General features: G+C 44.5%; 1 protein-coding gene across 2 annotated transcripts; it reads right to left on the bottom strand.

Moving 5' to 3' along the window:
* Positions 1-15,512: 15,512 nt before the first annotated feature.
* On the bottom strand, positions 15,513-70,048 carry LOC115165840 (plexin-A1). Of its 2 annotated transcripts, none has more exons than XM_029719268.1 (21): positions 69,862-70,048; positions 63,760-63,911; positions 63,170-63,290; positions 62,911-63,047; positions 58,731-58,898; positions 56,660-56,753; positions 53,983-54,219; positions 52,780-52,923; positions 51,233-51,467; positions 47,669-47,826; positions 45,041-45,297; positions 36,788-36,854; positions 30,899-31,045; positions 30,518-30,677; positions 30,328-30,431; positions 30,097-30,193; positions 27,537-27,727; positions 26,510-26,679; positions 26,185-26,397; positions 25,757-25,907; positions 15,513-19,614 (listed from the first exon to the last, which is right to left on the bottom strand). In XM_029719268.1, the coding sequence occupies exons 1-21, from the start codon at positions 70,009-70,011 to the stop codon at positions 19,519-19,521; spliced, it is 3,249 nt and encodes a 1,082-aa protein (XP_029575128.1). In that variant the 5' UTR covers positions 70,012-70,048; the 3' UTR covers positions 15,513-19,518. The 2 variants fall into 2 exon arrangements, with proteins under 2 accessions (XP_029575128.1, XP_029575129.1); XM_029719269.1 differs by having other exon boundaries at positions 47,684-47,826.
* Positions 70,049-72,089: the final 2,041 nt, after the last annotated feature.

Genomic DNA, 72,089 nt, shown 5'->3' with positions numbered 1-72,089 from the left:
TTTATTTGCCAACTAATGGTTGTATTTGGCACACTTGCAGCTGAACAGATTGCTGCTAGCTCCAACCAATAATAATGCATCTCTCAGGGTTTTTCAGACTATACTAGCCCTTTTGCTACTCCTTCCTTTCATGGCTCTCCTTCACCTTCGACCCCTCTTCTTATACTTCCCTACAACTCATTCTCCTATCTTCTACTACCCCTTTCACCATCTCCCCTCTCTTCAATGCAACACTCCTCCACTGCTTCATCACTTTTTAATGCTTTTCTTCACACCGTCTTTTCCTCCTATCCAATCCCCCTCTCCTTGGTGCAGCGGGTGCTGCAGTGGAGCAGCATGACTCTGTGTCTCTCTCTTCCTCTAAATTCATAGCAGATGGGGAGTGACTGACCTCAATCTGTCGGCCCGCGTTAGAGCCGTTTGCTACGTTAATTCTGTAACACCTTTAAAAAGATCAACCTCATGCCCGCCATCGTCATCTTTCTCTCTCTCTCTCTGTCTCTCTCTCTCGCCCTGCGTTGAACTTGCACCACCGTGTTTGTCCTATTTCAGAGAAAGAAAGTCACGATTCTCCTCCCCTGGCAGTCTACTGACTCTGGCTGGGTGTGAGAGAGATACCTGTTGTTTCTTATAGAATTACCTCAGCTGCATCATTCATCACTGTATTGTTCTCTTAGCTACAGATTGTACACCAGATAATATGATATAACCAAAGGTTTTTGGTGTTCATTACTGAGCATTACAGGAAAGCCCCATACAAACCGTCACCATAGATTTTTCGACTAACCTGTTCTTGGTGATACTTTCTTCGTTCTTGATTCGGTGAAAAATGCATCTATTGAAATGTCTGTTTCCAGTTGCAGGTGGTTTTACAAAAACCAAAGAAAATTCTGAAAGATATCAAGTCCATGTTTTGTACCGAGTGAGATATGCCTCTTTATCTAGGTAATAGATAAACAGATGCTAATATTATTTTGAAACTGATTGTCACCGATTGTAGCTATTCATCTAAAACAGGATGATATGGCAACTGATCAACAGATACATCCATCGTGTTTGATTTGTTTGAGCTGCACTACTAGAATTATCGCAGTAATACTTTACAGCTGTGTGTTCTGTTAAAAAGGAACGGTTTTCTATAAAAACATTACATTCAACCCTTACCTTTGAATTTCTTTGGCTCGCCACAATTTCTTTCATTAGTTCTGTGAAAGGCAGCGGTGCTAACGATTCAAATTATCTTCCTGCGTATGGCCAGCTAATTGCAGGCTCACTTTGAGCTTCTTCTCCAGAATTATAACCCTCTCTGAATACCAATCTGCTATCTGGATCCTATGGAGGAGAGGAGCAGATGCCACATGTGGATTATAGATATACAACATCAAAGTTTTAGAGAATGGAGAGGGATAATCTGTGGACATACAATGCATGACTAAAAGAATGTGGACACGTGCTTGTCGAACATCTCATTCCAAAATCATGGGCATTAATATGGAGTTGGTCCTCCCTTTGATGCAAGAACATCCTCCACTCTTCTGGGAAGGCTTTCCACCAGATATTGGAACATTGCTGCGAGGACTTGCTTCCATTCAGCCACAAGAGTATTAGTGAGGTCAGGCACTGATGTCGGGCGATTAGGCCTGGCTCGCAGTCCGCATTCCAATTCATCCCAAAGGTGTTTGATGGGTTTGAGGTTAGGGCTCTGTGCAGGCCAGTCAAGTTCTTCCACACAAATCTCGACAATCCATTTCTGTATGTACTTCGCTTTGTGTACAGGGTCATTGTCATGCTGAAACAGGAAAGCACCTTCCCCAAACTGTTGCCACAAAGTTGGAAACACAGAATTGTCTAGAATGTCATTGTATGCTATAGTGTTAAGATTTCACTTCAATGGAACTCAGGGGCCTAGCCCGAACCATGAAAAACAGCCCCAAACCATTATTCCTCCTCGACCAAACTTTACAGTTGGCTCTACGCATTTGAGGAGATAGCGTTCTCCTGGCATCCGCCAAACCCAGATTCGTTTGTTAGACTGCCAGATGATGAAGCATGATTCATCACTCCAGAGATTGTGTTTCCACTACTCCAGAGTCCAATGGCGGTGAGCTTTACACCACTACAGCCGACGCTTGGCATTGCGCGTGGTGATCTTAGGCTTGTGTGCAGCTGCTCGTCCATGGAAACCCATTTCATGAAGCTCACGACAAACAGTTATTGCACTGACGTTGCTTCATGAGAAGGTTGGAACTCGGTAGTGAGTGTTGCAACCGAGGACAGCTACGCACTGCAGCACTTGGCAGTCCCATTCTGTCAGCTTGTGTGGCCTACTACTTTGCGGCTGAGCAAAGTAGTAGGTTCTAGATGTTTACACTTCACAATAATCGCACTTACAGTTGACTGGGGCAGCTCTAGCAGGGAAGAAATTTGATGAACTGTCTTGTTAGAAAGGTGGCAACCTATGAAGGTGACAAGTTGAAAGTCACTGAGCTCTTCAGTAAGGCCATTCTAATTCCAATGTTTGTCAATGGAGATTGCAAGGCTGTGTGCTCAATTTTATATACCTGTCAGCAACGGGTGTGACTGAAATAGCCGAATCGACTAATTTGAAGGGGTGTCCACATACTTGTATATATAGTGTATAAAGCTCTCCATTCTTGCATTTCTCTCCTTATAATTGACAATCCATTCTACTAATAGAGGTGAAAATGGCTGTGTGGAGAGGTGATTGAGGTGTCATGGAGCAAGAGCAGGTTACCTGCCATAGGCACGTAATTCACGTCAGGATGTCACATTATTCAGTATTCACTGTTGCATTCTGTTACAGAGACCCTCATTATGCACAAAGCAAGTACTATTTCAGTGTTGAGCCCAATTATCAGCTATTAGATAGCTGCAAGACATCACTGTTCCACCTTACAGGGATTTCTACACTAAGATCCCTTACAGGGATTTCTACGCCAAGATTCAATCGGTAGCACAGAAGATCTCCACGAATGCGGGAACATTGCCTTTAAATGTCAATCCCGCTATAGTGCAGGTCTTCCAGGTAAATTGGTGACTAGATGATGTGCTTTTAGAATAGTGGTTTCAGTGCATGATTTAAAGGTGAAGTACTAGCCCATTCACTCAAACTGATAAATACTAGCAGCACATTTTGGTGATAATGATTGTCCTTCATATCATTTTCTATACAACATCAATAATGTCATCCTCATTGGGACACAGCAGTCACATCAACCATGACATCATGGGGAATCTGACATCTTTCAGCTGACACAAAAGCAACAAGCCACTCTGTGTGGCAGAAATAAATATTTTCAAAATATATTAAAAGGGTAAGACATCTCATTCCATCTACCGCAGGATAATACATGTGACATGTTATTAATGTAGTAGAAGGTGTCACTCAGCCTCGCTGTAGTCTTAATATAATATCACTGGAATCACTTGCAATTTCACCTGCTGCTTATACACTAGTCCTTATCTCTATCTATCTATATATCTGTCTCTCTGTCCCTGTCTCTTTATGTCTGTCTCTCTCTTATTATGTCTATATCCCTATATCTATCTCCTGTATCTCTCGTCATCTATATCTCTCCTGTATCTCTCGCTCTCTCTCTATCCTGTAGCGTAAGTGAGTCATACTCACTATAGATATCTGCCTACTTGTCTTTCCTCTTTCCTCCCACATTGTGACCTGTAGTACATGAAGAGAACGTTCAGAACAGGTAAAGTACAGCTGACAGTGAAGTGGGCAAATGCAATACTATGTCCTGAACTGGCAAAGATAACGTACAGTAGAGCAGGTCTCACACCAAAGCATTACATTCCCTCTCCTCTCTCTCTGTCCATAAGAAAGGCATTGCCTTTCTCCCTTCTCCCCTCACACCCCTTTCCCTCTCTCTCTCCCCTTCCCCATTTCTCTCTCCCTCGCTCCTCTCCCCATATCTATCTCTACCCCCTTATTCCCCCCCTCCCCCCCACACACCCCTGTCTCCTCTGTTGAGCTGCCCTGGGACTAATTAGAGAGAGGCGGAGAGTTGTGGAGTGTTTCAGTGCTGCTGCTGCTGCTGACACTGGGCTGAGAAAGTGGGTTATTATAGCCTGGCTGGCCTACAGCCTCAACACAACACAATTGAACAGCAGCAGCCTGTTCTGGTTGCTTCTTTAATTTCTCTCTACACAAACCAAAAGCCTACACATTACAATAAAGGTTGGGTACTAAGGAAATTAGTAATTTTTTTTTACCTTTATTTAATTAATTCAGAAGGAAAAATATATGACATTTGAAAATGTAGTCAATACTTTATTACATGTTCTTGTCTTGTCTAGACTACTCACACCATCTCTAATGCAGTAGAAGTTGAGTCTAATAAGTTAAATATGTGGGTTGGTGTTAGATCTCCAGATAGATACACAGTAGGCTCCCATGATATTCTAAAACATTGATTATTTAGACCCTGATTACAATGATACAGAGATCATATTTCCAGGGTTTATGTCCTGATATTGACTGTAGCAAACCTCCAATAGGTATGGACCAAGACACCTGCATATTTGATGCAAGGAGAATATAGGTTTGCCAGAGTATGAAGAACCACAGATTTATGAGCTAATCAGTAAGCAGTGCAGCTACTTAAAAAGCAACAAAATAAACAAACCAAACACATTGACATAAAATCAATGTAGAGAAACAGAATTACCCAATGGGGGTCAGCTCCCACTCAGCCCAGTCAAAACTCTTCTCTGTCCTGGCATCCCAATGGTGGAAATGTGACATTTGGTATAATGTTGGGCCTAATAGTAAAGATATGTATTTTAATGGTAAACATATATTGCCTTTTAATGTGGCATGAACACACCCAGCCATGATCTTTTTATCTGATTGTCAAACAAATCACTTCAGAAAGTAGGCTACCTGGGCATGTTCGTCAACTCCAAAATTCCAGCATCCAAACAGTGCATTGTGCTTCAGCCATTGGATGAATGTGTAATGACATTGTCATTAGGCCTACATATTTTTTTTAGGGCTAATTGCCCAATTAATTGATGCTTCTTGCTGACAAAATGAACTTTTTTGAATAAAGAAAAGTCGGGACACCTGAAAAGGTCTCATATTCGGGACGCAAATACAGCTGTCTGTCCTGAGCTCATTACTGCAGGGAACTGAAGGCCCAGATGATACAATGTTGCAAGTTTTCTTGTGGAAGCTCAAGACAGAGAGAGAGAAGCAGACAGGCAGAGTAGAGAAGCAGACAGACAGAGTAGAGAAGCAGACAGACAGAGAGAGAAGCAGACAAGCAGAGTAGAGAGATGAATGCAATTGAAAGAACCTAAACCAACTGTCACTGGTTTAAACCATGACAGAGAAGTGGGGGTGTTTGTTTAATTTAGAATAAGCTTTTATTTTCATATTTACCACTGTCTCAGTACACCCCCAAAGTTGGACTTTTGTTGCATTTATGGGAGCTCATGTCCCATAGGAGGGGGCTGATCCCCCCCCCCACGTAATTTTCACACTGGTGGAACGAGCTTCCTTCTAATGTCAGGACAGCGGAGTCCCTGCCCATCTTACCAAAAACGCCGGGACCTGCAAGTGTCTTTTCCTACTAGCTCTGACTTTGCTGACAACTTCTTTATTGAGGAAAAATGTACTTACTACAACTGTGATATGTGGTTGTCTCACCTAGCTATCTTTAGATTCATGTACTAACTGTAACTCGCTCTGGATAAATGTGTCTGCTACATGACTAAAATGATGACATGTCAAATGTAATACCTCCAGCTAGCCACTACTTACCAGGGAACTGGGTAGTAGAGAAAACCAAACCAAAAAGGCAGAATGGAAAATTAATACAAGCAGCATGCAGCCAGGCAGTGACCTGCACTAGGATCAGTGCTGCACGGGCAGGGGGAAATGAGAGGTGAGGAACACAACCAGACTGACTGGAGATAAGAGTCAGGTGGGGGGGGTGGATGGTGTGTAACACCACCAGCAGTCACTGACCCCAGATCAGAGGAAGGCAAGCAGGGAGAAATGAAACGTGACTAATGGCACCAGCTGTGGGTGACCTGAGATCAGATGCAGTAACAGAGAAGACATGACCTGAATGATGTGGTAGTGGAGGCCATTGGTCGATGAGGGACTGGCTCCCTGGAAGGGAGATACCGGTAGATGCAAAACAAAACAACAGTCGGTCTGTAGACTTCCACTGCAACATATCAACAGCATCCCACAGCACCTGTAGCAGAGCCACTGTGAAGGAACTCAGCTTCTTCTGAAGTAATACAATTCCTTCCCTAAAATGAAATAACTCCTAATAGGGAGTTGGTTTAAGAGACACACACAGTTTTTACCCAGTTAAACAAGGCTTGAAAAGACAATCATTAAAGCGCAACTGAAGACAATAAACAACTTCTCTAGTAGAAAACGGCCTATGTGGCATCGATATGAGTCATTAACATTCATTCTACTGTCAAAATGTACACTGTAAATAGGATAACTTTGGTCATAAAGCCAGTCTCGAGTTTTGTAAGTGATTTCGTCATGACTTGAGGGTTGAGTTTTAGTAGGCAATGTTCACTTGCCTACTAACACGGGATACAGAGCTGCAGTGATTGCGCTCTATCCAATCCTACCGCAGAACACACAGACTGTGAGACAGACCAGTTGGTGGTTGAAGATATCTCTCCAGTGGTGTGGGGGCTGTGCTTTGGCAAAGTGGGTGAGGTTATATCCTGCCTTTTTGGCTCTGTCCGGGGTTATCATCGGATGGGGCCACAGTGTCTCCTGACCCCTCCTGTCTCAGCCTCCAGTATTTATGCTGCAGTAGTTTATGTGTCGGGGGGCTAGGGTCAGTCTGTTATATCTGGAGTATTTCTCCTGTCTTTTCCGGTGTCCTGTGTGAAGTTAAGTATCCTCTCTCTAATTCTCTCTTTCTCTCTTTCTTTCTCTCTCTCAGAGGACCTGAGCCCTAGGACCATGCCTCAGGACTACCTGGCATGATGACTCCTTGCTGTCCCCAGTCCACCTGGCCGTGCTGCTGCTCCAGTTTCAACAGTTCTGCCTGCGGCTATGGAACCCTGACCTGTTCACCAGACGTGCTACCTGTCCCAGACCTGCCATTTTCAACTTTCTAGAGACAGCAGGAGCGGTAGAGATACTCTCAATGATCGGCTATGAAAAGCCAACTGACATTTACTCCTGAGGTGCTGACCTGTTGCACCCTCATGCAACATGCTGGTCATTTAGGAACATTTGAACATCTTGGCCATGTTCTGTTATAATCTCCACCCGGCACAGCCAGAAGAGGACTGGCCACCCCTCATAGCCTGGTTCCTCTCTAGGTTTCTTCCTAGGTTTTGGCCTTTCTTGTCACGACTTCTGCCGAAGTCGATGCCCCTCCTTGTTCAGGTGGTGCTCGGCGGTCGACGTCACCGGTCTTCTAGCCATCATTGATCCATTTTTCATTTTCCATTGGTTTTGTCTTGTCTTCCTACACACCTGGTTCCAATCCCATTAATTACATACTGTGTATTTAACCCTCTGTTTCCCCTCATGTCCTTGTCGGAGATTGTTTGTGGTTATGTGTTCATGTATTTTGTATTTTGTATTTTGTATAGGTGTGAGACGGGTATGTTTATCCATGTTTATTTTTATGTACGTTGGTTTCTTGGAGTTTGTTTTATATAAATTAAACTACTCCAGTTATACCAAGTTGGTTTCTCCTGCGCCTGACTTCTCTGCCATCTACACACACGACAATGACATTTCTAGGGAGTTTTTCCTAGCCACCGTGCTTCGACACCTGCATTGCTTGCTGTTTGGTGTTTTAGGCTGGATTTCTGTACAGCACTTTGAGATATCAGCTGATGTAAGAAGGGCTATATAAATAAACTTGATTTGATTTGACCTACCCAGCAGCTTTGTTTACGCAAGACAACACTTCATGCATTTTTTTACTTGAGAAATACTGCACCAAACACCTTAGCTAGATGTACAATTTTGCGGCTAAAACCTCCTCAGCAAGAAACGTCAACATTTATTACAGATTTCTTGAGTCATCTTAGGTTCATTCTGACTATTTTAAGGAAGTAATACTGGCTTTGTTCCTATGGTGTCTCATGGGGGACAAACATCAGTAATAACTGCCACATCAAACCACACCCCCAAGACGGAAATTTTGTTTTTCTTAATGAGCAACAGAGAAACACATGCGGAATCAGTGCGTTCAGACGCTCTTTAAGGGAAAACACTAACTAGTTGTTATACAGATGTTCTATCGAACCTCTTGAGGATACAATCCCGATAACGGGATTGGTTGGACAACAACCAGTGAGATAGCACGGCGCGATATTAAAAACAAAATAATCTCAAAATTAAAATTCAAGTATTATACGGCATTTTAAAGATACTCTACTCGTTAATCCAATCACATTGTCCAATTTCAAAAAGGCTTTACGGTGAAAGCAAAACATTAGATTATTTTAGCATAGCACCTCAGCAAAAAAAAAAAGGCAATTTTCCAAGCACGATAGCCATCACAAAACCAGATATACAGCTAAAATTAAGCACTACCTTTGACAATCTTCATCAGATGACACTCCTAGGACATCATGTTAGACAATACATGGATTTTTTTGTTCGATCAAGCTTATATTTATATCCAAAAACCCAATTTTTACATTCGCGCGGGACGTTCAGAAAATGTTTTCTCCCCATAACTGCCGGTGAATAGGCACATTTAATTTACAGAAGAACTCATAAACGTTGAAAAAATGTATAACAATTATTTAAAGAATTAGAGATAATCTACTCCTTTATGCAACCACTTTGTCAGATTTCAAAATAACGTTACGGAAAAAGCACATTGTTCAATATTCTGAGTACAGAACTTAGCCTTCAATGCTAAGCTATACAGTTAGCCTACAACCACGGCGTCGACAAATCTCTAACAATATGTTTGAAATATTTACTTACCTTTGCTGATCTTCGGCGGAATGCACTCGGATGGGCACCCACTTCCACAAGAAATGTTCATTTGTTCTGCAAAGTCCATCATTTATGTCCAAATACGTCCGTTTTGTTGACCCATCCAGAACACTTTACAATGCCATGTGGCGTGGACGCAAATCCATAGACGAAATGTTCAAAGTTCCATTACCGTTTGTAGAAACACGTCAAACGATGTTTATAATCAATCCTTTAGGATATTTCTTAACGTAAAATTGCGATCATTTTACAACCGGGCAATAGCTATTCATCCCAGAAGAAAAATATAAAAACGATGATGTCACGTGCACGCGCATCATAAGACGCCTCTCCTCAGATTGGCCAATGATTGACTGAGCCAAAATGATCTGCCCGGTAACAGCTGACGGTTGAAACAAGTTCCTAAAGATTGTTGACAGCCAATGGAAGAGTTAGGAGGTGTAACGTAAATCCTATGTCACTGTAGTTTTTCAAGGGATTCAAAACAAAAACTACATTTCTAATTTCTCCCACTTCCTGATTCAATTTTTCTCAGGTTTTTTGCCTGCCATATGAGTTCTGTTATACTCACAGACACCATTCAGACTCCATTAAAACAGTTTTAGAAACTTCAGAGTGTTTTCTATTAATAATATGCATATTTTATTTTCTGGGCCAGAGAAGTAACCTGTTTAAATTGGGTACGTTTTTCATCCGGCCGTGAAAATACTGCCCCCTAGCCCCTAGAGGCTAATTTGACCAGTTTCTCACTGCAGGAAAATAATCCAGCAGCAACACAAAAGGACATGTGATTTATAATGAATGGACATTTTTTGTAAGGGTTGATACATTTTTTGTTAGGGCAAATCAAGTCTGACATTTTTAAGTGGAAATTATGAAATAATGTCACGACTTCCACCGAAGTCGGCTCCTCTCCTTGTTCGGGCAGTGTTCGGCGATCGACGTCACCGGCTTTCTAGACATCGCCGCTCCATTTCTCATATTCCATTGGTTTTGTCTTGTTCCATTACACACCTGGTTTTCATTCCATAATTACTGCATGTATTTAGTCCTCTGTTTGCCCTCCATGTCTTTGTGTGTAATTGTTTGTTTGTGATGTGGATTATTGTCGGGCGCTTTACTTTTGCCATGTTCCGTGTTTTTTGCACGTTATTGTTTTTATGTGCTGTATTTTGTGGAATGGAATTAAAGTGCGCCTGTTCACTACACTCTGCTCTCCTGCACCTGACTTTGCCTCCTGTACACACCCTTGACAAATAAGCTTTTTTCTATTAATTGTTTTACTACAAGTTTGCATTTCCTGCAGCCCAGGAAAATTCTGTGCGACAACAAAGTGATCAAATTAAGATAGTGCATTGAGAGACCCAGTAAAAACGACAGAATATTACGTCATTCACATGAAGACATAATTACGTCGCAGCTTGTTTCAAGCATATTAACAACCCGACAATGTAAACAGAAATAATTTAACTGATTCCTTTCTCCCTATTCTAAGCGCAATGATGACCAATTGTGGGAAAGTGTACATGACAAGAGATGCACATTCACCTTCATTTTCTCCCTACTTTCCGCTCCTTCAATCTCTCTTCCACCCTCCCACTTCTTTAAAAGTAAATGCCATTCTATATTAGAGAATGAATGGTTGAGACTGATGGTTTTTGAGGGTCTGCGAGATGGCTTAGATGAGAGTAAAAGAAAGTGTGAATATGTGTGTGTATAGGTAGATGAGGGGTAGAGAAAAGAGGGAGATAAGGAGAGAGAGAGAGGAGAGAGACTTGTAAAGCAACAGAGTTCATGAAAAATGCATGGAGGTTGGTTGCAGTGTCAGTTTGCTAGAGCGGGCGCTGCAGAAAAAGCACAGACAGTGCTCAGAACCTGAGTATCTCCATCGACTACCCTCACATTCACCTGTCTTGACGCTCCCCCTTTCAAATCCTAGCCCACTTCATTAGCTCCTATCACAACTAGCTTTCCTCATAGTTGTTTTAGTAAACAGGGTTGTTTCTGTCTCATTGCTATACATACATAGACCTGTCAAAAATCTGATACGTCTGCTGAATTGACAAAACGGCAACGATTTCCGAGCTGCTTTCTTTCTCCCCCTCTGTAAGTTGGAAGGAGGGGTGTCGAGCTGCAGATTCAAACAGAGTATGTTTTGACCTTGAGAGGATGTACTTCAAGGCTGACACGTGTTGGGGTTGAATAATTGAAATTGGCATTACTTCAATCAGCACGGGTTGACATTGGACCCCTGCTGTGGTAAAAATAGTCCTGCTGCTCCCTAGATCGCTTCTCTTTGCCATCAAACCTTCACATTGCTAAAACCTTTTGTAGGATTTGGTTTGTGGTTTATACAGACCCCGTTTTGGCCAACATATTCACACACATGGCACGGACACACACGCACATGCACCAGAAACACACACACACACACATACATTCCCTATCTCTATCTGCCCAGTGTTCCTTCAAAGATGGAGCCTTGCTTTAGAAGGACCAGAATACACTGCCTAGCTTATCTCTGGACACCATAAAGAAACCTCATGCTAATTCCTCCGCTGATAAATTGAAGACTGCAAACATACTTTTCTCCCTTTCTATGTCATTTCAACCTCTGGCAATTTAGAACTTTGTAATTTATTTTGAAAACTTCTCAAGATAATAACTAAGCAAAACAAGGTTAGACATTGACACAAGGTTACATATCGACAAAGAACCTGCCAGTAAAAGAAACTGACTGTACATGTCATTTTAGTTGGCATTAATATGGCATTGTGTCGTTGTTCCAATATTGTAGCTTAATGGACTTTATGTGTAAAACATTATCAACGGATGGGGATGAATAATTCAACCTTTTCCCTTTGAAACACCGGGCCTTTAACTAATCCTCTGCTGTATTGTCTCTCTGTCGCTATGGACCCTCTGGCATTCACTGCCAGAAAACACTCTGATCTTGAGGGGTATCCTACGAAACAAGCTAGATCTACTCAGGATTTTCTAAAGATAACCAGCTTCAGTTAGCTTCACATTCCAGCTCAGGCTTCATCTGTACTACAACGGTGGATATGGCTTGTCTACCTGCCGCTAACTCTAGCAGGCTTGTAACTGCGTGTGCATGTCGCACATGGCTAGTCGACCACGGAACTCTTCATTGAGACAATGCTGAAACATCAATCCATGGGCAAGTCAGTGCCACATTTTGCTGTACAGAAATCAAAATGAAATAAAAGTTATTGTGCAAATTCTGCAGGCTATGGTGTGAAATAGATATTTAGAAGCGCCGTCTTTATTACTTATCCTTAATGCAGAGTTTGGTATGCTTTGGTGTGCTTATCAATGCACAACCACAAGGGCCTTTTTTCCCACTCCTATCAATAATTGTATTAAGTCATACAAAAGCGTGAACCAGAATCCGGCCTTACAGGAGACATTGATATTGCAAATCGCCGAAGAGGCATTTGTACATACCGGCCGTGATGGCAGTAAATGACGATAGTTGTTCATTGAAACTCCATATTTTGTGAGTAAAGAATGTATTTTGACATTATTAAGCTTGAAAAGCTGGTGAACGACAAGTTTAATGGCTGCTTCCTGGTCTTAAAGGAGATTAACCATAACAAGGCCTCCCGTAGGGCCAGGTTCTGGTTCAACAAAAGTGTTACTGTGCATGAAGTTTAAAATGCATTCTGTTATTACTAAACATATCATGTGATCTGCATTTTAACATTACACATTTTTTACACACAAAAAAATATTTGATAACTAAAATATTTAATCAGTCATCTTCCACAAATGAAGGGGATGATGAACAAGAGGGAGGGAATCTGATTTCATTGGTCCTCAACTCGTGGCTCAGACACTTCATTCAGGATAAATAGAGTTAGCCCTGAGTTAGCCTGCTGTGGAGCAGGTTACTTCTGAAGGATTCAATGCCATAAAAATGGACCTGGCTAAAAGGTGAGCCACTTTCGTATGACTAGTTATCCCGAGTTGAACTCAGAGTTGACCAAAGATACCTCACTAACTCCTCAAACCTACTTCGTAGGATACCCCTCTGGTCAAGACACAACAGAGCCAACCACCACTATGTTCCAGATAATTCCATTATTTCAAAGGAGAGAGAGTTTTTTCATCTGCATACAGTAATGTGCTTTAGTTTAACTTGTTTAATCGCTTAAAAACAAACAAAAACGTGGATGTTCTGAGCTCTTCAGGTAACATTGAGGTTTTTCTGAAGTTCCCTTATTACCTCTCTTCAATCTCCTACACTTCACCTGTCCTTTCCTCCTGGCGAGAGGTGAGCTGCGAGGCTACTAATCGGATCGACACTTACAGCTCCGCCGGGGCCTGACCTTGTCTGAGGTAGCAAAATCCTCTCTGTCTGTCCGGCCGGTGGCCACTAGCTCTTAAAACCCTGACTGCATCTGACGGCGTCTGCTTCCTGCAGAGAGACAAGGGGCATGGGGAGACTAAGATGACTGCTTCCGTCTGCTCAGTTTTATTCTCCTCTGTCAGCTTCAGCAGCGTCTGTCCATCCTGCGGAGTGTCAAAGACGGAGAGAGACCATTAAGACAAAAGGAGAAGGTGAGAGAATAACCTGTTGGGCAGAGTAGAACAAAGGTGAAGAGAGAGCCTGCAGGGGACCTTTTCTAATAAGGAAACCAGCCCTGAATTCTGAAGTCTCAGTTCTGCACTCTGCTGAGTTCTTTTCTTTGTAGGAAGCTGGTAATTACTGATTGCTTGCAGTAAGTCCTTAGGAGCAGCTTAGCCTTCAGAGGTGACCATAACATGTGCAAAGCCTCTTTCTTCACTGAGCTTTACCTCACCCAAGGAGGCCCATTTTAGCATTAGCTGCGCTAATTCAGCTTTAAAAATGGAGGGGCCACACTAGTTTGGCACCGTCTCTCTGCACTGATCCACTGGTATCATCTTATTCCCATGCTGATCTTCATTTACTGGGCCTCATAAAGTGAGCTACAGTATATGGAGGTGGCGGAGCCTTCTCTGTGAGGCAGTATTAACTGTCTACCTCCTCTGAGACTAGTCAACGAGGTTACATCCTCTCTCTGCAATGCAGACAGTGGAGAAAAGACTCCTTATCGCAGTTTAATCTCCCCACCAAGAGTCGACACCACTGCTAAAGCCAATGTGACTTTGTCATTCATCCTCCGGTCTCAGGACGACCATGTTTGTTCATTAAAGTGAAAGGGCGGATCGACAGAAAATGAAGAGGGATTTTTCAGCAAGGACAAATCACAACATGGTAATGGGACTCCCTGAGATAGGGTCGAAGAGCAGCTAGATGGAGTGCCTTTGGCCGTGGGAGGGGTTGGCATTTGTACCTGTTCTACCTGCTGTGACCTGAACAAAATGAAATGCAAGAGAAAAAGAGAGGATGAAAATGAAAGGCTGTGAAGACCAAGCCCCCTTAGCTCTGTGAAAACATCAGCATGGGAAACCAGAGACCAGGGAGAGCCAGAGCGGGGTGCCTGCGTGTCAAACTGCCCCCAGTCTGAAGTCCTACATGCAGGGAGGAACAGCAAAAGATTAAGTTGACATTGCCCCACAGGTAGAACACTTGAAAAAGGCACTTACAATTATAAAGGCAGATCAATTTCATTGTGCAAACTGACAGCCTTCTATATAATTCAGGTCAGTATTTCTGCAGGGGCTAAAGCTCTCCTTTTTATGTTATTGTAATGTGCTATTAATTTGATTGATGGTGTTCTTGTCAAATCCTGAGGCCCTTGGGGAAGGGCTCAGTGCATTTAAATGTACCACTTTTCAGCAGGCCTGATAATGGACAGGCTAGAGCACAACCACTCTCTGCCTCACTACTACAACATAACATTACAGAGAACAAAGACAACAGTGACATACAGCTTCAGAGCTGAGGCTGGCTAGAGCTCGACTATTCTCTGCCTCAACTTAACATTACCTAGAACAAAGTCAAGTGACATACCTACTCATGGGGTGGGGTGGGGGGATGGACAGGGAGACAGAAAGAGAGAGTAGAAAGAAAACGAGAGAGTGAGACACACACAGATAGAGAGACTCGTAAAGGCCTTAAGATACATTCAGATTTATGCAAAAAGAGAACAGAATGACTACAATACTGTACATGAACCAGCACTGGAAATGATTGAGAAAATAAATGGTGAGCTGATCATTTCAACAGTATTATGGCACAGTACATCACACCATTACTGCTAAGTGAACATTTATTTCTGACAGCGTCATTTACGGATTCAGTGGTCTTGTAATCATTTGGTAATTCTGGTGTTCTATTGATGGGAGTTTTAGGGAGTCTATTAGAATTAGGCAGGGTGGCCATGTGCTAAGAACAAATATCTCCCTCCATCCTCACACTGATGGACAACTAGAGAAAGGCAGAAAATTCTGCTACGTTCTGCAATGCATTAGAGCTGCATATGAACTAAAGTCACAGTTGTTTTCTAAGTGCATGCCTGTTTGTATTAGCTAATATCCAGACAGAAAAAAACAAGACAGACAAAACAGATTTAGCAAAAAATGTTTAATCTCTCCTTGATGCATGTTTATTTACAAGTAATAAATCTGCAAAATAGGAAATAGCAGAATATTTACACAAGCGTGAAACAGCCAACCTGTCACAGTTGCTTCAAGTCTCAAACTCTTAAAAAGGTATCAGAATTCATAAAGTATTAAAACTCTTTAGTTTCTATTTTTTTCTTAAATTTGTGTCTAGATATTTTAATGTTTGCTCCTAAGCCTTTTTAAATGTACTTTGAAAAAAGGAACTGCTTTCCAATATGCCATATTCAAAACAAACCAAAAGAGGGAATCAGGAGGACAAGGATAGAAGTTGTTCACTGGTGTGGCAGAGTGGGTAACCTGTGACAGTGTTTTGAGTGGGCATGGTAAGGTGGTGGATTGTGGGTAATGGAGGGGTCGTAGAGGGTTGTGGGAAGGGGAGGGGGAGCTGACAAGGCACTATGTGCAAAGTGAAAGCTCTGTGTTCATCAAACAGCATCTGGATCTCTCCCTCTGGCTTTCCTCTCCATCTTCCACCCAACTCACTACGGCAGGCAGACGAGACAAAATAAGTACCGTTTCCTTCAAAGGAGTTCTAGAAGCTTCTTTCTTGTCATCTTCACACAACAAGTAGCATAGTATAATAAAATAACATAAAATAAAAAGAAAACATGAGACCAACTGCCCCAGTACATACAATATAACTTTTTATATACTCCATAGAGTAAGTTAGATTACCACACGTATCCATAATCCCCCCCAAGATCCTAATCATCATCATCATCATCATCAGAAACCTCTCACTTAAATAACAGAAGAGCCAAACGACATCAAAGCAGGAGAACCATCCTGAGACTTTAAAATGCAACCAGCTGTTTTACAATCACAGTCATCAAAGCTTAGTGTGTGTGTGGCGGGAGAGAGGCAGCACACAGCAACATTTTCCATCCACTAAACAAATGTGCTCAATCAGGGAGTAAAGGATGCTTAACAGAAGAACATAGTAGCAGTTTAAAAACATCTCAAACCATCCCAAATAGGGTGAATGAACAGAAAAGTGGTCAAGTCAATGCCAATCCTCCACTACCTTCTCTTGGTTTGGAAAAAGCCAGTAACCAGCATATAACTCTGTTTAAGTTAAGAGTTTCATAAACTAGTCTGTATGCCCTGCTCTCCGATATCAAGTACAGTACATACAGCAAGTCCAGCCCTATGTGTTTGGTCGGGTGGGGAGGGAGGGATTGGCTGTAGGGTGCGGTATTGAACTTCATTGGGTTGCCAACACTAGGACAGGCCTGAGCTGGCCTGAGCTGGAAAGGAGAGGTTGTCCGTATTGGAGGATGACCAAGAGAGGAGGAAGATGAGAGTAACAGCCCTGCAGGACACTGAGGTGAAACATGAATACTAAATATCCATATACTTTCAGAAAATGTAAATGTCTAATAAAATATAGGATGTGTTATGAAGTCCTACTCCCAATTGATTAGGAGAAATTCAAATATCACATTAAACAAAACATTTTAAGTAAATACATTTAGGAGAGACTTTTCATTTTCATTAAATCCCACCACATTTGTTGAATCCTGATCTCGGATAGATGGAAGGTTACATATCACATCTGTAGTCTGTGTGATCCACACGGCTCCCACTGGAGAACTGACCTAAATATTTCAGACGTTTCTCAAAAATGTATCTGTGTCTTTCTTCTAGCCAGCCATACTGTATCTCTAATCTCAGAGGACAAGGGAAAGGAATGAAGTTTCTTGTTTTTGTATATGACCGAAAGGGAATCGGTGTAACATATTAAAGGGAGAAAATGCATTTCACAAAAGTATCAGATTTCAGAGGAAACAAAAACCTTCGCGCCCAGTTAAAAACACTCACAAAGACTGAGCTACATCTCATCATCTTGTCACACATCACAGGTGTTTGCATTTCAACATATTTTTCACTGTTTTTTCATCTTCACAGCAGACTGATAAACAAAGAAAAGACAACACTGAATGTTCACCTTCCTTGGCGCTTTAAAACTCCTCTTTTTTCCGGTTGGATGACGCTCGTCACAGATGCTGTTATGGAACATAAGGGAAACCCTGGGAGATCTACTCTGCTAGCACTAACCATTGTTTGGTGGCTGCAGAGTACAAACACACAAACTCATACAACTTTCACCACTTCAACAGATCAACAATAAAAAAGAAACCATCTATTTAATTACACTAAAATAGAACTGTTGAAGTCACTAGAGTGACAGTACTTGCTCTCATGTGGGGTTCAAATCATGAGGGATTACCCTTCGCTCAAAGCTTTACCTATGAACTTCTCTCATCTTTGTCTGCAAACCTCTACCTCAGTGTCCACCATGACAGTCTGTAAGACTGTAACTCTAACACAGTGATCTACAGTATCTGAGGAACCTGAGGAGAGACAGCAGGTGGAACTTCAGGAAGCCTTTAAAAGGGTAGTGGGTGAATTACACCTTTGCTACATTTAGCGTGGCGCGAAGTCCAATGAATCCTTCTGTGGTGTCTGACTTCTGTTGTACAGCAAAGCCCACAACATCACTGTACTGTAAGCCATGATATTTGCCTTCCAAAAAACCTTGAGGTCCCAGAACTAAAGTGATCTACTTCACTGTGGTCTGGAGCCTGTGCACAGAGGCGTGCATGGTCATGGGAGCAACCAAGAGGGCTGCTCATCCAAGTGGCTAACACAGAAGGCTGTTTTCTCTCACCAGAGTGGTATACAAAACCAAGCCTTTGGTTTTTCTAAAAGCCACAATAGCACTGTGGTTGTGTTATATACCGGAATACCATACAGCTACGGTATTTCCAGTACTATTAAAACATATGTTCTCCCAAGACAGGAAAGGCCCCAAAACTTTACGATTTGTTGATTTTCTTCTAATATTTTTTTTGTCATTTAACTTTTTTTTTTTACTCTTCAGTCACGAGGCATGACAACATTTGATCTAAAGAAAACGTCTTTGCACTAAACAACATTCAAATAAAACATGGCACAGGACAAGGTTTCCTCTTGTTTTCATAGTTCAGTCTTTGAAATATCAAATCCTTTTCTTTCAAAGTATTCTGTACATTAAAATGGAAAACGTTGACTATTTTCATTTGTTTCTTTAAAAATGAAGTTGTATTTATATATCTATATATATTTATATATCCTCTTCTTTTGATTTAGCTTTTTTGTAAATTGTGCAAATTCAGCAGTAACACAAGTGGCACACCACTGGAGAGAGTAGGTAGTTGATAAAAACACACCACTGGAGAGAGTAGGTAGTTGATAAAAACACACCACTGGAGAGAGTAGGTAGTTGATAAAAACACACCACTGGAGAGAGTAGGTAGTTGATAAAAACACACCACTGGAGAGAGTAGGTAGTTGATAAAAACACACCACTGGAGAGAGTAGGTAGTTGATAAAAACACACCACTGGAGAGAGTAGGTAGTTGATAAAAACACACCACTGGAGAGAGTAGGTAGTTGATAAAAACACAAAATCTAAAGCTAAATGACAAAAAAAAAAATAATGAAAATCAAAATGACGTCCATGAAAGTCGATGAAGTCGCTGACACGTCAGAAGCTTCCATTGAGAGGGGAGCAATATACATGAAGTCCTTTCTCCATAGCCCCCCTAATATAGATCTATATATATATATATATATATATATATATATATATATAGATCTATCTCCTGGCCTCGTTAGCCAGCTGCTTCACAGTCCCGGCTCTGGGTAGATGGATCAACACGGAAGACAAACTGAAACCAGTGATGAAGACCGTTATGATAAGACACTTCCTCGGGGTGACAGACGTTACGTGTTTATAAATGAAGGGTTGTCTGGATGGGCCGGAGCCCAGGCCTAACTCTGGTGGGTCTCCAGTGTACTGCTTGTGTCCTTGCAGTCCTTACGCGTTGTGTTGGGGGTCAGGGGCTGGCGTCAGTGAGAGAAGGCCTGGCTGCTACCTTCTCCGCCCCTCAGTGGCGGGCCGTTCCTCAGCTGGCCAGGGCCATGGTGTCGATGACCTGCTCCAGCTTACTGCGCAGTCTCTGCCTGCGAGACTGCTCGTCCTTCTGCAGTGAAGACAGGATCTGGGGAGGGAGGAGAGAGGGATGGAGAAGAGAGCAATGAGCGAGAGGAAGACCGATCATCAGGGTGGACCACCAGCAGAGAAAGTCTATCAGAACATCTGTCAGTCTGTGTAAACAGCTGTTGAATCAAACATGCTGTCATGGCGGCATGAGCAGGCAATGTATTGGTATTTACAATACCAAAGGCATACAAACAGTTGATCTCTTCCCCGACAAACACAATACACTTGTTTAGTCATAGATAGGTGTGAACCTGGAACACTGAATTTTTACTATATGACATTGCATAGATGAAAAATTTGATCAAACAGGCGGATGACTGTAGAAGCTGCAAGAGGTGGATATACATAGAAAGCACAGCTGAGGTGCTGTATGTACTATGGTATTATGGGAACTGGAAGAGGAGGTGCCGGTGGGTCCATCAGAGAGCTGTGTACTAGCTGTTAGGGTGTCATGCAGCAGGCTGCATTATGGACTGCTAATGCGCCTTGTGTTAGTGCTGTTGTGAGGAATGAGGGGGGGGGGGACCCTGCAGCCGCCCGCAACAGGAGCCATAATGAGCCTTAATGAAGGGGAGCGGTTGCTTAAATGGAGGCAGCTGCAGCTCTCGCCTCAACCACAGGAGCCAGCACTGCAGATAGAGGAGGGGCGAGAGAGGGGTCGAGATGGGGTCTGATGCTGACTGGAGATGACTGAAAATACCCCACTCACTTCCAACGACACTCTACCGTTCCCACCACCGCAGCACTCTACCCCCAGGTAAGAAGGATTGTCTGAGCCGACAGAGCTACACATTGTTTACGTGTTTGTGAAGGCCACAACGGGAAAGGGGATGCCTAGTCAGTTGCACAACTGAATGCATTCAACAGAAATCTGTCTTCCGCATTTAACCCATCCCCTCTGGCCTTAATCAAGGGCAGACAGCTGATTTTCACACCTCGCCAACTAGGGGATTTCAACCAGCGACCTTTCGGTTACTGGCCCAACGCACTTAACCGCTAGGCTACCTGCCACCCCAGGCACACAAACTCAGAGTGAGTATAGTACAGAAGCTATCCTAGCATTGCCTTCCTGGCTGGCCGACTGTCTGTCTGTCTGTCTGTCTGTCTGTCTGTCTGTCTGTCTGTCTGTCCTAATGTCTGAGAGTGGACGGAGGGGACAGAGAGGAGGGAGATTATGCACTGCTTCATAATCTCTTCATTTCCACAGCCTAGTCTTTGTTAGTCACTGGCCTCAGCCCTCTCTAGGCTGCTTGGCTCAGCTCAGTTCTCTGACAATTTGCACAAAGTGTACACTCTCATTCACATCTCTGACATGGAGTAGCTATACTACACTGGCTCTGCCTGAACGAATAAGCAATGTTTCAAGAATGATTAGTCCCTCTATTTTGGTGGGAAAATCTATTTATGCACATGCAATTAATGAACTTGAAAGGATAGCACATGGGAGAATTAATAAAACACATACTGTGGTCAATTAGCTTCATAATATGTACCTTAATGGTTTTAATAGCTGCATGCAATTATGGACATCTACTCAGTAATCTATTAATTGAATTAGAACGCCCACATTCCATTCATCAGGAAAACAAGAGGGCAGAGCTGGTGCTTCTGCATTGTTTTTTAATTAATTTTTTTACATTTATTTTTATTTCACCTTTATTTAACCAGGTAGGCTAGTTCTCATTTGCAACTGCGACCTGGCCAAGATCAAGCATAGCCATTCGACACATACAACAACACAGAGTTACACATGGAATAAACAAAACATACAGTCAATAATGCAGTAGAACAGAAGAAAACAAAAAGTCTATATACAGTGAGTGCAAATGAGGTAAGTTAAGGCAATAAATAGGCCATGGTGGCGAAGTAATTACAATATAGTAATTAAACACTGGAATTGTAGATGTGCAGAAGATGAATGTGCAAGTAGAGATACTGGGGTGCAAAGGAGCAAGATAAATAAATAAATACAGTATGGGGATGAGGTAGGTAGATAGATAGATGGGCTGTTTACAGATGGGCTATGTACAGGTGCAGTGATCTGTGAGCTGCTCTGATAGCTGGTGCTTAAAGCTAGTGAGGGAGATATGAGTCTCCAGCTTCAGAGATTTCTGCAGTTTGTTCCAGTCATTGGCAGCAGAGAACTGGAAGGAAAGACGACCAAAGGAGGAATTGGCTTTGAGGGTGACCAGTGAGATATACCTGCTGGAGCGCGTGCTACGAGTGGGTGCTGCAATGGTGACCAGTGAGCTGAGATAAGGCGGGGCTTTACCTAGCAGAGACTTGTAGATAACCTGTAGCCAGTGGGTTTGGCGACGAGTATGATGCGAGTGCCAACCAACGAGAGCGTACAGGTCACAATGGTGGGTAATGTATGGGGCTTTGGTGACAAAACGGATGGCACTGTGATAGACTGCATCCAGTTTGTTGAGTAGAGTGTTGGAGGCTATTTTATAGATGACATCACCAAAGTCGAGGATCGGTAGGATGGTCAGTTTTACAAGGGTATGTTTGGCAGCATGAGTGAAGGAGGCTTTGTTGCGATATAGGAAGCCGATTCTAGATTTAATTTTGGATTGGAGATGATCAATGTGAGTCTGGAAGGAGAGTTTACAGTCTAACCAGACACCCAGGTATTTGTAGTTGTCCACGTATTCTAAGTCAGAGCCGTCCAGAGTAGTGATGCTGGACGGGCGAGCAGGTGCAGGCAGTGATCGATTGAATAGCATGCATTTAGTTTTACTTGCGTTTAAGAGCAGTTGGAGGCCACGGAAGGAGAGTTGTATGGCATTGAAGCGCGTCTGGAGGTTAGTTAACACAGTGTCCAAAGAGGGGCCAGAAGTATACAGAATGGTGTCGTCTGCGTAGAGGTGGATCAGAGAATCACCAGCAGCAAGAGCAACATCATTGATGTATACAGAGAAGAGAGCTGGCCCGAGAATTGAACCCTGTGGCACACCCATAGAGACTGCCAGAGGTCCAGACAGTAGGCCCTCCGATTTGACACACTGAACTCTATCAGAGAAGTAGTTGGTAAACCAGGAAAGGCAATCATTTGAGAAACAAAGGCTGTCGAGTCTTCCAATAAGAATGAGGTGATTGACAGAGTCGAAAGCCTTGGCCAGGTCGATGAATATGGCTGCACAGTAATGTCTCTTATCGATGGCGGTTATGATGTCGTTTAGGACCTTGAGCGTGGCTGAGGTGCACCCATGACCAGCTCTGAAACCAGATTGCATAGCGGAGAAGGTACGGTGGGTTTCGAAATGGTCGGGTAATCTGTTTGTTAACTTGGCTTTCTAAGACCTTAGAAAGACAGGGTAGGATAGATATAGGTCTGTAGCAGTTTGGGTCTAGAGTGTCACCCCCTTTGAAGAGGAGGTGCTCTTATTCTCCATGGACTTTACAGTGTCCCAGAACTTTTTTGAGTTAGTACTACAGGATGCAAATTTCTGTTTGAAAAAGCTAGCCTTAGGTTTTCTAACTGCCTGTGTATATTTGTTCCTAACTTCCCTGAAAAGTTGCATATCACGGGGGCTATTCGATGCTAATGCAGAACGCCACAGGATGGTTTTGTGCTGGTCAAGGGCAGACAGGTCTGGAGTGAACCAAGGACTATATCTATTCCTAGTTAAAAAAATGGAGTGCGGCATGCTTATTTAAGATGATGAGGAAGGCACTTTTAAAGAATAGCCAGGCATCATCTACTGACGGGATGAGGTCAATGTCATTCCAGGATACCACGTCCAGGTCGATTAGAAAAGCCTGCTTGCAGTAGTGTTTTAGGGAGCGTTTGACAGTGATGAGGGGTGGTCGTTTGGTCGCAGACCCATTACGGATGCAGGCAATGATCGCTGAGATCTTGATTGAAAACAGCAGAGGTGTATTTGGAGGGCGAGTTAGTTAGGATGACATCTATGAGGGTGCCCGTGTTTACGGATTTGGGGTTGTACCTGGTAGGTTCATTGATAATTTGTTTGAGATTGAGGGCATCAAGCTTAGATTGTAGGATGGCCGGGGTGTTAAGCATGTCCCAGTTTAGGTCACCTAGTAGCACGAGCTCAGAAGATAGATGGGGGGCAATCAATTCACATATGGTATCGAGGGCACAGCTGGGGGCAGAGGGAGGTCCATAGCGGCAACAGTGAGAGACTTGTTTCTGGAAAGGTGAACTTTTAGAAGTAGAAGCTCGAATTGTTTGGGTACAGACTTGGATAGTAATACAGAACTCTGCAGGCTATCTTTGCAGTAGGTTGCAACACCGCCCCCTTTGGCAGTTCAATCTTGGCGGAAAATGTTATAGTTAGCGATGGAGATTTCAGGATTTTTGGTGGTTTTCCTAAGCCAGGATTCAGACACGGCTAAGACATCCGGGTTGGCAGAGTGTGCTAAAGCAGTGAGTAAAACAAACTTAGGGAGGAGGCTTCTAATGTTAACATGCATGAAACCAAGGCTTTTACGGTTACAGAAGTCAACAAATGAGAGCACCTGGGGAGTGGGAGTGGAGCTAGGCACTGCAGGACCTGGATTAACCTCCACATCACCAGAGGAACAGAGGAGAAGCAGGATAAGGTTACGGCTAAAGGCCATACGAACTGGCCGTCTAGCACGTTCGGAACAGAGAGTAAATGGAGCAGGTTTCTGGGCACGATAGCGTAGATTCAAGGCATAGTGTACAGACAAAGGTAAGGTAGGATGTGAGTACATTGAAGGTAAACCTAGGCATTGAGTAATGATGAGAGATATAGTCTCTAGAGACGTTTAAACCAGGTGATGTCATCGCATACGTAGGAGGTGGAACAACATGGTTGGTTAAGGCATATTGAGCATGGCTAGAGGCTATACTGTAAAATAAGACAGTAATCACTAACCAGGACAGTAATGGACGAGGCATATAAATATTAGAGAGAGGCATGCGTAGCCAAGTGAACATATGGGTCCAGTGAGTGGTTGGGCTGACTGGAGACACGGCGATTCAGACAGTTAGCAGGCCGATGCTAACAAGCTAACAGTTAGTAGGCCGGGGCTAAACAAGCTAGCAGTTAGCAGACCGGGTTAGCAAGCAAGCAGTTGGCAGACTGGGGCTAGCAGTTAGCAGACCGGGGCAGGCAAGCTAGCAGTTAGCAGACCGGGGCAAGCAAGCTAGCAGTTAACAGACCGGGGCTAGCAAGTTAGCCTTTGGGGGACGTCGCGATGGGGTAAGTCTGTTTTTGCCTCTTCGTGCGGTGACGTCGATAGACCAGTCGTGGAATTAGTAGGGTTCCAAGTAGCTCTAGGTAGCTAGTAGGCCGCGGTTAGCAGAATGGGCCTTCAGCGGATGTCGCGCCTGAGGGGCCTGTTGGAATCCTCGGGCAGATTATGTCGGTATTCCAGTCGTAGAGGATCGACGGGGTTCCGTGCCCCGTACCGGCAGTAGAAGGAGTCTGGATATTGTAGCCCGGGAGTGGGCTTTGGTGGTAGCGCAGGAGCCCTAGCCGGGCTAGCTTCAGGCTAATTGGTGCCTGCTCTGTGATGGAAACACTAGCCTGGAGTAGTCACCGGGGATTGCGGTTAGCTAGTTGCGAAGATCCAGATGAAAATGTTCAGAGTTTGCGGTCGGAATCCGGGGATATGGGGGGGGGAGTAATAATAATAGGTCCGTTATGCTCTGGTTTGAGTCACGTTGTTCGAACTGGCGAGAGCTTTCCGAGCTAAAGGTTAGCTGATGACCGCTAGCAGTGGTTTGCTGACTGATAGCTGGTAGGTAGTTAGCTGGCTAGCTAGCTTCAGTTGAGGGATTCCAGATCCGAAGTAAATAGAAATACTTTAGAAAAAAAACAGATCCACGCCACATTGGGTGAGGCGGTTTGCAGGAGAGTATTTAGAAGTTGAGGTTAAGGAAAATATTTTAAAAAGATATGCGAAGAAAATGATGTAAAAAGATATATACAAGGGACACGACAGGACAAAGACAAAGAGATTTGACTGCTACGCCGTCTTGGATTTCTCATGCATGCATCACCCCTTCAACATACAGAAACAACGGAGATTCTATTCTGATCTCTTCAAATTGTGACTGACAAATCTAACTCATTTGAATAATATATCTATATCATTATGATGTCTATGATTAATATCTTCATAATATACTGGTGACTCACCTCATCTTTGTACTTGACGATGTAGGAGTAGATCTCATGCAGGGCACTCATGCTGTTGAACTGGCTGAGGTGCAGCCGGGACTGTTCAGCCAGGTAGGCACTCATGTCCTGGTCACTGATGGCTGGCATACGGGAGATGTCGGAGTAGTACCTGCAGGACAGGAGGGGAGCAGGAGAGAAGAGGGGTTAGGGGTTAGCATCCTAGACTGGAGAGGACACCTCTTTAGTTAGGTATGTGAAGGACAAGATTACAAGGAGAAGTACTTGTCAACAACCATCTGGTCAACTCTCCATCACCATAAACACCTCTGATATATTTTTGATCAACTGTTTACATGCTAAGTACATACTACTGTACATCTGCTTGACATAAACCATGAGATGGACAATCTTACAGTCTGTGGAGTTGAGATCTGTGTCATACATACCTCTCCACCCAGTTCTTGTAGTTAGGGATATCCTTTGCATAGAGCAGCTTGTTAGAGGGCGAGTCTTTGCCCAGCTTGTGTTCTGATGTGGAGCAAGAGTCCATGAAGGTCTGGGCCACCACAGACAGACAGGCGTCTGTGATGCTGTTCTTATGGATGTCAAACACAAACTGGGGGTTCTTGATCACGTTTACCCAGAACCGCAGAGGCAGGCTGGGATGGGAGAGTGAGAGAGGAGATGTTTCATCATGAGGAGATGTGTCAACAACAATTCACATCATACAACCAAAACATACAGGCACTCAATGTTTGTAATGTGTCTCACCAGTTACTCTTCCAGGTGTGCCGTACGTCTGAGTCTGATATGGAGTGTTTGTCGGCCTGCTCGTCCAGGAAGTCAAACATGTACTTGATGGCGAGAGGCAGGGCGCTGCCACGGTGGGCCGTGCTGAAGATGGTCTCAAACAGGTCGTCCACAAACTTCTGTAACGTACCCTGAGGAGAGGACAGAGGTTTAGTTGTCAGGGTTATTCTCCAATTACACACCTACAGACTTCAAATCAACCAACAGAGATTCATTTCTCCCCACAGCGACCAGCATCTTTAAGGGGGGGTGGCTGTGGAGAGGACGCCACATTTTGCTGCTCCAACATCAAAATACTGAGATGTGCTGGTTTAGCAGACAGACAGACCTACGTGAGCTATCGGAATTCCTTTCACTTCTCTGCATCACGCACCACGAAACATTCAATCCCACAACAAATGACCTGTCTCCTGCTATTTTCTCTTCCCTACTCCCCCCTTTATATTTATCTATCTTGTTTTTATTATGAATCGAAATTGACCACCCAAGAGGCTTGTAAACAGCGTTTAATTTCCATGGTTTTCTTCCCCTACAATTAGGATGGAAACAATCAGCTCAGTTAGGCGAGAGGAGAGTGGCAGGCAGGCAGTCCGGCCCTGTTTGGCCAGTTAACAGGGACTTGGCTGATATGAGGAACGCCAGAAGAATACAACACAACAACAGAGGCTGAGCTGTTAAAGAGACAGGCATATCAAATGACTATCGGAAAAAAAGAGGTCCTCTTCACACAGGAAAAACTGTTTACATTTTCGTGGTCCTAGAGTCAGGAAATGGAATACATTGAGTGGAGTTACTGCTTTCAATACATGTCAAAAATGATCATTGGCAAAAATGGAGTTCAAGGTTTTCATTTGACAGCGACGGTATGAAGGGCATTTCAGTGACTTATTCAACATTCAGATGAGTTGACTTACATCAACAGTACTGTACATGTATTTTACGAAGGTGTGATATACAGTAGGCTGGCCTGGCGTCTATGTAATCTTACCTTGGTGGCGAGCAGACGGGTCAGATAGATCTCAGAGACCATCTTGCTGCCGCGGTCTCCCTCGCGCTGGTCAGAGTGGTCGTGGTTCTTGACCAGGTGCCACAGCTTGGTACCACTCTCCAGGTCAGGGGTGATCATGGGGGTGCGGGAGCGCAGGCTGTCTGGACTGCTGGCTGTCCGCAACATGCTCTCTGGACGGAGGCACGAGAGAGACAGAAACATCAGGACAAAGACAGGTTCATCAGGAACACACAATGCAGAGGTCTTTAGAGATCAATGGAACAAGATGACCAGATCAGAACACCAGTCTGACTCCCTGGTTCCATGCCCTATTGTGTTGTGAGAGGTTCAACTTGAGTTCAAGCAGTGATACGCACTCATATAAATCACATATTTCAGGTCAAAATTATGCCTTAAAAATTGTATCTGACCCTTGCCAAGCTCTGGACAAATGTATATGTTTGTCCACTATGGACAAACATAAATTAGAAGACAAACATATTTAGTCTGGTGACTGACTAAATAACAGTCCCATTTAGTCTAGTGAAGAAAAGGCTCTTTGGGCTGTGTATCTGTCCGTCATCCAGCCAGAACAAAGACCATGCCAGCGTGAGGAGCAGTGTCAATCTGTCTGTCACAAGGTCGCAGCCCATGATGCACTGGGACCTGACCCTTGAGATGGAGAGAACATTAATGAGCAAGACAACAGATCCCTGTAACCTCTCTTATTGTCCGTCAGAGAGGTGGAAGGATGGAGTGATTAGGCCTCAACTAAGGAGCGAGGAGAGTTAGCCGACTCATTACTCTCAATTGGCAGACTCTAACTAATTGGCAAAGTGGGAGAACAAAAACAGTGTGCCTCATTTCATTGGGTCAGGGCCAAGAGAGGAGATAGGAAAGAGAATCTGCTTTCCGTCTTATCATTAGCACACGTTTTTATACCAGCCCTTCCATCTTTATCTCCCTCGCTTGTCCCCATCCCAAATAACCCATAATGTTATAGTGCTGGATATAATAGAAACCCATACACATTACACCAATATCCTTCCTGCTTGAGGTAGTGGATGAGTCAGGCTGTACAGGCTCCATTGTGTGAGTCTCCTCTCCTCCCCGGGGCAGACTGCCTCCATGCATTGCTTCATTAATAAAGGTGCGAGTGTCAAACTTCATTACGGTAAACCAAAGGATGCCTATCTACCGCGTTCCTCTTATCAGCTAGCCTGCTGTAGCTGCAGCCGGCACGGGAGGGAGGCTGCCTGGTGAGGAGGCTGGGAGGGTAGCCAGAACACAGGGGCGTCAGTCCCTCTCTAATGTATGGAGGGAGGGATGAGAGGAGGGATGGAGAGTGAGAGAAAAAAACAACTTCAATCTCTGTCTATCTCTCTCACACCGTCTGAATGATGGCGTGACGCTTGGGGCTTCTGAGTTTCGGATGGCAGGGAGGGCCCCCTGGTTTTCAGGGCGAGAGGATGAGAGAATTACATCTCAGAAACTCACTGACACATAGAGACTAATGTGTGTCAGTGGTTCTGGGCTTGTTGATGCTTTCCGCTAGACCAAATCAAAAGAACAGTGGGGCATCAGAGCAAGACAACTGCCCTGAATGTTCCCAATTAACTCTACTGAGATCTGGGCCTGTACTCACAAAGCATCTCAGAGTAAGAGTGCTGGTCTAGGGTCAGTTTAGCCTTTTCAATCATAATAACTAACAGCGGGAACTGATCCTAGATCAGCACTCTTTAGACACTTTGTGAATATGAGCCCTGTAGTATTTAAACAGCGCGCCAGTGACTAACTCCTGCCACACGTATGTCATGGGTGGGAGTTAAAACCAGTCATGACCAAAGAGGAAAACAAAACCAGTGTGACTAAGATTGGTCTCTATGCCAACGACCTTGTTTGAGACCCCATTATCAGCCTGTTCACACCGGAACATTCTGTAGTCACTCTCCTAGCAACCAATAGGTCTCCTGTATTCCTACATCTATTGTACATTCATCATGAGGCTGCTACTGCGGCTGCTGCTGTTGCTACTGCTGATTGAGTGCCTGTAATTCCATGGCAATCATGTCCATTGGCTTCTGGGGGAAGAGTGGTGCACGTTTACGTCCGCTCTTACAACAGCCAGGGATGGGCGATCCTCTCTGTGGACGAATAAACCAGCCTGGCTTTCACTGGCCTGTCAGCGTTGCTATTGTTGCTACCCCTTATCAACACAACAACGAACATAAGGAGAGGGAGGGAAAACAACAAAGGTGAAAGCTTCAGAAAAAGGTTTTTGCCAGGGAGCTGGTTACACTGATGCGGTGTGGAGCTGAGGCTGTGTTTAAAGTTGTTAGCTATTGGTCTTCAGTCTTTGGCAGGAGGAATGAGCTGTCTGATGTAATGCCTGTCATTTCCGAGATGGTGAAAATGCCTATTGGTGGATTTATGGTTATCTCAGTTCAGAGAGGCTGAGAAAAATCTTGCTTACTACCAAGAAAGACAAACCGAGAGAGCAAAGAAAGGCAGAGATTGAGAGAGAAATTAAGAGAAAAAGAAAGATGAAGGAATGACTCACCATATCTGCTGAGAGACTTGGTGAAGGTAGAGGAGTTGGATATGTTGTAGGCTGAGTTCTGCTTTGGCACCAGAGCGATCACTGAGCCGTCCGTCACCTACAAGGAATGAAAAACAAAGGTTTGTCTTATAAATGCTGTCCTGTCAATCACTCCATCCACTGTCTGTTTGCGTAGATAAAACCACCGAGGCAGTACACCCCAGCCCACCCACCACCTCCCTCTCCTCTCACCTGATAGTGGGCCAGTGTGTTGAGGTGTTTCCAGTCGTTGTCGATCTTTGTTGTGACATCCTCATCCTGAAGGATGATTCTGGCCATCCTGCCCTGACGCCACTCTGTGATGAGGAGGATAGGAGGATGAGAATAGATCGCACGCCAACGCACACACACTGTAAACACAATCTCCTACTGGTGTTCTTACCCAGGTCCATGTCCCCAGCCTTGGGTCTCTGGGAGTAGGGGCTACCCTTGTACACTGCATCCAGCAGCTTCTCCTTCACCTGGGTGATGGTGTCACAGTTCAGCCCCTTCACCGTCACCTCCGGGGCGTTCTCATTCTCCGGGTTCACACAGTGGAGTGTCTAACAGGGGAGGGAGGGGCAGAAATTAGGTCCAGCTCACGTCAGCTTACTTTGTTGGCATTTGCAGGAATTTGAATCGCATACTCAAGCAGCAAGCACTAATTAAGGTCACTGAGGTAATGCAAAATCCTATCGCCCTTAATGCCTTCTCAAAGGTAAATCATGTATTTGATCAAATATCATTATTGCCCTGTAAAATATTTCTATTTGACAGTACTAACCAGGGTCTTGTAGTCAATCTGCTGTCTGATGAGCTTGTCTTCACTGAGGGAGTAGCGCGCCTCTCCTGTGATGGAGTCTATAGGCCCCTTCTCCATCTGCTGCTTCATGGCACAGTACAGCATGAACAGAGGCTCGCCCGCACACTCCTAGAGACACATGGACACAGGTCATCAGTGACAGGCAAGGGCTGTATCTATATCTTAACAGGTATGCAGGTATGCATATAGGACATCTAAATTGTTAAAAGGTTTTCAAAACAATTATAATAAATGCAACAGATGGAAAATGAGATATTAATATTGACTGAATTATCGCACATAAAACATTTTACTGGCACGGACAAATAATGAATGGAGTTCAGGAATTTGGGTGGGAATTCAGGTATTACATTTATTGTAAAATGTCTCCATTCATTTCTTAGAATGCACTGATAAATGTGACTCATTTCAGGAAACTAGGCGTATGTCGCATGTCACTACTTCACAGGAGTGGCATTTGAACGTAAACATTTATTTTAGAACAAAATGCTTTTTTTCACGTGCCTTAATAACAAACTTGTATTCCATCAATAAATAAGAATAAAATTGTTAAAATTACGAGTCTAGTTTGGTTTAGCTACGAAAAAAGACAGGAACCTTCCCGCTAGCCATGATTGGCTGAGATAATGGATGGGCTGGACATGTCGTGCGATGAGTTTGGATTGGTCTGCCATGTAGCATGCTTCTGTTTATAACATGAGCTGTTCACTATGTGTTGACAGTCCTTTCTACTGTGCCGTTTTTGAAATAATTTTTTAATATATTTTTTGTAACCTTTATTTAACTAGGCAAGTCAGTGAAGAACAAATTCTTATTTACAATGACGGCCTACACCGGTCAAACCCGGACGACACTGGGCCAATTGTGCGCCACCCTATGGGACTCCCAATCACGGCCAGTTGTGATACAGCCTGGATTCGAACCAGGGTGTCTGTTGTGACACCTCTAGCACTGAGATGCTGCGCCACTTGGGAACCCATATAACGTTAGCCATCGAGAACTACAAAAGTTTTGCTACTTTTCTCAACAACATTTATGCCCTGAATTTAGCAAGCGCTATTGACAAGTCAGTTGGAAAAGGTGATGGGCTACTTTCTGCTCACACCACGGTCAGTGTGAACCGGAGTGACTTGAAACAAAGCTGGCCAAACAAGATGTACTGCAGCTACAAACAAAACGGAGTTAAATGGTTCCAGTCTGCCGTGAAGCATTCATCCATGTATACAGGTAAGAGTCTAGCTACATTTTCAGATATACATTTCAAATTTTGTCAGAAGTTTTTATTGCAAGTTAAAGCATACTGTTAGTTAGCTAGCAAACTTTAGCTTGCTGGTTCGCTAGCTAACGTTACATGTGATCTGTGTAGAAATATTACTCGAATCAGAAATCCATTTGCGTAGCTAGATATAGCCTACTGTTAGTTAGCTAACATTGAACCTAGTTTGTTAGCCTTAGCTACCTGCAGCTTCATACTACAGCTATGACAATGTTTGTATTGGTAGTAGTATGAGTTGGGATTATTCCGGTTAATTGTTTAGCTAGCTAGGTAGCTAGCTAGCTACATGTCTAAACAAAAGACTCCATTTCAACCAGATTATTACATGGCCCATCCACTTAGCTAGATGTGGCTGGGGGGTGGTTATATAATTTCCTTCACATCACCCATCAATTTAGACAAGTGTGTCGGGTAAGCATCATCTTATAATGATAAAATATTTATAAAATATTTTTATCTGGACACTTTCTGCTTTTGATATTGCTTCTATGCAAGTAACCATTTCACTGTACCGTTTACACCTTCTGTATCCTGTGCATGTGACAAATAAACCTAGATTTGATTTGATATAGCCTGTTTACCACATGACCTCGCATGTGAATTCTTAAAGAGATGGGTGGGGCTAAGGCTTAAGAGGGTGTGAACGATGCTGAATGGGTGTAGACAAAGAAAGCTCTCCAGTAGGTATATGTACCAAAACACTGAAGGGACATTTTCTCAAAAGTGGGGTTACAAGTTTATCAACTTTCAAAGCAGAATTACTTTCCCATTGTTCCTCAACTGCAGTGAATGATATACAATTTTCTAGCTCTGAATCTCTACTTTTATCCAATGTAAAAAACACAATTTCAAATGTGGCTACATAAGACCGAATCGAGGCGGTCGGTCACATATAAAAATGGTTTTATTGTATTAGGTACATCAAAAATATTTTGTCTTTATGTGCCTCATTTACATGAATACACCGGGTGTATTTGCACATATGAAGATATTAACATAAAGGGGTGGAACAGGGCTGCAACAACCAAACACTTGCTCTGTCCACCCTACCATCACTCACCTGCTCTGTTTACCCTACCATCACTCACCTGCTCTGTCTACCCTACCATCACTCACCTGCTCTGTCTACCCTACCATCACTCACCTGCTCTGTCTACTCTACCATCACTCACCTGCTCTGTCTACTCTACCATCACTCACCTGCTCTGTCTACCCTACCATCACTCACCTGCTCTGTTCACCCTACCATCACTCACCTGCTCTGTCTACCCTACCATCATTCACCTGCTCTGTCTACTCTACCATCACTCACCTGCTCTGTCTACTCTACCATCACTCACCTGCTCTGTCTACCCTACCATCACTCACCTGCTCTGTCTACCCTACCATCACTCACCTACTCTGTCTACCCTACCATCACTCACCTGCTCTGTTCACCCTACCATCACTCACCTGCTCTGTTCACCCTACCATCACTCACCTGCTCTGTTCACCATACCATCACTCACCTGCTCTGTTTACCCTACCATCACTCACCTGCTCTGTTCACCCTACCATCACTCACCTGCTCTGTTTACCCTACCATCACTCACCTGCTCTGTTCACCCTACCATCACTCACCTGCTCTGTCTACCCTACCATCACTCACCTGCTCTGTTCACCCTACCATCACTCACCTGCTCTGTTTACCCTACCATCACTCACCTGCTCTGTTCACCCTACCATCACTCACCTGCTCTGTTTACCCTACCATCACTCACCTGCTCTGTTCACCCTACCATCACTCACCTGCTCTGTCTACCCTACCATCACTCACCTGCTCTGTTCACCCTACCATCACTCACCTGCTCTGTTCACCCTACCATCACTCACCTGCTCTGTTTACCCTACCATCACTCACCTGCTCTGTCTACCCTACCATCACTCACCTGCTCTGTCTACCCTACCATCACTCACCTGCTTTGTCTCACCTGCTCTGTCTACCCTACCATCACTCACCTGCTCTGTCTACCCTACCATCACTCACCTGCTCTGTTCACCCTACCATCACTCACCTGCTCTGTCTACCCTACCATCACTCACCTGCTCTGTCTACCCTACCAGCACTCACCTGCTCTGTTTACCCTACCATCACTCACCTGCTCTGTCTACCCTACCATCACTCACCTGCTCTGTCCACCCTACCATCACTCACCTGCTCTGTCTACCCTACCATCACTCACCTGCTCTGTCTACCCTATCATCCCTCACCTGCTCTGTCTACCCTACCATCACTCACCTGCTCTGTCTACCCTACCATCACTCACCTGCTCTGTTCACCCTACCATCACTCACCTGCTCTGTCTACCCTACCATCACTCACCTGCTCTGTCTACCCTACCATCACTCACCTGCTCTGTCTACCCTACCATCACTCACCTGCTCTGTCTACCCTACCATCACTCACCTGCTCTGTCTACCCTACCATCACTCACCTGCTCTGTCTACCCTACCATCACTCACCTGCTCTGTCTACCCGACCATCACTCACCTGCTCTGTCTACCCGACCATCACTCACCTGCTCTGTTCACCCTACCATCACTCACCTGCTCTGTCTACCCTACCATCACTCACCTGCTCTGTCAACCCTATCATCCCTCACCTGCTCTGTCTACCCTACCATCCCTCACCTGCTCTGTCTACCCTACCATCACTCACCTGCTCTGTCTACCCTATCATCCCTCACCTGCTCTGTCTACCCTACCATCACTCACCTGTGCTGTCTACCCTACCATCACTCACCTGCTCTGTCTACACTACCATCACTCACCTGCTCTGTTCACCCTACCATCACTCACCTGCTCTGTCTACCCTACCATCACTCACCTGCTCTGTCAACCCTATCATCCCTCACCTGCTCTGTCTACCCTACCATCACTCACCTGTGCTGTCTAGACTGCCTCAATTACTGCTGTCACACACTCTTGCATAATTCAACAAGTGTGTCAATAGCAGGATACTCTCGGATTGGCTCTAGATTACACCTATCTAAACATACTTCCATTTTTTTGCGAGATCAGACATAACATCACTATAACCCAAGTATTCATTTTCGGAAATTGCTTTTATTTTAGCACATCTAATTTGTTAACATTTCAACCATATTAAATTATAACTTTTTTCAATTTCACAAAAATGGAACAGATCAAAATAAAGTTATCTTTCTTCTCTTTCTTGTGATGCAAGTGTCGAGAAAGTGTATACATGTAACGGAAAGCCGGCCCGGGCAAGAGTATAAAAGACTCGCAAGAGTAAAATGAAAGCAATCTAGTGAGATGTACGTCACAAGTGGATTTTGCACCCCTCAAACACAGGAAATATGCTGCCAATGAGGCAACGCTGTGCTCCTGTGTCTTCCCACTGGCCTAGGGGACAGAGTCTCATATAAAGATTTTCTGCATTTTCACTATCACGTGCACTTGCCAGTCAATAGTGTCATTATCCCCAGCTCAGGCCCAAGAAAAAGTTTCCCTCTTAAAACGAGTATCAGTTTATTGCAGAGTGACAGAGATGGTGGCCAGGTGGCAGCTGAGGCTGAAACTAACAAGAGGTTAACGATTGAGAGAAAGTCTTTAGGAAGCTCTTCACCAGTGTTAAAGATGCATGTGCCATTGTCGAGGATGAGAAAGAGAGAAAGAGAGAGAGAACACGAGCGAAAGAGAGAGCGAGAGGGAGAGAGAGAAAGAGAGATCGCTCTAAGTGCTTGATAGGGATAGCATTTATCTCTCCCGCATTTAAAACACACTCAAAACACCTTACCCTCTCTCCACTATTTATCAGTAATCAAAAAGTGTCTTTAACGCAGAAGGTGAGAATTATGCACATGCATATGTGTGAGTTAAGGGTACACCCAGAGAGTGTGAGAGAGGTAGAGACTGAAGCTAGTTGGGAGAGAGGTGGAGACTGAAGCTAGTTGGGAGAGAGGTGGAGACTGAAGCTAGTTGGGAGAGAGGTGGAGACAGGGCCTAGCTAACTGCTAAGTGGGATAGAGGTGGATCCAAATCTAGCGAAGTCTCCACCTCCGGTGTCCTCTCCTGGCTTCTACACAGCAGCGCAACTCTCCCTCTCTCCCCTCTGCCACCATATGCTGTTAACGTCTCGTTAGCATCTGCGCTAATTAACCAGACAGCTGCTAACGAGAGGGAACACGCATACATCAATCCCCTAGCCCTCGCCATGGCACGCTTGTCTGTGAAATTATCTTTAATTCCACATCCCGGCTTCATTAGGGGGTAATTGTACACTCTTCCAAGAGGGAGCGAGGGAGAGTGAGAAGAGAGAAGGTCCAGTCGAACGTCACACACACTCAGCTCCTAATGACCGCAGGCTAGAACATGTCCGTCAAAGAAATAATGACACTAAACAAAATAATGAAATAAAAAGAATGTCTCTTGTTGGAGCCTTAAGCAGACCATGCCCACCGATGCCTTTACTGCTGAAATGCTAATAGTGTGCTAACTAATAACTATCCTCATAAAGCAATTATAAACAGGAGATGGAGAATATCATTTTGTTGGTTTGATGGTGGACTTACCTTTAGGAACTTGTACAAGAGGAATGTGAACCAGTTGGTCAACATCTTCTCAGCGACAGATTCCGTTCTAACATTGAGATGGAAGACAAGAGGAGAATAAATTAGGCATGATAATTAAATAATCAACTGGAAGAAATTGCTGCTCTACCTCAAAACTAACCACGAACAAATCTGGTTTAAGACAAAATTGACAAAAGCCAAGCTGTGATACTTCCATGAGGAAAAAAATACTTTATTCTCAACGCAAACAATCAATCTTCATTAAAAACAGACAATTACCATAATTGGGTAACTTCTCTCATTAATCATAAACCTGTCGCCTAAACGAATGAAGACCCCTGAAACGTCCCCCAGACGAGGAGCAATTAAAATCCACTGTAATTAGTGGACTTTATTTCTCCTAATATCCAAAGAGGAAACCTGGGCAAACAGTTTGCTCCTCTTCCATTTCCCCTTTCTCCTCCCCCTACAGCGGCTAGAAAAGCTACTTTCTCTCCTTAATTCTCTAGTTAATCTAAATTATAAGGGGGAACAGGGAGGACGGGTGATAGGAAGACAACTTCTCCAAAACACCCTTTGATTTGGCCATCTTGGGTTTAAGTCCTCCAACTAGGCTATGATTTGAGAGAACACAGAAATACAACATGTATTACTGTGTATATAAGAGTAGAAGTCAAGAAGATCAAGGCCCTCAGCCACCTGAGCCACGGCCTGTTCACCCCGCTACCATCCAGAAGGCGAGGTCAGTACAGCTGCATCACAGCTGGGACCGAAAAACAGCTTCTATCTCAAAGCCATCAGGTTGTTAAACAGTCACCACTAGCCGGCCTCCACCCAGTACCCTGCCTTAAACTTTAGTCACTAGTCGCTAGTTGGCTACCACTAGTCGCTAGTCGGCTACCACCTGGTTACTCTACCATGCACCTTAGAGGCAGCGGCTTATGTACATAGACATGGTACACTGGTCACTTTAACAATGTTTACATACTGTTTTACCCATTTCATATATATATATATATATATATACACACACACCACATTCAAAAGTTTGGGGTCACTTAGAAATGTCCTTGTTTTCCATGAAAACATACATGAAATGAGTTGCAAAATGAATAGGAAATATAGTTAAGACGTTGACAAGGTTATAAATAATGATTTTTAATTTAAATAATAATTGTCCTTCAAACTTTGCTTCGTCAAAGAATCCTCCATTTGCAGCAATTACAGCATTGCAGACCTTTGGCATTCTAGTTGTCAATTCGTTGAGGTAATCTGAAGAGATTTCACCCCATGCTTCCTGAAGCACCTCCCTCAAATTGGATTGGCTTGATGGGCACTTCTTACGTACCATATGATCAAGCTGCTCCCACAACAACTCACTAGGGTTGAGATCCGGTGACTGTGCTGGCCACTCCATAAAACAGAATACCAGCTGACTGCTTCTTCCTTAAATAGTTCTTGCATAGTTTGGAGCTGTGCTTTGGGTCATTGTCCTGTTGTAGAAGGAAGAAGGCTCCAATTAATCGCCGTCCACAGGGTATGACATGGTGTTGAAAAATGGAGTGATGGCCTTCCTTCTTCAAGATCCCTTTTACCCTGTACAAATCTCCCACTTTAGCACCACCAAAGCACCCCCAGACCATCACATTGCCTCCACCATGTTTGACAGATGGGGTCAAGCACTCCTCCAGCATCTTTTCATTTTTTCTGCATCTCACGAATGTTCTTCTTTGTGATCCGAACACATCAAACTTAGATTTGTCTGTCCATAACACTTTTTTCCAATCTTCCTCTGTCCAGTGTCTGTGTTCTTTTTCCCATCTTAATCTTTTATTTTTATTTGCTAGTCTGAGATATGGCTTTTTCTTTGCAACGCTGCCTAGAAGGCCACCATCCCGGAGTCGCCTCTTCACTGTTGACGCTGAGACTGGTGTTTTGCATATACTATTTAATGAAGCTGCCAGTTGAGGACTTGTGAGGCATCTGTTTCTAAAACTAAACACTAATGTACTTGTCCTCTTGCTCAGTTGTGCACCGGGGCCTCCCACTCTTCTTTCTATTCTGGTTAGAGACAGTTTGCGCTGTTCTGTTCTGTACACAGCGTTGGACGAGATCTTCAGTTTCTTGGCAATTTTTTGCATGGAATAGCCTTCATTTCTCAGAACAAGAATAGACTGACGAGATTCAGAAAGTTCTTTGTTTCTGGCCATTTTGAGCCTGTAATCGAACCCACAAATGCTGATGCTCCAGATACTCAACTAGTCTAACGAAGGCCAGTTTCTTTAATCAGCGCAACAGTTTTCAGCTGTGCTAACATTATTGCAAAAGGGTTTTCTAATGATCAATTAGCCTTTTAAAATTATAAACTTGGATTAGCTAACAACGTGCCACTGGAACACAGGAGTGATGGTTGCTGATAACGGGCCTCTGTACACCTATGTAGATATTCCTTTAAAAATCTGCCGTTTCCAGCTACAATAGTCATTTACAACATTACCCATGTTTACACTGTAATTCTGATCAATTTGATGTTATTTTAATGGACAAAAATGTAGCTTTTCTTTCAAAATCAAGGACATTTCTAAGTGACCCCAAACTTTTGAACAGTAGTGTATACACCCTAACGGGTAAAGGTTTTAAAATACCTACTCATTCAAGGCTTTTTTATTTTGACTATTTTCTACATGGTAGAATAATAGTGAAGACATCAACACTATGAAATAACACATATGGAATCATGTAGTAACCAAAAAAGTGTTAAACAAATCAAAATATATTTTCTATATGAGATTCTTCAAATAGCCACCCTTTGCCTTGATGACAGCTTTGCATACTCTTGGCATTCACTCAACCAGCTTCATGAGGTAGTCACCTGGAATGCATTTCAATTAACAGGTGTGCCTTCTAATAGTTAATTTGTGTAATTTCTTTCCTTCTTAATGCATTTGAGCCAATCAGTTGTGTTGTGACAAGGTAGGGGGGTATACAGAAGATAGCCCTATTTGGTAAAAGACCAAGTCCATATTATGGCAAGAACAGCTCAAATAAGCAAAGAGAAATGACAGTGCATCATTACTTTAAAACATGAAGGTCAGTCAATACGGAAAATTTCAAGAACTTAGAAAGTTTCTTCAAGTGCAGTCGCAAAAACCATCAAGCGCTATGATGAAACTGGCTCTCATGATGACTGCCACAGGAATGGAAGACCCAGAGTTATCTCTGCTGCAGAGGATAAGTTAATTAGCTACCAACCTCAGAAACTGCAGCCCAAATAAATGCTTCACAGAGTTCAAGTAACAAACACATCTCAACATCAACTGTTCAGAGGAGACTGTGTGAATCAGGCCTTCATGGTCGAATTGCTGCAAAGAAACCACTACTAAAGGACATCAATAAGAAGAGACTTGCTGGGGTCAAGAAACACGAGCAATGGACATCAGACTGGTGTAAATCTGTCCTTTGGTCGGATGAGTCTAAATTTGAGATTTTTGGTTCCAACCGCCGTATCTTTGTGAGATGCAGAGTAGGTGAACGGATGATCTCTGCATGTGTGGTTCCCACCATGAAGCGTGGAGGAGGAGGTGTGAGGGTGTGGAGATGCTTTGCTGCTAAGACTGTCAGTGATTTACTTAGAATTCAAGGCACACTTAACAAGCATGGCTACCACAGCATTCTGCAGCGATACGCCATCCCATCTGGTTTGGGCTTCGTGGGACTATCATTTTCTTTTCAACAGGACAATGATCCAACACACCTCCAGGCTGTGTAAGGGCTATTTTACCAAGGAGGGGGATAGAGATCTGCATCAGATGACCTGGCCTCCACAATCCCCCAACCTCAAGCCAATTGAGATGGTTTGGGATGAGTCGGACGGCAGAGTGAAGGAAAAGGAGCCAACAAGTGATCAGCATATGTGGGAACTCCTTCAAGACTGTTGAAGATGGTTGAGAGAATGCCAAGTTTGTGCAAAGCTATCATCAAGGTGGCTATTTGAAGAATCTCAAATATAAAATATATTTTGATTTGATTAACACTTGGTTACTACATGATTCCATAATGCGTTATTTCATAGTTTTGATGTCTTCACTATTATTTTACAATGTAGAAAATAGTAAAAATAAAGAAAAACCATTGAATGAGTAGGTGTTCTAAAACCTTTGATCGGTAGTATATGTATATATTATTCTATCCTAGGTATTGTTCAGATATACTGCAAATGCTATCCATATACGGTCCATAATGTCTATACATCCCATCATATACACACACACATACACACACACACACACACACATTCATATAAAGTACCAGTGAAAAGTTTGGACACCTACTCATGCAAGGGTTTCTCTTTATTTTTGCTATTTTCTACATTGTATAATAATAGTGAAGATATCAAAACTATGAAATAACACATATGGAATCATGTAGTAACCAAAAAAGTATATTTTATATTTGAGATTCTTTAAATTAGCCACCCTTTGCCATGATGAAAGCAAACTTTTGGCATTCTCAGTGCCTTCAGAAAGTAGAATTTTTTTTCTCCACATTTGGTTAAGTTACAACCTTATTCTAAAATGGATTTAAAAAAAAATCATCAGCAATCTACACACTATAATGACAAAGGAAAACAGGTAAAAAAAATGCAAATTGAATATAAAAAACAGAAATACCTTATTTACATAAGTATTCAGACCCTTTGCTATGAGACTCAAAATTGAGCTCAGTTGCATCCTGTCTCCATTGATCATCCTTGAGATGTTTCTACAACATGATTTGGAAAGGCACACGACAGTCTATATAAGGCCCCACAGTTGACAGTGCATGTCAGAGAAAAAAAAAAAGCCATGTCGAAGGAATGGTCTGTAGAGCTCTGAGACAGGATTGTGACGAGGCACAGATTTGGGGAAGGGTACCAACAAATGTATGCAGCATTGAAGATACCCAAGAACACAGTGGCCTCCATCGTTCTTAAATGGAAGAAGTTTGGAACCACCAAAACTCTTCCTAGAGCTGGCCACCTGGCCAAACTGAGCAATCGGGGGAGAAGGACCTTGGTCAGGGAGGTGACCAAGAACCCAATGGTCAGTCTGACAGAGCTCTAGAGTTCCTCTGTGGAGATGGGAGAAACTCCTAGAAGGACAACCATCTCTGCAGCACTCCACCAATCAGGCCTTTATGGTAGAGTGGCCAGATAGAAGCCACTCCTCAGTAAAAGGCACATGACAGCCCGCTTGGAGTTTGCCAAAAGGCCCCTAAAGACTCTGACCACGAGAAACAAGAGTCTCTGGTCTGATGAAACCAAGATTGAACTCTTTGGCCTGAATGCCAAGCATCAAGTCTGAAGGAAACCTGGCACCATCCCTACGGTGAAGCATGGTGGTGGCAGCATCATGCTGTGGGTATGTTTTTCAGCGGCAGGGACTGGGAGACTAGTCAGGATCGAGAGAAAGATGAACTGAGCAAAGTACAGAGAGATCCTTGATTAAAAACTGCTCTAGAGCGCTCAGGACCTCAGACTGGGGTGAAGGTTCACCTTCCAACAGGACAATGACCCTAAGGACACAGACAAGTCTCTGAATGTCTTTGAGTGGCCCAGCCAGGGCCGGAACTTGAACCCAGAACTGAAAATAGCTGTGCAGCGATGCTCCCCATCCAAATACAGGTGTCCCAAGCTTGTAGCGTCATACCCAAGAAGACTCGATGCTGTAATCGCTGCCAAAGATGCTTCAACAAAGTACTGAGTAAAGGGTCTGAATTCTTATGTAAATGTGATATTTCACTTTTTTATTTGTCATTGTGGGGTATGTGTGTAGATTGATGAGGAAAAAAACATAACAAAATGTGGAAAAAGTCAAGGGGTCTGAATACTTTCTGAAGGCACTGTACACACACACACACAGTACATATACAGTGGGGAGAACAAGTATTTGATACACTGCCGATTTTGCAGGTTTTCCTACTTACAAAGCATTTAGAGGTCTGTAATTTTTATCATAGGTATACTTCAACTGTGAGAGACGGAATCTAAAACAAAAATCCAGAAAATCACATTGTATGATTTTTAAGTAATTCATTAGCATTTTATTGCATGACATAAGTATTTGATACATCAGAAAAGCAGAACTTAATATTTGGTACAGAAACCTTTGTTTGCAATTACAGAGATCATATGTTTCCTGCAGTTCTTGACCAGGTTTGCACACACTGCAGCAGGGATTTTGGCCCACTCCTCCATACAGACCTTCTCCAGATCCTTCAGGTTTCGGGGCTGTCGCTGGGCATTACGGACTTTCAGCTCCCTCCAAAGATTTTCTATTGGGTTCAGGTCTGGAGACTGGCTAGGCCACTCCAGGACCTTGAGATGCTTCTTACGGAGCCACTCCTTAGTTGCCTTGGCTGTGTCTTTCTGGTCGTTGTCATGCTGGAAGACCCAGCCATGACCCATCTTCAATGCTCTTACTGAGGGAAGGAGGTTGTTGGCCAAGATCTCGTGATACATGGCCCCATCCATCCTCCCCTCAATACGGTGCAGTCGTCCTGTCCCCTTTGCAGAAAAGCATCCCCAAAGAATGATGTTTCCACCTCCATGCTTCACGGTTGGGATGGTGTTCTTGGGGTTGTACTCATCCTTCTTCTTCCTCCAAACACGGCGAGTGGAGTTTAGACCAAAAAGCTTTATTTTTGTCTCGGATCATCCAGATGGTCATTGGCAAACTTCAGACGGGCCTGGACATGCGCTGGCTTGAGCAGGGGGACCTTGCGTGCGCTGCAGGATTTTAATCCATGACGGCGTAGTGTGTTACTAATGGTTTTCTTTGAGACTGTGGTCCCAGCTCTCTTCAGGTCATTGACCAGGTCCTGCCGTGTAGTTCTGGGCTGATCCCTCACCTTCCTCATGATCATTGATGCCCCACGAGGTGGGATCTTGCATGGAGCCCCAGACCGAGGGTGATTGACCGTCATCTTGAACTTCTTCCATTTTCTAATAATTGTGCCAACAGTTGTCGCCTTCTCACCAAGCTGCTTGCCTATTGACCTGTAGCCCATCCCAGCCTTGTGCAGGTCTACAATTGTATCCCTGATGTCCTTACACAGCTCTCTGGTCTTGGCCATTGTGAAGAGGTTGGAGTCTGTTTGATTGAGTGTGTGGACAGGTGTCTTTTATACAGGTAACGAGTTCAAACAGGTGCAGTTAATACAGGTAATGAGTGGAGAACAGGAGGGCTTCTTAAAGAAAAACTAACAGGTCTGTGAGAGCCGGAATTCTTACTGGTTGGCAGCTGATCAAATACTTATGTCATGTAATAAAATGCTAATTAATTACTTAAAAATCATACAATGTGATTTTCTGGATTTTTGTTTTAGATTCCGTCTCTCACAGTTGAAGTATACCTGTCAAGTCCTCCTCTTGTTCACCATCCAAAGGACACAGGGACAACTCAATTTTCCAACTCAATCTTTTTTATTTTTAGTTTGCCTTCAGTTGATTGGTCTGTCCAGTAAATTAGCCAGTAAATTAGGTTGTAAACCTTTAAAGACAGAACAAAAAGTTACCATCTTAATTAAACATTTTAATGAACTTAAATTAGTTTAACCATTTAAATAACATTCTAAATAACTAAGATGAATTAACCATTTAAGCCTTTTACCATTGGCGTCTTTGGACTGAACCTGTGAGTGAACTTGGAGTTTTTCCTCTGAAGTTTGTTCTTCTGAATGACTGACCCCTCCATGCCTTCACAGGTGCTCCAAATCAGTGAAAATGATTGATCAGGTGACAAGCAGCCGGTTTGCTGCTGCTGGTGCACTCTGGGAAGTGTAGTTCTTTGACTCACTCCTGATATTCAGCTCAACTATGATAAAAATTACAGACCTCTACATGCTTTGTAAGTAGGAAAACCTGCAAAATCGGCAGTGTATCAAATACTTGTTCTCCCCACTGTATTTATTCTCCGGACTCCGACATTGCTCGTCCTAATAGTTCTATATTTCATAATTCCATTCTTTTACTTTTTAGATGTGTGTATTGTTGTGTATTTTTAGATATTACCGCACTGTTGGAGTTACAGTAGGAACACAAGCATTTCGCTACACCCGCAATAACATCTGCTAAATATGTGTATGTGACCAATAGAATTTGATTGGATTTGAACAGTATTAAAAGATGTGTTAGAACGGGCAAATGTGTGAATGTGTCAGTGGGTGAGGGTGTGAGCGTGTCAACGGACAAGTGTGTGAGTGTGTCCATCTCACCGGCGCAGCAGCAGCTTGGGGTGGTTCTTGCTCTCCAGGTTCTTGTCGATGAGGTCAGAGAGCAGCTGTTTAAGGACCCCCGTGGCGTACTCCATCTCCCCCTGCAGCGCAGTCATGATGAGCGACGCCACATTGCCACGGTCACGCATGGAGAAGGAGCGCTGCGCCTCCAGGGTGCGGATGAACGTCAACAGGAAGTGCTTCTTGGTGAGGAGCTGGCCAAACAGAGTCAGGGCCTTCTCCTGGTTGGCCTGGACCTGTCAACAACAACACCATCAGACCAGGGGACTGGCTGTCACTTACACGTGTTGTCAATGTAATATATAAATATGTAAATATTTTGGAGTAGGGCTAATGGAAATAGTATAATGTACATTGATGGAGTAAGGCTATTGTAAATAATACATTACGTAAGCATACATTTATATCAAGCATGACTATGTCATGTATACAAGGCATGAGATGTTGCCCTATGAAGGAAATACATTGTTATTATTACATTCATGACCCTAGTTGCTTTTAAAGCCTGCAGTGCATTCTATCTTAGGAGCTGCTTCCTCAAATACCTTATGATCAATTTGCCCTAAGTTGTCAGCAGAGCACAGGAGGAAACAGAAAGGAAAGGGAGAGGAAGAAGGGGGATGCACTGAGGCATAGAGAGGGGAGGGCCTGTGCAGTGCTGTGTGTCCCGGGGTGGCTGGGTGAGAGGAGAGTGCCGGTGCAGTGCAGTGCTGTGTGTCCCGGGGTGGCTGGGTGAGAGGAGAGGGGAGGGCCGGTGCAGTGCAGTGCTGTGTGTCCCGGGGTGGCTGGGTGAGAGGAGAGGGGAGGGCCGGTGCAGTGCAGTGCTGTGTGTCCCGGGGTGGCTGGGTGACAGGCGAGGGGAGGGCCTGTGCAGTGCTGTGCTGTGTGTCCCGGGGTGGCTGGGTGAGAGGCGAGTGCCGGTGCAGTGCTGTGCTGTGCGTCGGGGGTGGCCGGGTGACAGGCGAGGGGAGGGCCTGTGCAGTGCTGTGCTGTGCGTCGGGGGTGGCTGGGTGACAGGCGAGGGGAGGGCCTGTGCAGTGCTGTGCGTCGGGGGTGGCTGGGTGACAGGCGAGGGGAGGGCCTGTGCAGTGCTGTGCTGTGCGTCGGGGGTGGCTGGGTGAGAGGCGAGGAGAAGTCCTGTGCAGTGCTGTGCTGTGCGTCCGGGGGTGGCTGGGTGACAGGCGAGGAGAGGGCCTGTGCAGTGCTGTGCTGTGCTGTGCGTCGGGGGTGGCTGGGTGAGAGGAGAGTGCCAGTGCAGTGCTGTGCTGTGCGTCGGGGGTGGCTGGGTGACAGGCGAGGAGAGGGCCTGTGCAGTGCTGTGCTGTGCGTCGGGGGTAGCTGGGTGACAGGCGAGGAGAGGGCCTGTGCAGTGCTGTGCTGTGCGTCCGGGGGTGGCTGGGTGAGAGGCGAGGAGAGCGCCTCTGTGCAGTGCTGTGCTGTGCGTTGGGGGTGGCTGGGTGAGAGGCGAGGAGAGCGCCTGTGCAGTGCTGTGCTGTGCGTCAGGGGTGGCTGGGTGACAGGCGAGGAGAGGGTCTGTGCAGTGCTGTGCTGTGCGTCCGGGGGTGGCTGGGTGAGAGGCGAGGAGAGGGCCTGTGCAGTGCTGTGCTGTGCGTCGGGGGTGGCTGGGTGACAGAAGCTTGTTCCACAGGCTGCCATCTGTCACTTCTCATCAGCAACACTACAGCCCCCTCTAGACCTGACCCACAATCCGTCACTCTAACTCTCTCACACAGATGAGGCAGTGCTACTGGGTAGTCTCTCTTCAAAAGAGAGACAAACTTCTAGTATATTCTGCAAGGCTTATGGCATAATGTCATTCCCAAACAACATCCAGTATGTGTTAATAGGAAAAATAAGTCAAAGTACTGTCTTTGTCTTTATGAAAAAACACTTCCTCCTCCACTAACCAATCCCCTGGCCCCATCCCCCCACCGACCTGTCTCCCATGATCCTCGTCTGCCCTCATAACTCTGACATACATTCAGTCCTGTAGACAATCGAGGACCGGCGTACCATACACCATACAGTGACTCCACAGAATCTCTCTTCCTTCCACTACACAGCCTAATAAAGTGCCTCAATTTTCCTCAGCTGAGCTAAATGAAATTCCAGGGCCTCTGGGGAACAGGCTGGGTACTGTAGGTTGCTTTGGGGAGAGCAGCTACACAGAGCAATAAGGGATTGAGCCGTGTGTATGGACAGTTGATTACGCCTGGGACCCGAGGGGAAATTCGGTAGAAAAGAAATCCGGGCATAACAATAAAGATGTAATCCCTCCCCTTTAGAAGAGCCTGTGGTTGACAGGGCAGGTGTTGGAGACAGTCTCTACACTGTATTCCGACAGCCATTTGGATATATTTCATGGTAAACCAGGTGGGATTTAATGATTTACGAGTAATGTTTAATAACATTGATATTACATGCAGAAAAACATACTATGTGATGTGGCTAATGTATATGAAGTGGTATAGCCATAACATATTGCCTAGACCATAGGTTCCTTTCATTATGCAGCCAGAGTACGGGGTATAGATATAGGTAGATATAGAATGATAGGTATAGATATGATGTTCTAGTCTACATGCTGCGGTGGCAGTGGTGGTGTACCTCCTTGACCCGTACCTCCATCTCCTTGAGCACGGGGTGGTCCTCGATGCCAGGGAACAGTACCCGCATGGCGTAGGTCCTGTATTCCAGGAAGGGGATGCCCGCTCCATCCAGCTCCTGGGTCAACTCGTGGATGTCTGTCTGCAGCTCCGCAAAGGCTGGGGATCACACAGAAAGACAGACACAGTGATTAGTACAACACAGGGCTGGCCTGACTGCTGCATTGGGTAAGAACGGACATAGAAAGGATATTCTGGATGTAGTGTATCTTCATTACACTGTACGCCAGTGTAACAACTGTGTGTTGCACAGTATTAATGTCACCAGCAATCATCTACCAATACTGCACTAATTGGCTTCTAGAAAAAGACAGATGGATAGGCAATAAAATAGAATGTTGATTTCATTCTTCTGGTACAGTGTTTCTGCATTGAATCCATACTTGTTGGAAATTCAAGAGGAGAGCTAAACAAAACAATTACAGGAAAAGAGAGACGGAAAGAGAAAAAGAGAAAACAAAGTTCATCTGAAAGAAAGTCAATTCATTGCATGAGTGGATAATTAATAAAGGAGCAATGCGTTTCATGCATCATTTCCTCCAGCTGTTATTGCCCTGCGTTGTCTGCTGGGACTCTAATAGTAGAGTAGAGTCTCCCTCTGTGGGGGCTTATCTACTTCTACATACGCTACAGCAGCCACTTACACATTATACAGACCACATTCCTACAGGAAAAAGGCAAGAATTCTATCAAAATTGAGGAGGAGAAATGAAGGCTTTATTATCATGTACAACATATACGGTCTGTTCAGTATGGGTCCAGTTATTCACAGAGATAAAATAACTATTTCAATCTTGTACTATTTAAGTGGAAGGGTCGGTTTCCTTCTACATTTAACCAGTGGATAAAGGAAGTTGTGCAACATCTCAAGCTAGAGAAAAAAAATCATACTCCGTTAGGGGATCTGCAATTACATTTAACAACATCTGGCAACATTTCCTTTGTAGAAGACATGGACCCAGATCATTTCACAACTCCATAAACCAACCCAAATTACTATTTGTATCATTATTTTTACTTAATATCTTTATTATTTTTACTATTTGATTATATTACTGATTGTATATCATGCCTGCTTTAAGTCTGGTTTTGAGGCTCTGCTATAGCATGGGGGGTTGGGGTGGGTTTGGTTGGGATCCATGTGTTTTGAACTCTACCTATTCTGTCTGAATAGAACAGCAGCTTTACATCAATCCCTCTACAATGCCCGTCTGTGTTATCTGTAGAATCATAAAAGATGACAAATAACAAATAAAAGAGGCAAAAATAACTTTTTGAAGTTATTATTTAAGAATTGTCAACATAAATTGCTGCAGAAAAGATGACTTGCTATGTCTAGACTTTCCATTGATTGGGTAAATAAAAGAGTTGTTCTTCATTCTATTGAGTTTGTTGTGTCTAAGCGCTGAGGCAAAGCCACCATTACATCCAGCCGAGTAAACTACACAGCCGATCTTCTCCTCGTCAGCAGCAGCATCTAATTTGTTAATGACTCATTAGCCTCTGTGACCGTTAGTGTTGTCTGTGTGTTTGTTTGGATTATACTGCTCTCTGATGGCCCTTCCAGCACGGTTCACTGAGCTCCACCTCTCCTATCATCCAATCCTCTCCCCTGCTGACTGACACTTAGTGTGACACGCCCAGCTCCCCGCTGCCAGGCCCGCCCCACAGTCTGCTGGGGCACGTGGCGAGGACACAGCAATGCTCCACTTCCTAGTTCTACAACAAACCTCCCAGCTACACAGACAGAGGTGTAGAATACTGTCACTATCTGGTGCTGCTGGTCTTTCAACAATGCTCATTATATCAGGTATACAAGTGCAGTAACAGCAGCTTTACATGAATCACTCTACAATGCCCCCTGTACTGTTCCATCTGACCCCACACAGTCCCTCTGTTCTCTCTCTCTCCCTGCCAGATTTCTCCTCCCTCTATCTCTGTATCCCTCAGTGTTTGGCCACAGGCTGTGCTATGGGCTGCGACTGACAAGGTTGTGACCCTCCGGACATCCAGCCACCGATAATGGCCAATTAGTCTCCGTCCATCTCTCTGAGTACAGCAGGCAGGCAGGCAGGCAGAGCCCAACGCAGCAGAGACGCGCTGCACCGCACAACGCCACAACACCAACCTGGTTGTCAGCACAACACAAACACACACACATTCTGAGGATACCGCAGCCGCACCACCACCACAGAGCTTCAGGCCGGGCATCATCCACACCAACCTGTTACCATGACGACTGGACAGAGCGCAGATACACGATAGTGACATATCCATACAGATACAGAAGAGAGTGATTATGAAATAGAGAGAGAGACAAAGAGAAAGGAGAAAGTAAAAGAGTGAGAGAGAAGAGAGAGAGAGAAAATAGAGAGAGAGAGAAGAGAGAAAGAGAGAGAAGAGAGAAGAGAGAGAGAGAGAGAGAAGAGTGAGCATTTTTATAAAAATACCCTACCGTTCAAAAGTTTGGGGTCACCTAGAAGAAAAAAAAATGTTTGGTCCACCAGTCTCAACGTCAACAGTGAAGAGGCGACTTCGGGATGCTGTCGCAAAGAAAAAGCCATATCTCAGACTGGCCAATAAAAATAAAAGATTAAGATGGGTAAAAGAACACAGACACAGGACAGAGGAACTCTGCCTAGAAGGCCAGCATCCCGGAGTCGCCTCTTCACTGTTGACGTTGAGACTGGTGTTTTGCGGTTACTATTTAATGAAGCTGTCAGTTGAGGACTTGTGAGGCATCTGTTTCTCAAACTAGACACTCTAATGTACTTGTCCTCTTGCTCAGTTGTGCACCGGGGCCTCCCACTCTTCTTTCTATTGTGGTTATAGACAGTTTGCGCTGTTCTGTGAAGGGAGTAGTACACAGCGTTGTACGAGATCTTCAGTTTCTTGGCAATTTCTTGCATGGAATAGCCTTCATTTCTCAGAACAAGAATAGACTGACGAGATTCAGAAAGTTCTTTGTTTCTGGCCATTTTGAGCCTGTAATCGAACCCACAAATGCTGATGCTCCAGATACTCAACTAGTCTAAAGAAGGACAGTTTTATTGCTTCTTTATTCAGAACAACAGTTTTCAGCTGTGCTAACATAATTGCAAAAGGGTTTTCTAATGATTATAACCTTGGATTAGCTAACACAACGTGCCATTGGAACACAGGAGTGATGGTTGCTGATAATGGGCCTCTGTTCACCTATGTAGATATTCCATAAGAAATCAGCCATTTCCAGCTACAAAAGTCATTTACAACATTACCAATGTTTACACTGCATTTCTGATCAATTTGATGTTATTTTAATGGACAAAAAATGTGATTTTCTTTCAAAAACAAGGACATTTCTAAGTGACCCCAAACTTTTGAACGGTAGTGTATATATATATATATACTGTGTGTATGTAGACAGAGATAGTGAGAGGAGAAAAGAGTGAGACATTTTTTTATATATATATACATATAGAGAGAGAGAGAGAGAAAAGAGAGTGTGTGTGTGTGACTGTCATACCTTCTTTACACTCCAGGGCCACTCTGGACTCCAGGTTGTCCATCTGCAGCTGCAGGCGTTTCAGGGTGCGGTCAGCATCGCGAGACTTCCTCTTGTAGGCGATGAGCACAGCGATGATGACCAATAGCAACAGACCGCCACCTCCCCCGATGCCGATGATGGCGGGCAGGGTCAGCAGGCTATCTGAGTAGATCTGGAGAGTACCAGGGGAGTACTCGAACCCACCCACCCGGACCTGAACACACACACACACACACACAGACAGAGAAACACGTCACAGAGTGTAATCAAACAAAGCAATCACTACAGTTAAAGAGACTTCCCCTCAGGAACCAAAGTCATTAATAGGAGTAAAACACTGGGAATGGGTTCTAACAAACAACATTTACATAAACGCAGCAGGTCTGACAGAACCCATTACTGGAATATCTCAAATCAAGGTATTCAGTGGGGGGTTGATAAGGGTTTAGATGAACTATGATTACTGCACTTTAAAGTAGAGCCTCAGCAAGTTAACACAGCCAAACAATGTTAGACTTATACAATTGGGATGTTTTGGTTCAGGTGCTAAAAGTTCCTCCTGTTGATGACATAGGTTCTAAACATCATCTATTTTCTTTTAGAAACCGGGTCGTTCGAGCCCTGGATGCTGATGGCTGTGGTATATGAGACAATATACCATGAGTATGACGCAAAACTACTCGTTTACTGTTCTAATTACGTTGGTAACCAGTTTATAATAGCAATAAGGCACATCGGGGGTTTGTGGTATATGGCCAATATACCACGGCTAAGGGCTGTGTCCAGGCACTCCTCGTTGTGTTGTGCATAAGAACAGCCCGTAGCCGTGGTTATTGGCCATATACCACACCCCCCCGGGCCTTATTGCTTAATTGTATTGACAAGGAAGAGACTGAAGAGAACAGAAAAACATAAAGGCCAAATACATTTCTTAGAAAACTCGCAGGGAGCACAGCCTCCAACCCACAGTTGTGCATCTGAGGGAGCAAACAAAACACACCCACACACTCACACACACACACGACTGCACCCATCCAGAGACACAGACTTGTGGGGTCCCCTGTATGTAGGTCATTTTACAGAGGGAATACCACACATAGCTGTGCCCTTCTTCCCAGCCCACCACACACACACGGACTATTCAATATTCAACATGACATTTAGTTACGGGAAAAAAATCCAGCTCCAAGCCTACTGGTAGTTTGGAGAGCCTTCATATTGAATTACATGGATGCATTGTCAGTACTTTCAAGGTATTCCAGACTAGTAAATGTCACACAGACAGTGTGACTAGAGAGGAGAGTAGAGGTACGTTTGGAGGGGACTGTGTCGGAGCATTTGAGGATATTTAGAGAGTAGCCTTTGCACATAAAAAAATAAATACTATTTTGAACTGAAATCACATGAAATGTAGAATTTTACTGAACAAAATGAACTGATGGAATTAAAATATGAGAATACATGTTAGGTAAAGCCCAGTGAAGATGAGGGAGAGTCTGTTATGTGAAATGGTGTCGAGTGCCCACCGTGACTTTGTGCTGTCCGGTGAGGTTGGGCCATTCACACAGCAGCTGGGTTTCAGAGAGGGTTAGCACACAGGGGGTCTCCCCGATGAACACTGTGTAGTTCAACCTGGAGTTACCAGGGGCCGCAGGGATAAGGTTACGACCCTGAGGGGACAAACAGAAACACAATGTTAAACTTTAATCAACATGGCACAGCCTTTCATCCATGGCTAGGAACAGTATAATGAACCTCGTCTTCAACCAGCCAGGCAACTCCCAGGATCCAAGTCTACTAGCGGACAAGTCTGAAGCTGGCTCCAATGTTGAAGGATACAAGAATTCTATTTGACAAAAGCTTCAGGAAAACTTCCATTTTTGTTCTTATTTTTTTTCCCAAGTGTCTCTCTCTATGCCAAGGTGTGAGAGCGAGGGCATTGTCTGACAGATCTGTAGCCTCAACTACAGAGAGAGGAGCAATAAGAGGAGCAGGTGGGGAGAGAGAGAGAGTGCTGTTCTGCCACCCACTGCTCTAGTAGCATGTGAGAAGAGCAGACTTCCAATCCCTCTCTCCACAGGGCTCCTCCCGGGCAGGTCACGCCCTGGAACATTTTAGGCATGCATTCTATACACTATCATTTCACCCTGCATCAGGCACGCACCCCGACACCACCTCTAGCAACACACATCATATCAGATGCGAAATGAATTCCGTGGCGAATGCAATGCGCATCTCGTAAAATACCCCTGATTATTTCACCAAATTGCTTTTTCTTATTCTCATCACTGTGCTAATGTGGAGGTTAGTTTTAACAAGCCAGGCGGGGGATTCTCTCTGCAATCAGAAAAGGTTTCGTTAATACATTTCATTTAAAGAAATTATAGTTGCTCTGGGTTTTTTTTTCTGTTTCAATTGGCTCACAGGAAAATAATGAAGCACCACCATGACCATTTTTATGTTTTGAGTCGGAGCTGGGGGATACTTGTATAATCTACATCGAATAATCAGTCGATTATTTTATATAATAGTAGGATTATACACTGTATTTCAATAGGGATTTAAGGTAAACAAATACAATTATATGAATGGTTTACGAGACAGATAGGTGAAAGACAAATCCCTGGTAAACATTTAATAATATCAATATCAAGTCATTAAAATGCGTGAGCCTCTCTGATCCTGAGTGTTCACCCCCCCACTCCAGCCACTCTGCTCAGGCTCTTTACCTTGAGGATTAGAGGTGAGGTGGGTTTTAGCTCCAGGACCCCGGTGGGGCTGAGGAGTTCGAACACGGGGTCAGGGTAGTAGCTGAACGTCTCGTTGACCACCATCAGAGCGTGGACGTTGTCCATGTAGAAGCCGATCTCATCCGGCCCACTGCCCGTGTCTGAGAAGCCCCTCTCGGAGTCGGCTACCGACGGGGCCAGGCACACCATCACTGAGTTATTAAACACTGTGCAGTTCTGAGAGGGAAAACAGTTTTTAGTAAAGTGTGATATGACAAATTGTTTGGTCCCCTAGGGAACCCAGGTTGCTGTATTGGTTTATATATATCTCATTATAGCTTCTCTAATCCCCAGCTAAACATTTGGAAGTCTAGGAAAATATTACTGCTTTGGTGTGTTGTGTTTATGTCTCCAGCCATTGCTAGTAGTTTCAGAACTGTAATAATCACCTACGCTGTGTGCTTCTCTACAGGGACCACTAAACATGCTAACCAACATTGAGCACAAGGACCTCAGCAGCATTGTGTCTAGAGGAGAAGCTAGTTTAAACTGAGCACAAGGGACAGGGCATTAGGACACGGTCGTTAAGCAGAAGTTGATTCCCTTCTGTTAGAACTGGAGGAAAGGTTAATGGAGCCCCGTGGTGCAAGGTGAGGGGGGTGAGGGGGGTGAGGGGTGATTTGCCAACACTGCTTTGTTGTCCTGTGACATTTGAAAGGTTAAACGGCCTGGGGGGGTGTTGGATGTCTTGTTCCAAGGGAGCAGGGCAGAAACAAGACACTGAATGGGCAGACAGTCTGACGGCCACCTTGGAAGACACACCGTGTGACGAGGTGTGTGTAGGTGAGGTGTGTGTGTGTGTAGGTGAGGTGTGTGTGTGTGTGTGTGTAGGTGAGGTGTGTGTGTGTGTGTGTGTGTAGGTGAGGTGTGTGTGTGTGTCTGTGTGTAGGTGAGGTGTGTGTGTCTGTGTGTGAGTTCAAGGTGTGTGTGTGACTGAAATGTGTGTGTGTGTGTGTGTGTGTGTGTCTGTGTGTGAGTGAGTGAGTGAGTGAGTGAGTGAGTGAGTGAGTGAGTGAGTGAGTGAGTGAGTGAGTGAGTGAGTGAGTGAGTGAGTGAGTGAGGTGTGTGTGTGGGTCAGCTGTTTGTTCACCTGCTCCCGCCCGCAATTGCTAATAACCATCCACATTCCACACCGCCCAACTACATGTGATAAAGGGAAAATCTGAGGCCCGCACCAACCCTTACCAGCTAATATAGACAATGAGCTGTGGGTTAAAATCAGAGACGGCACAACGACTTTTTGACAGGGGGTGAAGGATTTTTTGGGCCTGATTTTGATATGTTTCTGCTTATGATCTCTGAAATTTTGTAAGGCTATTTGTTAGTCAACTTGTCTATAATTAGATACATGCAGCTTCACCAATAATGTAATAAATCGGTAGAATGAATGCTTCAATCTAGTTGACATCAGTAAAGTTTAATCTGTCATCTCTGCTTTATTCACAGAGAGAAGACATTTAGGGACCGGGGAGAAAATACAATTACAAAACAAAAACGGGAAATGTGGAAAAATTCCAAATGACATCAGTTTGACCATTAGAAAGCTGTTAAAATGACCCAACATGTTTCTGATAAGATTTCACTTGGGGTTATATGCATATTTTATGTGGTTGAAATACTATCAACTTCTATGATGCTGATAAAGATAGCACCTCTTCAGACGGTCTCTAATTGAGCATTTGCATTCTCTCAAGATGCAAAAATAAATAAATCATATTTCTCCACTCTTGCTCCCAAATCAAAATGTAGCCTATATTTGGTGTATAATTTTACTGCAAGAAATGCTTAATTCTGCAGGAGTTAATATGAAGGCTATTTGAGAGGTTATCGACCTACTGTCAATGTCCACATTTCAGGTTCCATTTAACCCATCTGAAGAGTAGGCTACAGTTCCCTTGATGTGCCATAGGCCTATTTGAAGTCCCCGTCTTGTGACTGTTGAATTTGTATAGCGCCTCACAATCATCACACATTACTGCTATCATCTTCTTTTACCACTTCAACAAATCTTTCCCAAACACATTACTTTTCCGTTTCTCTTATTGAATTAAACTCCTTTTTGTCTTTGTAGATCAACGTTAACTTTGTCTGCACGTTCCCAAAAGCATTTGGCGATTGGCGTGTAGGCTATTTGGCGCATGTACAGTTAGGAGTTAAAGTTAAGGCTTATGCTATAATGACAGATAGCCCCCCAAAATTAAAGAAAAACCTAAATTACACAAGAATTATACATTTATGGATTTTTTAGGTATTGTTTTCGGGGACTACGGGTTATGAGTCAACCCGCGCATCACTAGTGTGTGAGTGAGGTGTGTAAAAGTGAGTGATCTGTGTGTGAGTGAGGTGTGTGTGTGAGTGAAGTGTATGTGTGTGTGTGTGTGAGTGAATGAGGGAGTGAATGAGGTGTGTGTGTGAGTGAGGTGTGTAAAAATGAGTGATCTGTGTGTGAGTGAGGTGTGTGTGTGTGTGAGTGAAGTGTTTGTGTGTGTGTGTGTGTGTGTGTGTGTGTGTGTGTGTGTGTGTGTGTGTGTGTGTGTGTGTGTGTGTGTGTGTGAGTGAATGAGGTGTGTGTGTGTGAGGTGTGTGTATTGAGGCGTCTGGCCAGGTTCATACTCACATGGAAAGACTCGGCCGAGCCATACTTAGCTCTGATCTTGGGCTCTCTGATGGTGGCTAGGTTAGTACCACTGATGGTCAACAGGGTTCCACCACTGATGAGACAAAATAATAACTTGCTTAACAATTATGTAAATGTGAGCATGCATAGCAAATTAGTAGACATCAGTAGTAGACATCAACTGAAGTATATTCAGTTGCCAGCTTTGGGTGAAGTTGTGAATATACACCCTGAATGTAAGATGTACTGTAAGTACTAGGAGACAGTCACAAATGGAGTGACTAGTTACAATCCCAGTGTCTGGAAAGCCCGTGCATAATAACACCCAGTATGTCTGGGAAGTAATGCATGCCTCCATCCCCTGTGCTTTCCTTTATCTACCCTGGTGAGTGCTGTGTTCTCTGCTGTCGACGTCCTTCCCCCTGCATGCATGGACAGGCAGCTTCTGGCCGAGACTGGGGCTGAGGCTGAGGTTGAGGCTGAGGTTGAGGCTGGGGCTGAGACTGGGGATAAGGCTGAGACTGCCTTAATACAGCTGGAAGCCGACACCAACTTCTCCACAGATGTTATTTGTGTAAAGCCTCTACCTCCAGCCCGGCTCTCAGAAAGCCCTCTTAACTCAGCTATACGCTTAACGCTTAACCGACGGGTCATTGAGAATAGACTCTCTCTCTTCCCGACCAGCGCAGCCCCAGTACCATCCAGAGCCCCAGTACCATCCAGAGCCCCAGTACCAGCCCCATTCAGAGCCCCAGTCCCACCCCCATCCAGAGCCCCAGCCCCATCCAGAGCCCCAGGCCCAGCCCCATCCAGAGCCCCAGTCCCACCCCCATCCAGAGCCCCAGCCCCATCCAGAGCCCCAGGCCCAGCCCCATCCAGAGCCCCAGTCCCACCCCCATCCAGAGCCCCAGTCCCAGCTCTAACTCCAGCCACTATCTGCATGGAGCTCATCTTAAGCAGCAACATGGCTCCACTGGGCTTTGACAAAGTAACTTAGTGAATGGATTCCTGCTTTTTCCTCTCCTTTTTCATTCTCTCTCAATTACTCTAGCGCTTCCCTTCTACTTTGTTAATCGTATTCTCTCCCTTTGCTGTATATTATGAAGCAATTTAGCAGCCACTTATTCAATCAATAAGCTATTTATTTTATTTTTTCACTCCAGAAAACCAAGAAGTGTTTTAATCTAGTCTCTTTTTTCAGAAAGTTACAAATACGATATGAGCACATCTAAATGTACCAGTATACAACTCCCTATTCAAAACATCGCAATGCAGTGGATGTGCACTGCAGTTAACATAGACATGAAAGTAGAACTTTATGAACAGATGAACAACATGTTGTTCACACATCTCCTAGCCACTGGTTTATGCTATACTGCCATTTGGGCCTGTAGCGATCACATCAATCACCTGAGAGAATTTTGTCTTTGAGAGATCCAGGAATCTCAGTCCTTTTGTTTTTCATTTGTTCATGTATGTGTGCATGTGTTCCTGTCTGTTTTTCTCATTGCTGTTATGCACTGGGCCAGATGGAGCCCAGATATGAGGCGAATCGCTAGAGACATTGGGGGGGGCAGTCAGTCGGTTAGCCCATTCACCAATCCAGGCTAAGGCTCTGCAGCCACCTTCATCCCCCCCCCACACACACAGAGCACAGAGGCATGGGGGGTCTGGGGCAGTGGTTGGGCCACAGCTGCTCCACAGCCTGTCCCACAGAGCGATGGGAATACTCCCCATTCCATTCCAACAGCCTATTATATAAATCTATTGTAGATGAAGAAGGAAGTGGTGTCAGAGACAGAAGGGTGGGGGGGGCTGTGGCATCTTGTAACAGTGCTGTGGTTTAACATGTTTACCAGGAAGCAGAGCAATCTGTGTCAAAGTGGGCTTTTCACAAGGTTGTGTATTTACACACATATGCATGGTGATCAGTGGTACGCCCCTCGCTAACTCGTGGGACATCTCTAAGTGTCTCTTTTACAGAGGTGCCACTGTAGCTACACTACTGTAACCCAGACCAGCACCAGAGAACCAGGCGATACGCATGTGAATACCCAGATCTCCTTCCTACCTAGCGATACTCCAGTCGGGTTCGATCCTCAGGACGGTGGGGTCGTCAGTGTAGTTGTATTTGACCTCTGGGTTCCTCAGCTCAGCAGAGTCGATGTCCACCATGACTGGTGTGCTGCCTGGGGTCAGCCCTGCTAGGGTCACACACACGATCTCCCGGGAATTCCTCCTGCAGGGACAGAGAGGGTGGTTAAAGGATGATACAGATGACTGCTTTTCTTGTCATTGTAACTGGTAAAGGTCCAAGATTGTGCACCTCTCTCCCTGAAAACTAAATGGCAATGCCTGTAAGAACATGAAAGAGCGTTTCATGGACAAAACACTGATGATTTGTTCTGTGTGTTTCCCATTGGCATTGATTCATACTGTCCACTGCTTGTCATAGCACACAATAACTACAATATTTAATATGAAGCACTGTTGAATGAGGCTTGAATTTGTGGGAAAGTGCCACAGTCTTTCTAGGAGTGAAGAGGAGTGATTCTGGTGCGATTCCCAGGTCCTGCCTGGAGACGTGCCTGCAATGTCTCCTCTGATTCCCCTCGCCCCGTTTCCATGGGAACACCCTGAACAATGTACGCTCCACAAACCTTCCCAAGACACATATGCACATATTTTGACAAGGTGTTTGTGACAAATAACAAAACAAGAATGAGGCAAACACAGAGAGGAAGAGAGAGAAGGAGACAACACCACAGAAAAAAAGGATAATCTGCTGGATTACCTTTTAATGGAAAGAAATGGAAATAGTGTTTTACTATCCAGGCTAACAGTGTAAACAAAGCTTGGATGAAACCAAAGATCTACTGTAGCGCTGTGAGATGTATGAACATTAGCAAGATTACATGCACATACTGCATACGACATAGGAAAAACACAGACAACGCAGACACTCACACACTGCATCTTAAACACTGACACTTCCAGTCAACGGAGGGCAGGGTGGATCAGCGGGAGGTGGGGGAATTATTAATATTTATATCATTTTTTTAAGGGGGTATATCAGCTTTAATATTGCAGATAGATTGTAGCTTCCATCAATGTAATTGTCTGCATCATTTCCAATCCCCCATATTTTTCTTTGCATGCATACATACATACATACATACATACATACATACATACATACATACATACATACATACATACATACATACGTACAGGTCAAGTCTGAAGTGTACATACACCGTAGCCAAATACATTTAAACTCAGTTTTTCACAACTCCTGATGCCAGCATAATAGTAGAGAGAATGCTTTATTTCAGCTTTTATTTCTTTCATCACATTCCCAGTGGGTCAGAAGTTTACATACACTCAATTAGTATTTGGTAGCATTGCCTTTAAATTGTTTAACTTGAGTCAAACATTTCGGGTAGCCTTCCACAAGCTTCCCACAATAAATTGGGTGAATTTTGGCCCATTCCTCCTGACGGAGCTGGTGTAACTGAGTCAGGTTTGTAGGCCTCCTTGCTCGCACACGCTTTTTCAGTTCTGCCCACATATTTTCCATGGGATTGAGGTCAGGGCTTTGTGATGGCCACTCCAATACCTTGACTTCGTTGTCCTTAAGCCATTTTGACAACTTTGGAAGTATGCTTGGGGTCATTGTCCATTTGGAAGACCCATTTGCGACCAAGCTTTAACTTCCTGACTGATGTCTTGAGATGTTGCTTCAATATATCCACGTATTTTTCCCTCCTCATGATGCCATCTATTTTGTGAAGTGCAGCAGTCCCTCCTGCAGCAAAGCACCCCCACAACATGATGCTGCCACCCTCGTGCTTCACAGTTGGGATGGTGTTCTTCGGCTTAAAAGCATCCCCCCTTTTCCTCCAAACATAACGATGGTCATTACGGCCAAACAGTTCCATTTTTGTTTCATCAGACCAGAGGACATTTCTCCAAAAAGTACGATCTTTGTCCCCATGTGCAGTTGTAAACCGTAGTCTGATGGTTTAGAAGCAGTGGCTTCTTTCTTCCTGAGCGGCCTTTCAGGTTTTGTCAATATAGGACTCGTTTAACTGTGGATATAGATACTTTTGTACCTGTTTCCTCCAGTATCTACACAAGGTCCTTTGCGGTTGTTCTGGGATTGATTTGCAGTTTTCGCACGAAAGTACATTCATCTCGAGGAGACAGAACGCGTCTCCTTCCTGAGCGGTATGATGGCTCCCATGGTGTTTATACTGGCGTACTATTTGGAAATTGCTCCCAAGGATGAACCAGACTTGTGGAGGTCTACAATTTTTTTTCTGAGGTCTTGGCTGATTTCTTTTGATTTTCCCATGATGACAAGCAAAGAGACACTGAGTTTGAAGGTAGGCCTTGAAGTACATCCACAGGTACACCACCAATTGACTCAAATGATGTTGATTAGCCTATCAGAAGCTTCTAAGGCAATGACATCCTTTTCTGGAATTTTCCAAGCTGTTTAAAGGCACAGCCAACTTAGTGTATGTAAACTTCTGACCCACTGGAATTGTGATACATTGAATTATAAGTGAAATAATCGGTCTGTAAACGATTATTGGAAAAAGTACTTGTGTCATGCACAAAGTAGATGTCCTAACCGACTTACCAATACTATAGTTTGTTAACAAGAAATTTGTGGTGGTTGAAAAACGAGTTTTAATGACTCCAACCAAAGTGTATGTAAACTTCCGACTTCAACTGTACATACACAGATATGCATACATATATAAATACATACATATACACATACAGTACCAGTGAAAAGTTTGAACACACCTACACATTCAAGGGTTTATCTTTATTTTTACTATATTGTAGAATAATAGCGAAGACATCAAAACTATGAAATAACACATATGGAGTCATGTAGTAACCAAAAAGGTGTTAAACAAATCAAAATATATTTTATATTTGAGATTCTTCAAAGTAGCCACCCATTGCCTTGATGACAGCTTCGCACACTCTTGGCATTCTCTCAACCAGCTTCATGAGGTAGTCACCTGGAATGCATTTCAATTAACAGGTGTGGCTTGTTAAAAGTTAATTTGTGGAATTTCTTTCCATCTTAATGCATTTGAGCCAATCAGTTGTGTTGTGACAAGGTAGGGGTGGTATACAGAATATAGTCGTATTTGGTAAAATACCAAGTCCAAATTATGGCAAGAATAGCTCAAATAAGCAAAGAGATACAAAGACATGAAGGTCAGTTAATGTGGAAAATGTCAAGAGCTTTGAAAGTTTCTTCAAGTGCAGTCGCAAAAACCATTAAGAGCTATGATTAAACTGGCTCTCATGAGGACCGCCACAGGAAAGAAAGACCCAGAGTTACCTCTGCTGCAGAGGATAAGTACATTACAGTTACCAGCCTCAGAAATTGCAGCCCAAATAAATGCTTCATGGAGTTCAAGTAACATACACATCTCAACATCAACTGTTCAGAAGAGACTGCGTGAATCAGGCCTTCATGGTCGAATTGCTGCAAAGAAACCACTACTAAAGGACAGCAATAAGAAGAAGAGACTTGGGCCAAGAAACAAGGGCCAAGAAACACGAGCAATGGACATTAGACTGGTGGAAATCTGTCCTTTGGTCTGATGAGTCTAAATTGGAGATTTTTGGTTCCAACTGCCGTGTCTTTGTGAGACGCAGAGTAGGTGAACGGATGATATCTACATGTGTGTTTCCCACCGTGAAGCATGGAGGAGGTGTGATGGTGCGGGGGTGTTTTGCTGGTGAAACTGCGCTTAGTGGGACTATCATTTGTTTTTCAACAGGGCTGTCACGTCTACTCCCGCTCCTCCTCTCTGGGGCTCGTTGTCCCCAGTTGTCTCATCGTTATGCATACCTGCCACCATCGTTACACGCACCTGCGCATCATGATACTCACCTGGACTCCATCACCTTCCTGATTACCTCCCCAATATCTGTCACTCCCTTTGGTTCTTTCGCCAGGCGTTATTGACTCTGTTACTGTTTCATGTCTGTACGCCCCCCCCCACCGGCACTCACACTACCTGGCTGGGCTCTACCTACCTCTCAGCTGCAATGGAGAGCAGCCCCGCTTTCAACAGGCAGTCCTGTTAATATTCCTCATACAGGTGTAGACTGAGATCGACTGTACCCTGCACTAGGTGTTGCACAGCAATGGGTCCACTCCACTGTGGTATGAGCTAAAGACAGGAAGTCTGAATTGACAGACTGACACTCACTTTTTGAAGTGGCAGAGGTGGCGTCCGATGTTGACAGACACAGAGCTGCCGGCGTTGAGGTGGTTGCCCTCGATGGTGATCCTGGTGCCCCCTGAGAGGGGGCCCTGGGCAGGCAGCACCCGCGTGAAGAAGGGCGTCTGTAGAAGGGGGACCCATGAGACACGTTTATTATGCAATCAACAAATTTACCAATAATCATTGTCTAATGTAAGGATCCATCCATCCCTGACCATGGCTGTGTCACCTGGGTGCTACTTACCACGAAAGTGAATGCTCGGGGTGAGAGGGCTCTGTAGTCGGCCAGGCAGTCCCTCACACACACCTCCACGTTAGCCTCCTGCACCCGGTAGCCCGTGGCGTCGTTCAGCAAACACACAATTCTGTAGGAGAGACGGTTGATGGTAGGGAAGGTATGAGAGAGAAAAAGGGAGAGGGAGGAAGGGAGAGGAGTTAGGGACACATGGGAAGACACACGTATTGAGCTCACCTGTAGCTACAGTATAGCTGTCTGATATTTGTGTAGTGATTCCTCCAATTTGAAAGGGCGCATCTACCATCTAAATGCTCTATGGAGATTGTTTGATCTATCTAAATTCAATTGAGCTGTATATATAGGGAGCAGGGAGGTCAAAGGAGAGGAAAGAGAAAGCTGAAGAGGACGTCTGAACACTGAGCAGAGGAAGAAGATAATAGACAGGTGAAGAAAGATGGACAAAAGGACAATGTCATCAGGAAGCAGAAGAGGATGAGAGGGGATATACACTGAGAGGAGGAGGGAGATAGAGGACACTTGTAGGAGGCGTGGGTGATGGTGAGAGTGGTGAGTGCCAGGCAGATGAGCCGCCTCACCTCTCCGAGCTGATGTACTCCTCTTCGATGGGGATACAGGGCACCTTGCCCAGACGCACTCCTGTCTGGATGTCCCTGAACTGTAGGCCCAGGTTCTCCCCCGTGATGGTCAGCCTGGTGCCCCCCTGTCTCGGCCCTGTCTCCGGAAACAGCTGCAGGACAAACACACAGGGAGGGAGGAAGGGAAGGAGGGAGGGAGAGAAGAAGATCATTGTCAGAACCAATAACTGTATGGTTAGAAGTCAGTGAGAGGCAAGGTAAGGCCAACACCTTATACTGTAAGTCTGTCTACGCAGGGCAGACTAAATGGCACTTTGTGTGGGAGACTTTATGTCTGCTGCACAGACCCTATGGACACTCTAGTCTAGAGCACCTGGTTAAATTGTGCTTAGAAGCATTTTTTTTTAACTCTTTCTATGGTTAAAGTAGGAAGAAATAGATGTCATTGTTGAACACATTTGTGAGTGTGCTACAAAAACTATCATCATATATTCAAATATTGAATAACTTTGACATATTGAATGATGTTATATTATGCTAATTTCCCTATGGTGGACAGAATGTGTTACTACACAGACTAATGTTTTCACCACAAGAATTCCAGGAAATACATATCATTTTTACCTCAGATTTGTGATGTTAGTATTAAAGTTAATAGGCAGCACGATCTCACAAAATCGATTGCTTAAAACGGCTCAATATTTTTGGTTTAGTACCAGTGTTTTTGTTATACGTGCCAGTCCGTAGTGGGACTTTAGAACGCAGCTGTATTGTCAGACCACGCTTGCTAGAATTTTTTATTAGAAATGTCTCTGGCCTCACTTGAATTCATGGATTTGAGGGTTAAGCTATCATTCAAATGAAAGCCAACCCCTGTCGCTATTTAGAAACCGATTTGGGGATTTGTCGAAATGATCTACTCCATTATAAGTTATAAGAGATATAAGTTGATAAGTAGCTATGACAGGTTGTCATCTATCGACAGATACTGTATGTATACCCAAGTTTATTGAAGGTTTTTCTGTTAGAAGAGCGCCAACGGTAGTCTACATATCGCCACAGTTACTGTAGTATCCCAGTTCCATTGATTTCAATACAATATCAACGTGAGTGCTTCATTTGCATGCGCTATTGATTACAGTAGAACAAGCTAATCAATTCCAGTCTTGAGTGACCGCTTGGTAAATATTGGTGCAATTTATAAGGTACTAATTTAGCAAATACAAGTAATCTGAACACAAGTGTAACACATGTGTATGGAGTAACTTTTCTACAAAATGTCACAACTTATTACAGTATATTGATTATGAATATCTAAAACCGGTGTTTTGAAACTCGGCCATAAATCAAAAAGCCATGACAACAGGAAGCAGCAGCAGTATAATTTTCAAAAAATGTTTTAGGAATATAAATGGTACTTTTAACATTCATTTTTACACAGGATTCTACTTTATTAGTTAAACTACTGAATGAGCCCAAAAATGTGCTATGATATATTGATTTTGATGATATTAGTGATATCGTGAAAATATGTTTGTCCTGGCTACTCTTTCTCTCACGTTCACCCACACACCATAATCCAGCAAGCCGTGTTTTAATGAAGAAAAATCACATCTCCGCTTTGAAAAACAGAAAAACCTTGCATGGCGCACAGCGAAAGGCCTCTTCCCCACCTAATTGAAAGTTATTACACCGGCTCCCGCATCGCCATTCTGTAGCGGCGTGTCACACGGCAGCTTCATAATGTGATTTATTTAGCCAAATTACTCCCCGTAACGAGGACAGGTGTGGCATGACAAAACAAATATGATGACTGATGTGAGGCGGCAGCGTCCGGGAGGCGGCCTCTAACAACCATCACGAGGTAATTATGGGTAATCTCACTGGCTGCCTGTTCCACAACCTGGTTGGCTGGGCAGAGCGTGTCAGGGAAACGGCGTCCTGGCGTGTCCTGAGGCATTATTGCGTTTCATTGGCTGGCCACCCCTGGGTTCTGTAGTGGCCCCAGTAGCAATCCCCAGCGGCTATACTTTCACAGGCAGCCTAACCTCACTCAGCCCCAGCGCTATGCCTCTACCACATAATGACATGGCAGCGATGCTGTATCCTGTAAAAGCAGAGTGGGGCAGAATGGTGGTTGCTAGAGGTCTGTGCTGTAGGCCGTCAAACCAGTGTGGAGCAGGGTTACAGCAGGGTGACGCCAGTGTGGTTGGACTGGGAACTAGGGACACATGGCCCACATGGGCTGAGGCAGGCTGTAAATTGGGTTGTTAATGTATTCAAAGAGAGGCTGGGAGAGGAAGACAGTTATGCTGACAGCCAATGGAAGGAGACCATGTTTCTAAAACCACTCAACACATAGGCAACATCATTTAGAGAAGTACAGTGTATTGCATTGCTGTCAAACACAGTATGAACCAAATTGTGTAGGGTAGTTTTGGTCAGGGAGGAGTGAGGGGGTTGTTATGAGGGGGGTGAAGCTGAGGGGCGACTCCTATACCCATAATAACAACTACAACAGTGTGAATGGTGGAGCAGATGGTTTCTGCTTTTTATCTTACAACCTCCAATCTCCCTCAGAAAGCATTGTAAACAGACTTCCAAGGGTCTGACACACACATTGTCTGTGATCCTCAGAGGCGTCTGTGCTCTATAGCCTTTCTAGTTTGTTTGCTCATCTTATGAGTTCTCAGTCTGACCCCTAGGAACCTCTAGGACCTATCATGATGAAAACACTGGCCTCTGAACACTGAATTCTGAACACTGGCCTCTGAACTCTGAACACTGAACTCTGAAGTTAAAACAGTGAAGTAGGGTGTTTTAATTGGTTTCAGAGGGGTCGTTTCACATGACCCCCCCCCCCCCCACACACACACACACACACCCTGACAGAAGGAGAGAGAGAGAGAGAGAGAGAGAGAGAGAGAGAGAGAGAGAGAGAGAGAGAGAGAGAGAGAGAGAGCGTAGGGACAAATAAGAGCCCATTTATACAGCAGAATACCTCATTGCTCCACTTGGATTGAAACATGGACATGACAGTTGGAGATGGATTTTAGACACCGTAGGAACATACAGAAGCTAGATTACTCTGAAGAATCCTCCTTAACTCAATGTGCTGAGCTCCACTCCACCACTCCAATAGTTCTTCACTTTCGTACACCCCTCTCAATCCCCTTCTCTCTCTCTAATCACACCCCCCTCTTCCTCTGAATAAAACAAGAATTCCCCTGCACACGCACGGCAAAACAACAGATGTATATTGTACATGCTGAAGTGTCAAAGCAAATCCAGGGTGCTCTCTAACAAGGGGGTCGGGGGATAGAAAGACAATAAGTAGCACAGGAACATCCCTCCTACCCACTCACTCTCAGCTAAGTGCATTCACTCTGATATAATATTTATCTGAGACAACTCACACACACACGCACAGCCAGGAACAGAGCACCAGCCTAGGCTGAGGGAGGGATGGAGGGGAGAGAGGGAGGGAGGGTTGGTTATTATGGGGGGAGAGACACTAGCTGAGGGGGGACTCCTGCCCCCCTTCCCCTTATCAGACCTAGCCTCATTCCGACGCTTTGTCTTCCCCGTTCCTCCAGAGTGAGAGGAGGAAAGGAGAGGCGTAAGAGCTATTCAGACCCCTTTGTGATGGATTGGGAGGGGAGGGTAGAATGTTTGGGCCCTCTGAGTACCGACTAGCAGTCGAGACGTCAGTCAAAATTCATGAGATGCTCCTTATTGACAGACAATGAGGAGGAAGAGAAAGATAATTCAATTACTTGCACCACTCTGGGGCTCCTAGTGCAATGAAGAAAGAGCTGGGAAATCCTGGTTAAATACTCTAATATTCCAAATGAAATTACCAGCTAATCCACCTGCTAATATAAAGAGGCACACAGTCCCCATCATATGAATAAAGAGAGAGACAGAGAGAGAGCGAGAGAAAGGGATGGAGAGAGAGCGAGAGAGAGAGAGAGAAAGAACGACAATGTAAAAAAGATGAAGACAAGAGAATGAGAACATTTGAAAAAGGGAAAGAGAGGTGTTAAAGAGGGACATGTTATCTCTCATGAGTGTAGGTTGATGTAACATGGAGTCAAGGTCCTCTGCTCTTTGTTACAACCATATCACAGAGCAGCTGCCTTTCAGCTTGTAAGGTGGGCTGCTTTCATGACCATAGGGTGCCATTTCAGAGAGACAGAGAGATCACTACCGAATGACGCAACGACCTATCAAGCATTTTTATGTATTCATTCTCTTTACTGCGGAATTTCCTTTCAGTCGGCAACTTCCCCTCCCTCCTCTTCCTCTCCTTCCTTCCTTCCTTCCTTCCTTCCTTCCTTCCTTCCTTCCTTCCTTCCTTCCTTCCTTCCTTCCTCCCTTCCTTCCTTCCTTCCTTCCTTCCTTCCTCTACTTCTGTCTTGTGGACTCTGGCTGAGAGAAAGAGAGAGAGAGAGAGAGAGAGAGAGAGGCAGGCATCGTGGAGGGATTAGTTCCTGTGCCAGTGCCAATTATCCAATATCTGGGATTTATAATGTGCTGAAACACTAGCTGCCTCTCCAGAGTAGATTAAAGGACACAGACACAGACACAGACACACACACACACACACACACACACACACACACACACACACACACGCACACACTAACACAACACTCTGCATTTGCCCCCAAGCAAGGTGTCAGGTGCAGCAAATATACTGCAAATAGCAATAATAGAGGAATGAGTTGGATTTGTTCTTGAATGGGGCGAGGTTAAATCAGGAGTAGGCGGAGTGTGGGCTGGGCTTGTTGCTGTGTGTAGGTGGTATTGATGTAATCAGCTATAAACGCATTGTGAGGTTTAGCACTAGAGCAGAGAAGGACGGAGATAGAGAGAGAGACTGACAGAGAGGGAGAGAGACAGAGACAGAGAGAGAGACAGCGAGAGAGAGAGAGAGAGAGACAGAAAGGGAGAGAGACAGAGACAGCGAGAGAGAGAGAGAGCAAGAGGGAGAGAGACAGAGACAGCGAGAGAGAGAGAGGGAGAGAAACAGAGAGAGACAGAGAGAGAGAGAACAGTAGTCTGGTACACAGCCAGCATCAGATCTTTACTGAGGCACAGATCAACAGATGACCACCGTACATCCAATCCAGCTATGCAAAAGAGCCTTGTAGCACTCACGTCCGTAGCCAAGAAGCATACCGCCCCAATAGATCCGCAGCTTCCTGCCATCCAGGACCTCTATACAAGTGGTGTCAGAGGAAGGCCCAAAAAATGATCAAAGACTCCAGTCACCCAAGTCATAGACTGTTCTCTTTGGTACCGCACGGCAAGCGGTACCGGAGCGCCAAGTCTAGAGCCAAAAGGCTCCTTAACAGCGGCTAACCCCAAATGCATAGTCACTTTACCCCTACCTAATTAACTCGACTAACCTGTACTCCCGCACACTGACTTGGTACTGGTACTCCCTGTATATAGCCTTGTTATTGTTATTTTATTGTGTTACTTTTGATCGTATTAGAATATATTTTTTTCTATTTGACCCCCTTTTTCTCCCCAATTTCGATCTTGTCTCATCACTGCAACTCCCCAACAGGCTCGGGAAAGGCGAAGGTCGAGTCATGCGTCCTCCAAAACATGACCCGCCAAACCGCGCCTCTTAACACCCGCCCGCTTAACCTGGAAGCCAGCTGCAGCCGCATGTTGGAGGAAACATGTTGGAGGAAACACCGTTCTACTGACGACCGAGGTCAGCCTAGAGGTGCACGGCCCACCACAAGGAGTCACTAGAGCGCGATGAGACAAGTAAAGCCCCCCGGCCAAACCCTCCCCTAACCCAGACGACGCGGGGCCAAATGGGCGCCGTCCTATGGGTCTCCTGTTGTGATACAGCCCGGGATCGGAACCAGGTCTGTAGTGACGCCTCTAGCACTGCGATGCAGAGCTTTAGACAGCTGCGCCAAGTAAATATTTTCTTGAACTGTAGGTTAAGGGCTTGTAAGTAAGCATTTCACGGTAAAGTCTACACATGTTGTATTCGGCGCATGTGACAAATACAATTTGATTTGAACTGGATCCTACTGCACACCCACACCCACACACACCTAGAGCCTGTCTCACCTTGGTGATCTTTGGGTGTGTACAGCGGCTGTTGCCAGCGGTGGCGTGCATCCAGCTACTCTCCAGCGGGACACACTCCTGCCTCAGAGAACACTTCTTCTCCTGAACACACCAGCCACACTCGAACCTGGGGTCAGCCTTCAGACACATCCCACAGCTGTCCCGCAGCGCGTAACACTTATACAGGTGGGCTGAAACACAGTGAGAACAGAGAGAGAGAGGAGAGATAGAGGTGAATATCATTGTTGTTGTTTGAGACTTTAAGTTTCAGCACGTTGCATTTCACCTTCATGCTGTGGTATGAGAAACAAGCAGTAAAATAAAACATGAAAACACCTAATCCCCTTGTTGTTGTGTTTTTTTTGGTGGGGGGGCACTAATGCTCAGAGTTATGCTTTTAAAAGAATTAGCAATTAGCAGTAAGAATTGAGAGAGAGGAGAAAGAGAAAGAAGGAGAGAGAGGAGAGAGGAATAGATAAATAGAGGGAGAAAACAGAAGAGAGATGTTGAAAAAAGAACATCCCGGCACTCCACAGACAGCCGCAGGACTTCAAAGGAGACGGCGTATCCATCCACCCGCCGCGGACCTGCCTGCTAATCTGATTTGCCACGGCTAAGCTTAAAAGTAGCGCGGTGCTAATTAAACTGAACCAAATTAATGATTTAATTACATTAAGATTTCCACTTTACACCAAGGCAAAAGTGGGCTTTCTCGGGCAGTCTGGCAGAGATGGATAATTCACCGTGATTCACGGAGGGAGGGAGGGACAGAGACAAATAGAGAAAAACACAGGGAAGGGTGAGGAAAGGAAAGGGAAGGTCTTTTGGGCTTTAATAAAGCAGGGCTAGTTTGAAATGTAGTTTCGGGATGTTTCAGCGTGTCAAATTAAGCGTGGAAGTTTGGGCAGAGTACAATGTAACTGGCCTATGCACAGCAGGTACTAACAAAGTTTAGATTCGGAATTTCCGTTCCAGCTTTAACAAATGCTACTATGGAAGAGACTGTATTCCAACATCAGGAAATGGGTGTGTCATTCCAGATTTTGTGACAATCCATAGACAGTAGAATAAAGAGGGCTAAAGTCTCAGCATCCAAGGTGATTGCTTGTTAAAACCTCTACCTATCTTATATTACTGAGAGAGAGAGGGGTCCATTTAATCCACAATCCTTTCATGTAAAGGCTTTTAGAGCAGTCAGACAGACAGTCAGCCTTGTACAGGCCCAGCCCCCACAACACCAAATCAGGTCACGCTCAAGCAGCAATATGCAGAGTGAGTTCGCGAATGCCAATTAACAAATGAGGCCAAGCGATAAATGCAATTCGACATAAAGCATGTGTTTAGATCAAATAACCTTGATCCAATGACCAGAATGGGGTGTCTAAAATACGGCGTGAGGATGCGGGAGACATCCTGATATTACTTCTATCCACTCTAAATAGAGAGGATAGAATCCTAGCTGGAGATCCCCAGCTCCACCACATGGTGGGGAAACAGGGTGGATCCACACCCCATTGGTAAAGGATAACTCCATGTGACATCATTCTGTATACTTATGGCCCTTCTTTGGACACTGTGTTAACAACCCTCCAGACGAGCTTCAATGCCATACAACTCTCCTTCCGTGGCCTCCAACTGCTCTTAAATGCAAGTAAAACTAAATGCATGCTCTTCAACCGATCGCTGCCTGCACCTGCCCGCCCGTCCAGCATCACTACTCTGGATGGTTCTGACTTAGAATATGTGGACAACTACAAATACCTAGGTGTCTGGTTAGACTGTAAACTCTCCTTCCAGACTCACATTAAGCATCTCCAACCCAAAATTAAATCTAGAATCAGCTTCCTATTTTGCAACAAAGCATCCTTTAGTCACGCTGCCAAACATACCCTTGTAAAACTGACTATCCTGCCGATCCTCGACTTCAGCGATGTCATTTACAAAATAGCCTCCAACACTCCACTCAGCAAATTGGATGCAGTCTATCACAGTGCCATCCATTTTGTCACCAAAGCCCCATATACTACCCACCACTGCGACCTGTATGCTTTGCTGGTCCTCGCTACATATTTGTCACCAAACCCACTGGCTCCAGGTCATCTATAAGTCGTTGCTAGGTAAAGCCCTGCCTTATCTCAGCTCACTGGTCACCATAGCAGCATCGACCCGCAGCACGCGCTCCAGCAGGTATATTTCACTGGTCACCCCCCAAAGCCAATTCCTCCTTC

Source organism: Salmo trutta, chromosome 28 (assembly GCF_901001165.1).
Source record: "Salmo trutta chromosome 28, fSalTru1.1, whole genome shotgun sequence".
NCBI lineage: Eukaryota > Metazoa > Chordata > Actinopteri > Salmoniformes > Salmonidae > Salmo > Salmo trutta.
Note: the sequence above shows the minus strand (reverse complement) of the source record. Positions and strands in the feature narration are given on the sequence as shown.

Excerpts from the sequence above, each read along its gene's own strand:
- LOC115165840 (XM_029719268.1), bottom strand. The coding sequence starts at position 70,011 with ATGTGTCTGAAGGCTGACCCCAGGTTCGAGTGTGGCTGGTGTGTTCAG. Across the intron at positions 51,468-52,779 it reads CCGGACAGCACAAAGTCACG|GTCCGGGTGGGTGGGTTCGA; the intron begins GTGGGCACTCGA and ends GTGTGTGTTCAG. Across the intron at positions 30,678-30,898 it reads AGATTGACTACAAGACCCTG|ACACTCCACTGTGTGAACCC; the intron begins GTTAGTACTGTC and ends CTCCCCTGTTAG.